Below are 72,089 nucleotides of genomic sequence, written 5' to 3'. Positions count from 1 at the left end.
TAGCGTTCCCTGTGCTATACGGGGTACTTATGAGTTATCTATTTTATACACAGTAGTGTGTATATGTCAATACCAATCTTCCAATATATCCTTCCCCCCCTTTCCCCCTTGGTAACCATAAGTTTGTTTTCTACATGTCTGACGATATTTCTGTTTTGTAAATAAGTTGATTTGTACCGTTTTTTTAGATTCCACATCTTAAGTGATGTCATATGATATTTGTCTTTATCTTTCAGACCTAGTTCACTCTGTATGACTCTGTATGACCATTGCTTCATTTACAAATACTTCCTCCCATTCTGAGGGTTCTTTTCATTTTGTTTATGGTTTCCTTTGCCGTGCAAAAGCTTTTGAGTTTAATTAGGTCCCATTTGTTTAGTTTTGTCTTTATTTTCATTACTCTAGGAGGTGGATGGAAGATCTTGCTGCAATTTATGTCAGAGTGTTCTGCCCATTTTCCTCTAAGAGTTTTATAGTATCCGGCCTTCCATTCATATCTTTATTCCATTTTGAGTTTATTTTTGTGTGTGGTGTTAAGGAGTGTTCTAATTTCATTCTTTTGCATATAGCTGTCCAGTTTTCCCAGCACCAGTTATTGAAGAGACTGTCTTTTCTCCATTGTATATTCTTGCCTCCTTTGTCACCAATTAAGTGAACCATAAGTGGGTAGGGTTTTGTTTTTTTTTTTTAATTTTTCATGGAGTATAGTTGATTTACAATGTTGTGTTAGTTTCACGTGTACAGCAGAGTGAATCAGTTATACATATACATATACTGACTCTTTTTTAGATTCTTTTCTTATATAGGCTATTAGAGACCATTGAGTAGAATTCCCTATGCTATACAGGAGGTCCTTATTAGTTATTTATTTTATATATAGTAATGTGTATATGTCAGTCCCAATCTCCCAACTTACCCCTCCCCCTTTCCCCCTGGTAACCATAAGTTTGTTTTCTACATCTGTAACTCTATTTCTGTGTTGTAGATAAGTTCATTTGTACCCTTTTTTTAGATTCCACATACAAGCAATGTCATATGATATTTGTCTTTCTGTGTCCGACTTACTCCACTCAGTATGACAATCTCTAGGTCCATCAATAAGTGTGTGGGTTTATCTCTGGACTTTCTATCCAGTTCCATTGATCTATATTTCTGTTTTTGCACTAGTACCATATTGTTTTGATCACTGTATGTTTGTAGTATAGTCAGAAGTCAGGGAGCCTGATTCTTCCAGTTCAGTTTTTCTTTCTCAAGATTGCTTTGACTATTTGTGGTCTTTTGTGTTTCCATCCATATTGTAAAGTTTTTTGTTCTAATTCTGTGAAAAATGTTATTGGTAATTTGATAGAGATTGCATTGAATCTGTATTTTGCTTTGAACTTTACTTTTTAAGATTTCGCATGTAAGTGAGATTATACAGTATTTGTCTTTTTGTGTTTGGACTTTTTTTGCTTAGCATAACAAAATAATGTCCTCAAAAAATAATGTCCTCCAGATTCATACACATTGTCACAAACGGCAGAATTACCTTATTTTTTATGGTTGAATAATATTCACATTTCTTTTATTCATCCATTGATGGACATTTCAGTTGTCCATTATCTTGGCTATTTACGAATAATACTGCAATGAATATGGGAGAGCCGGTATGTCTTTGAGATACTGATTTCATTTCCTTTGGATATATACCCAGAAGTGGGGTTGCTGGATCATATGGTAGTTTAATTTTTAATTTTCTGAGAATACCCTATACTATTTTGCATGGTGGCTGTACCAATTTACATTCCTACCAACAGGGTGCAAGGATTCCCTATTCTCCGTACCCTCAATAACACTTATCTCATCTTTTTGATAATAACCATCCTAAGAGGTATGAAGTGGTATCTCATTATAGTTTGCAGTTCCCTAATGATTAGTATATTTTCATATATCTGTTGGTCATTTGTTTCTCTGTGACCTTTAAAGATGGAGGAAAGTGACCATGAGCCAAGAAAAACAGGTGGCCTCTAGAAGCTAGAAACATGTTAAAGAAACAGGTTCACTCCTCGAATTACCAAAAAAAGGAACTCAGCCTTACTAATAATTTGATGTTAGCTTAGAGAGACTCATGTAGAATTTCTGACCTAGAGAACTGTAAGGTAACAAATTTGTTTTAAGTCACCAAGTTTGTGTTAATTTGTTAAGGAAGCAATAGAAAACTTACTCAGGAATACATTATGATAATAATTATAAATATCTGACAAGAAGAGTTGAATCTGACTCATAGAGAAGGATGCAGTGCACAGTTCATTGTGATTCTTCATGGGGGCCATCTGCTGGGAGGTAGTTCCCATTCAGTAGTGTCACTCAGTTGGAGGGAGTTAATAGTTCTGTTGCCTATGTTTTCGTCTAAGAGTTTTATAGTGTCCAGTCTTACATTCAGGTCTTTAATCCATTTTGAGTTGATTTTTGTGTATGGTGTTAGGGAGAGTTCTAATTTCATTCTTTTACATGTAGCTGTCCAGTTTTCCCAGCACTACTTATTGAAGAGACTGTCTTTTCTCCATTGTATATTCTTGCCTCCTTTGTCATAGATTAGGTGACCATAGGTGTGTGAGTTTATCTCTGGACTTTCTATCCTGTTCCATTGATCTATATTTCTGTTTTTGTGCCAGTACCATACTGTCTTGATTACTGTAGCTTTGTAGTATAGTCTGAAGTCAGGGAGCCTGATTCCTCCAGCTCCATTTTTCGTTCTCAAGATTGCTTTGGCTCTTCGGGGTCTTTTGTGTTTCCATACAAACTGTAAAATTTTTTGTTCTAATTCCGTGAAAAATGCTGTTTGTAATTTGATAGGGATTGCATTAAATATGTAGATTACTTTGGGTAGGATAGCCATTTTGACAATATTGATTCTCCCAATCCACGAACATGGTATATCTCTCCATCTGTATGTGTCATCTTTGATTTCTTTCATCAGTATCTTATAGTTTTCTGAGTACAGGTCTTTTTGCCTCCTTAGGTAAGTTTATGTCTAGGTATTTTATTCTTTTTGATGTGATGGTAAATGAGATTGTTTCATTGATTTCTCTTTCTGATCTATTGTTGTTAGTGTATAGGAATGCAAGTGATTTCTGTGCATTAATTTTGTATCCTGCAATTTTAACAAATTCATTGATGAGCTCTAGTAGTTTTCTGGTAGCATCTTTAGGATTTTCTATATACAGTATCACTCTCTGACATAAATCACAGTAAGATCTTTTTTGATCCACCTCCTAGAGTAATAAATATAAAAACAAAAGTAAACAAATAGTACCTAATTAAACTTAAAAACTTTTGCACAGCAAAGGAAACCATAAACAAAATGAAAAGACAACCCACAGAATGGGAGAAAATATTTGCAAATGAAGCAATGGACAAGGGATTAATCTCCAAAATATACAAATAGCTCATGAAGCTCAATATCAAAAAAAAAAAACAAACAACCCAATCAAAAAATGGGTGAAAGATCTAAACAGACATTTCTCCAAAGAAGACATACAGATGGCCAAAAAACACATGGAAAGATGCTTAACATCACTAATTATTAGAGAAATGCAAATCAAAACTATGGTGAGACATCACCTCACACTGGTCAGAATGGCCATCATCAAAAATTCTACAAACAATAAATGCTGGAGAGGGTGTGGAGGAAAGGGAACCCTCCTACACTGTTGGTGGGAATGTAAATTGATACAGCCACCATGGAGAACACTATGAAGTTCCTTAAAAAACCAAAAATTGAGCTCCAATACGATCCAGCAATCCCACTCCTGGGTATATATCCAGAGAAAACTGTAATTCGAGAAGATATATGCACACCGATGTTCATTGTAGCACTATTTACAATAGTCAGGACATGGAAGCAATGTAAATGCCCGTCGACAGATGAATGGATAAAGAAGATGTGGTACATATATACAATGGAATATTACTCGGCCATAAAAAAGAATGAAATAATGCTATTTGCAGCAACATGGATGGACCTAAAGATTGTCATACACAGAAAGACAAACATCATATGATATCACTTTTATGTGGGATCTTAAAAAAGGGTACAAATGAACTTATCTACAAAACAGAAATAGAGTTACAGGTGTAGAAAACAAACTTATGGTTACCAGGAGGTAAGGGATGGGGGTAAATTGGGAGATTGGGATTGACATATACACACTACTATATATAAAATAGATAACTAATAAGAACCTCCTGTATAGCACAGGGAACTCTACTCAATAGTCTGTAATGGCCTATATGGGAAAAGAATCTAAAAAGAGTGGATATATGTATATGTATAACTGATTCACTTTCTTGTACACCTGAAACTAATACAATATTGTAAATCAACTATACTCCAATAAAGTTCTTTAAAAATATAAAGCTCATAGAAGCAAAGAGTAAAATGGTGGTTTCCAGAGGCTGAAGGATTGAGGAAATGAACAAATGTTGGTCAAAGAGTGCAAGCTTTTAGTTATAGGATGAATAAGCTCTGGGGATCTAATGTACAGCATGGTTAATAATAATTTAATTAATAATACTGTATTATACACTTGAAATTTACCAAAACAGTAAATTTTTAGAGTTGTCATCACCAAAAAGCAAAGGTAACTATGTAAGGTGATGGATGTGCTAATTAACCTGAGTGTGGTAATCATTTCACAATGTATATATATTAAATCATCACTTTATACATCTTAAAAAACTTAAAGGTATATAATTTTTATTTTTCAATCATACTTCAATAAAGCTGGGGAGGGGAATTATAAAAAAATTTAATTAATATTATAAATCACAAAATGTAGCATCTCTCTGACCTTGCTTCTTTGGTCACATCTCTTTCTCTAACCACAGCCAGATATGGTTCTCTGCTCTTAAGAATTTATGTGATCAGATTGGACCCATCTGAATAATCTGGGATAACTTCTCATCTCAATGTCTCTGCCTTTATTCATATCTGTGAAACCCCTATTCCCATGTGAGCTAATATATCCATAGCTCTGAGCGTTCAGATATGAGCATCTTTCAGGGCCATTTTATAACAATGAGGATATACATCTCCACGCAATGCCTGCTCTGAGGATGCTTCTCCCTACATCCGTCTCATAGAGTGCTCTGATCTCAAACCCAAAACCTAGTCCAACTAAGCCTTGGTTTAAGTCATATTCTTCCATTACCAAGCCAAAACTTATTGTCATTACCCAGGTCAATTTTTACAGACTCCTACATCACAGATTAACAGATTTAATTTCCAATGTGCCTTTTACCTTTTCTGGAAAATGGTAGCAAAAGGCATAAAACTTTTTTAGAAGCTGTATTAAACTTTGGGAAAGCTGACAAGGGAGAGAAGACAATACATTAAAATAGTTGAAAATAATACCACAGAACTGGTAATTAATAAATATTATTACTTATACTGTGAAGAGCTTATTGTGCCTTTGCAAAAAAAAAAAATCATAATAGACCCTTCTGATGCTCCAGTGACCCTGGGTCTATAGTTTTGCATTTGCACATCTGGAGCCAATACTCACCCCTATACTCCCAAGGCGACGAGCAGCTCACTTCCTCCTACGGTAGAGGTGACATTTGTTTCTACAGTATCTTCAAGAGCATGCATCTCACAGTGTTGTACTGTATCACATCCTGATATAATAGAAGCAACATTGTATTATCTTTCTTGATTAAAAAAAAACCTCACTCTCAAGAGATGAACAAAGAAAACTGATAATACAGGTAAGAAAACTGTAAAATGTCTTAAGAGTTCCTTGCTGTTCTACAGCATCAGCTCATATACCATGCAGGTGTTAATGAGCCATTTGCTGGAAAAACATTTGACTTCCAAAACTAGGATCTGGTTTATTGAGTTCATTTTCTTTTCTCTTGGTGTTTTGAATGATTGAATGTCCTTCTCAAAGGCAAGGGCTGAACTGCCTTTCCTCCTGATGTTCCCTTCTAGTCTTATAATTCTATGCATCTGGACAAATGATTGTTGCCTCTGCACAAATCCTTTTTTAAAATTTATTTATTTTTATTTTTTATACAATGTTTTAAAGTTACTTTCTATTTACAGTTATTACAAAATATTGGCTATATTCTCCATGTTGTACAACACATCCTTGAGCCTATCTTACACCCAATAGCTTGTGCATCCCACTTTCCCACCCCTTTATTGCCCCTCCCCACCTCACTGGTAACCACTAGTTTATTACCGATATCTGTGAATCAGCTTCTCTTTTTTTATATTCACTAGTTTGTTGTAATTTTTAGATTCCACATATAAGTGAGATCATACAGCATTTGTCTTTCTCTGTCTGACTTATTTCACTTAGCATAATGCCCCCCAAGTCCATTTATGTTGCTGCAAATGGCAACATTTTTTCATTTTTATGTCTGAGTAGTATTCCATTGTATATACATACCACATCTTCTTTATCCACTCATCTGCCGATGGACACTTAGGTTGCTTCCATATCTTGGCAGTTATAAATAATGCTGCTATGAACATTGAGGTGCATGTATCTTTTCAAATTAGTGTTTTTGCTTTTTTCGAATATATACCCAGGAATGGAATTGCTGGGTCATTAAGTCCTTTTATAGTAACCTCTGACCTTTACTAAATTCCAGTTGACTATCTCAGGTTGTCCTTTTATATGTCAGCGTTCATTAATAACTGGGACTCCTGGTCTCACACTGCCAGACTAGAGGACGGCTCTAGCAAACCCTCACTCCAAGCCTATAAGGTAGGCTTATACTGAAATCAAAGACTAATGCAAGACTCTCTTCTAGTTATCTGGTTAAACTCTCACTTTACCAGAAGAAGGCTGAGGATGTTTGTGGAGGTACTATTGCTTTGCTGCTAGGACTCCTGGAACAGTAGAGAGTCTCAGCAGGGTTCTGGCAATGAAGGATGCAATCTCTTTCTCTCTCTTTCTCTCTCTCTCTCTCTCTCTCTCTCTTTCTAGCACCACTGCTCTTCTCCCTGGCATTACAAAAACACCCAGGACTGTGCCCCTGCTGGTTAAAGAAAGAGGTATTACTCTTAAACATATATTTTCTGAGTAGTACAGGCCAGAAATTAAATACAGTTTAGATGTTTTTGCTACTTACACTCTTAACATGCCACTACTTACTCTAAATTCATGCAGAAAAAAATCCAAATTTAAGAACCTTTTTCTATTTTGCAAAATAAATAAATGAATATATTCCACACTTATATGTCTATCTCCCTCACAAGGCTGTAAACCCCTTTCAGATCAGGAGCAATGACTTAGTCATCTTCCAATACCAGTGCTCATCACAATGCCTGGCACATAGTAGGGACTCAGGAAAGAATGGTTGAATAAATAAGCAACAAATAGTAAACAGCCATTACTTACTTTTTATTAATTCACCAGTAACTATAACCTATTTATAAATAAATGAGTTTGTTCAAAAATATTAAATAGGGGCTTCCCTGGTGGCCCAGTGGTTGAGAGTCCGCCTGCTGATGCAGGGGACACGGGTTCGTGCCCCGGTCCCGTAAGATCCCACATGCCGCCGAGCGGCTGGGCCCGTGAGCCATGGCCGCTGAGCCTGCGCGTCCGGAGCCTGTGCTCCGCAACGGGAGAGACCACAACAGAGAGAGGCCCGTATACCGAAAAAAAAAAAAAAAAACAATTAAACAAACGCTATGTGTCTGAACTGTGTTAGTTCTGGGGGTAAAAACATGAAATAGACACACCCCTTGCCCCAGAAGAGCTGCAATCTGCCAGGAGTGGAAGAGGTAAATACAAAGAATTGTATTAAGGCGGGCATTCTCCAAAACAATACATGGTAGCAGAGTTGAAAAAGCTCTTAGTTCTGCACAACAGAGAGAGATGGTCAAAGAAGGATTCTGAGAGGAGGCTACATTTGTGCTGGTACTTACAGGCCAAAGAAATAGAGAAAGGGAACTTAATGGAAAAGAAGAAAGCATGAACACGAGCAAAGGTAGGAAAGAACAGGGCTTGCTTAGAGCTTGGCAGGTTGTCTGAAGAGTCCAGACGCTGGAGGGTAGGGGTGAGGTGCTGGCCTGGCACGAGTGGCAGGAAATGAGGCTGGAAAAAGGAGCTGGAGACAGACAGAGTAAGCTTTTGAAGGCAAAAACTCTTGAATGTTAAGACTCTGTCGACTGTGTAGTGCTCATCAAAGGTGTGTAGTCTGGGAAGAGCCACCAGCTCTGTGTGGTAGAGAGGTGATCAGTACAGCGGTGAGGCATTGGACTGAAGGCAAGACAGTGGGAGGTGATCACAGTAAAGACCTGAACTTGGGCAATGGGTGTGAGGAAGCGTTCCTGCCTCCAAAGACCCTCATGTTGCACACAGGATTCCCAGGTTCACAGATCTGTGTGAATGTGTGAAGGGGGGTATTCAATGGACCCATTCGTCCAATCCCTACTGCATCCCACAGAACCAAACTTAAAATGAATTTCTCTATGCAAAAAGGCAAACATATGACTTTTGCCAGTTAAAATCCTGGCATCTCCTTGCACACAGATTTAACAAAAAAGACATATTCTTTCCTTGTTTGCTCTGCCCTTAATCCTAGCATCTGTGTGACATCATAGACTGAATGTTTCTGCTTTATGAGAACAGAGTTTAGCACCGTAGGGCACTGTATGACATTCTTCAACCATTTGTCACCACCCTGCCATGGATGGTGTCATGTGGAGGTGAGGAAATAGTACAATTTTTCCTCCTGTCCTATTTTCTGCCTTGCAGGCAGAAAAGCCAGCTGGAGGTTTTATATTTGACTGAGGAAAGTAAACTAGTGCTTTCGGATAAAAAACAGCCTTTATCCTTCATATTATACAATACATTGTAACTTACTGCAAATATGGAACTTACAAGGATGGAGTTACACCCAATTTATTTGGTTCCTTCAATTTTCCACTGCATGATCCAATTTATAAAAAGTAAAACAAATTGTCAAAACTTTATGGAAGCAAGACGCACTAGAGAGTCATATGCTAACACATATATATAGAATCTGAGGAAAAAAAAAAAAAAGGTCATGAAGAACCTAGGGGTAAGATGGGAATAAAGACACAGACCTACTAGAGAATGGACTTGAGGATATGGGGAGGGGGAAGGGTAAGCTGTGACAAAGTGAGAGAGTGGCATGGACATATATACACTACCAAACGTGAAATAGATAACTAGTGGGAAGCAGCCGCATAGCACAGGGAGATCAGCTTGGTGCTTTGTGACCACCTGGAGTGGTGGGATAGGGAGGGTGGGAGGGAGGGAGATGCAAGAGGGATGAGATATGGGAACATATGTGTATGTATAACTGATTCACTTTGTTATAAAGCAGAAACTAACACACCCTTGTAAAGCACTTATACTCCAATAAAGATGTTTTAAAAAATGGCAAAATAGAGTGATATTGGCATGGAAGTAAGAATATGAGTGATCTTTATCTCTTTTTTTTTCTTGTCTTCGATAAATGATATTTTAAAGCCACTATCTGCATGTGGTAAATGCATTACCATTTTCCCAATAGAACCTGTGAAAGAGCTGCGCCAATTAAATTCTTCCTGTTTAACTTTCAGAGGCAAGGTATCTTCTGGGAAAGTCCAGTTGCCCAAGTTGGACATGCCTCTAGGATGGCCCCTCACAATTCCAGGAGGACCAGGGCCTCTTACCTTTTCGATGGTCCCTGAAGAACCTTTTAGGAACAGCTCCTGACCGTCTTCTACTTCCACAGACTCCCTGGACAGAGTTATACCATTTTCGCATGGACCCTCTGCCAACACTACCACAGCCAACCCAGCTCAGCCACGGGCAACCTCCAGTTGGAGGCACCTCTTAAATTAGGTTATTTTAAACACACGAATTATGTTGCTGATTTTTGTATTGGTTGGGGTTTTGTTTGATTTTTGTTGTTGTTGTTTTGTTTTTTAAAGCTGTTACTTTTGGGTTGTGGGCAAACTGCATGTGTGCCCACGTTGCCATTGGCAGTGTAAATTGTAAATTGCCTTAGACAGGGCTGCTTGGCAATGCTGCCTAAAACGCTTATAAACATCCATGCCCTGTGGGCCTAAATCAACTCTTGGAAATTTAAAGTAAGGAAACAAAAGCAAAATCATGTAAATGATTACTGTTTACTGTTTAAAAATTAAAACAATTAAAAGGAAAAAAATTACAGGAAATAAAGAGATGCTCTTAGGAGTATTATTTATAACAATAAAAAAACAGAACTAACCTAAATGTTCAATAGAAGAATTATAAATTATGATATATTTTAAAAGGAAAAATTAAAACAAAAGGAAAAAATTAAAGAGAATAAAAGATGCCCTTAGCAATATTATTTATAAAAATAAAAAATGAAACTAACTTAAATGTTCAATAGAGGAATTATAAGTTATGATTTAGTGATATTTAAACTTGGTTTAGCAAGTTTAAATATCCTCACTGAAACATTATACGTAAGCTAAATACGCAAGTTGATGTAAAATATTTTATTTTTAAAGAGCAACTCCTCTAAGTGAAGCAGGGGATAGGGGCTAGACCCGAGGTCTTCCTGTTTGTGCTCCCATCCACCCTCCATGGGGCCCCAAACCACCACTGAGACCACCGTAGAGCACCATGAAGCACCACGGTATACCATTTCTGTTGTCACGAAAAATAAGTGTATAGACACACAAAATATTTCTGAGACAATGCTATAGAGTGATAATAAATGAAGAGGGTGGAACACAGGCACACTATACATACATATATACATACAACTGTATAAAATGTACATAATTAAGAAGTATGGAAAGATGGTGGATAGATGAACATAATTGGTCTTATCTTACGAGGTTGTTTTAGAAACATACGCCTTGACTTAATGGAAATGTATTTTAGCAACATCATTGCTTAGCCCCAATGCTTTAGACAATTAACCTGATCTTCCTCAGCATTCTCATCTGTAAAATGGCAATAATTATAGTACTCGTGTCATGGGGTTACTGTGAGTCTTGAATGGATTTATTTTTGTACAGAGTTTAGAGCAATGCCTCAACAGATATTAGCCATCATTAGTAATATTATCAGTCCCTTACACTCAATTGTAACATTTTTGAGGTAAAGTGTGATAGCAAAAGAGAAAAGTTCAGATTTAGCCAGATGCCCATCTCCTTCCTCTTTTGCTAAACCCAGTAAATGCCTGCCCATGCTGACTATGGAGGGCCACCCCTGAGCTAAGACTCTCCGCTGCTGTAGAGGAACCCCAGGAAACAATGTTTATGAGGCTTCTAGACTCTCACCCAACCCCTTTTTAATATTGTTCTTGATAAAAATAGTATTTCCCTCTCAGACCTCTAATGCGATTAACATAATCAGCACAACAACTTGAAACTCCATTCTTCTTGGCTGTATACTGAATTCAGGAATTTTTACTTTAGAATATTTTCACTTAATCTGATATTCTATACACATAGAGATCAAAGAAGTTACTTGAAATAAGGCTACAGTATTTAAGTACATTGACTAAATATTTAATGGGAAGAAAAAGACCTATGTTTATATGACGTCACCTGTCATACAAATACAGGGTCAGTACGAAGCTTTATGTCTTATTGTTTTTCTTCCTTCTGTTATTCATCTGTTTGCTAACATTCCCACTCCATCTTCTCATCCAAGCCTCTAATTTCTGAGGCTGATTTCCTTGCTTTAGGCTTACATCAGAAGCAGCAGCATCTTAAATATAGTATCAGTATATATTTTTTATCAACTTGAATCTGTTAATCAGCAAACAATACCTGGCTTACCTGATGTCTAAATATGTTGATTAAAGCCTTATGACTTTTCTAAAGTTGACTCACTTTTATTATGATATTTAAAGGAATGCTTCCGGGCTCATGTTCTTAAGAAAGCAATCCCCCCACCCCCATCCCTCTTTTTCCTTTGGAACGTTTTTTTAACCTTCATTTGGAAAGTACCAAACATTGGCAGTGACATTGAGTGCCTAAATCTAAAAGGAATCTGGAACTACTGGATTGTTCTTGTATCTCCCTCATTGACAGACTGTGTTCATTCAAAGCATGAGACTTCTTGGAGTTTCCCTTTGATGATTCCTTTAAGTGCCTCTGCTTGTCTAAGATGCAGAACCAACTTATTATGTTGAAACTCTTCTCCTTTTTTTTGTGGATGAGCAAAGTGAGACCCGAAGAAGTTAAGAAACTTGCCCATGCTCACAAGCCATTACACTTTGTCCTCCCTCCTTCTGATTAGAATCAGTACTCCTAGGCGGCCACTGTCCTTAACCTCAAATCTAATAATGTGCAGAATGAAGTGCTCAGATTGGTCCCAGGTGATTCAGTGTGGGAGGGAAGGGCCAGAAACCCTGAAGACTTTTCAAAAGCCTTTATCTTTTTGAGAAAAGATTTTTTTAAAAATTGCTTTTAAATGAGAAAGCAGTAACCTGATTTCTCTAGAATTTTATGGCTAGAAAAATCCTAGTTATGCTCCCCTTCTTGTGAATATTTTTGTGAATATTTTGTTTTTTAATTCCACTAATTGTAAGAATGGCCTGGGAGGAGAAGAGGTGTGTGTATGGTGGATGGATGTATGGGGATCTGAGGGAGAAAGCTAAGCTGAGCAAGGCAGTAGACTGACTTTAATGAAATCTCTGAGCCTTGAAGGCAGGGGTGAGGTTTTTTCTTTGTTTGTTTGTTTTGAATTTTATTTTATTTATTTTTTTATACAGCAGGTTCTTATTAGTTTTTGACCTAACAGAGAATGAGGATTGAAGAAAGAATACCAGCTGGTCTCCTAACACCACCATGAATCTCAACAAGACTGAGGCGGAGCTAAAGAGAAAGACTATGTGGTAAAAATGACACAGATGCCTTTGTAAGTAAGCCTCTGATAAGAAAGCTTTTAATAAGTAAGTCTCTTATATCTGCTGATAAATCCTGAGCACTGCTTGAAGACCCCTGACTTAGTCCATACCTTTTACATAGAAAGAGAACAACAGTCACAGATGAGACTCTATGCCATTCATAAAACAAAAATCACACAGGAAAAGATGACATTTTTATAGAAGTACAAGTGAAGCATTAAAGCAGCCTTGACTCCAGGAAAATTTCATGCAAACTTGCTTCCACCTGAGGCCGCTTCCCCTGATTACTTGCTAGTAAAAGTAGACCACAGAGAGTAGGTACATCAAATGTTTACTGTTAACGAGTACTTCCTCAGCTTTCTCTCCCTTGGCAGGGGCAGAGACACTGTGCAGTGGGATCTGCACAGTGCCCAAAGGATTAAAAGATACCCAGAGCAGGTGGCAGAGATGTGCCCAGAGGGAATGGTAGCCTGGAGATGCACCTGGGGGAGAAGGGAGATAAGGAGTTAAGAACAAAAGAGAAGGAATTACAGGACACCAAGTATGAGCTGACTTGACTTATTCATGAGCACAAATTAGACACTCTCTGTCTCGTACTAAAGAGTAAAGGAGAGGAAGCCTTTGGCAGGGACTGGAATCCAACACCAGCCAATGGAAATAAAGCATGGGGTTCTATGTTAAAGCCCCATGGTGTGCAGTCTCCCTGCGGTCTGTCCACTCCCAGGAGAGCAGATTAGCTTTTCTTCTCCAACAGCACCATCTGGAGGTTAACAATCACTGCTGTCTTATACCTTCATTTTTCACCTTTTCTTTTTTTTTTTTTTCCTTTTTCCCCCCCGCGGTATGCGGACCTCTCACTGCTGTGGCCTCTCCCGTTGCAGAGCACAGGCTCCGGACGCGCAGGCTCAGCGGCCATGGCTCACGGGCCCAGCTGCTCGGCGGCATGTGGGATTTTCCCGGACCGGGGTACGAACCCGTGTCCCCTGCATCGGCAGGTGGACTCCCAACCACTGTGCCACCAGGGCAGCCCATGTAAAAGTTTTTTTAAGGAACACTGCACACTCTATATGTTACCAAAGCTGAAAATAATTATAAGTCTACACTCAATCTTCTACAGAAGCACAAAACTACTGCAGAAAATTTAAGATTATCTTGTGACTCTCTGTGTTGTTTTACTTGTTTTTCATTGAGATATAACTGACATACAACATCGTGTACTTTTAAGGTGTACAATGGGTTGATTTGATACCTTTGTATATTGCATTAGCTAACTCCTCTCTCATGCCACATAATTATCATTTCTTTTTTTATGGTGAGAGCATTTAAGGTCTAGTCTGTCAGCAACTTTGAAATATATAACACAGTATCGTTGGCTATAATCACTATGCTGTGCATTACATCTTTAGAATTTATTCATCTTCTAGTTGCAAGTTTTTACCATTTGACCAACTATGTTTATTTTAAATATGCATGAAAAAATATTCCTTTGTTCATTAAATAAATATTTATTGATTTCTATCATGTGCCAAGGAATATTTCAACTCTCAAAACACTGGTTAACAAAATAAAACCCCTGTTCTTAAGAAGGTTAACATTCTTGTAGGAGAAGGTGACACTAGAAATAAACAATATTATGTTATATTAAGTCCTATGAAGAAATAGTCAAGCAGAGTAAAGAGAGAGTAATGGTGCTACTTCAGAGAGCATGGTCAGGCCTTTTGACAGGGTGACCTTGAACAAATGAAGGAGTGATCCATGCGAAGATCCAGGGAAGGGCTTTCCAGGTGAAGAGAATATCAGATGTAAAAGCTTGAAAAAGCCTGTTGGAGGAACCACAGGAGTGTGCGGGCAGTGAAGTGCAGTGGGGAAGGTAGTAGAGAGTGAGGACAGAGAGGCAGCCAGCACACAGGTCCCACAGAGCCCCACCAGCCCCCATAAGGACTTTGGATTTTATTCTGAGTAAGAGGAAGTCACTGAAGTGTGGAGCTCAATGGAAAGAAGCACTTTGATGTACTTTTTTTAAAAGATTCACTCTGGCTGCTTTGTGGAGAAGACAGTAGGAGGTGAGAATAGAGCTGGGAAACAAGTTAGGAGCTATCATTTAAGAGCAGAGTCCATAGGACTTGCTGACAGATTGACATGGTTTGAGAGAAAGAGAGTAATGTGAGATGACTGTGAGTCTGGAGATGAGTCTGGAGTGAGAAAGTGTGATGCCAGATGTGTGAGTGCCATTTACTGGGATGAGCCTCCTGGGAGAGCGAGAGGTTGCAGGGAAGAACACGGGGTCTCGTCTGGACGCATTATTGTGAGTGTCCAACAGACATGCTATGGAGCTGTCCTACAGGCAGTTGGATGCATGGAATTGGAATCTCAGGGGCAAGGTTGGGTATCATCGGTATAATTAAATTTTGTTTAAAGTGATGGTGCTAGAAAAAATTCACCCAGAGAGAGAGTGAAGTAGAGAGAAGGGCAGATGAGAAAAAAGCAGCTGGAAAGGAGGGAGGAATCCAGGAGGTGTGCCTCATAAAAGTGAAAAGATGCATTCACGTGTGTGTGTGTGTGTGTGTGTGCATGTGTGTGTAGGTGTGTGCGTGTGTATATGCATGTGGATGTATATATATACATATGTGTGTATAGGTGTGTATGTGTGTGCATGTGTATGTATATATGTATGTGTGCGTATGTATATCCATGTGTAGTAGTAAATAATTAAATTCATAATTAGGCACATAGTGTTTCTCTGATTCTCTGCCAAGACTAAAGGAGATTAAAGGAAGGTGAAGAAGGAGAATAGACCATTTTTGGCCTTGATTTATGACTTTGTTGCAGAGCCTTCATGTGTAAGCCTAGCTATATGAAATTATTACAGAACAATGGCATGTGATTAAGTTCTACCAAGTCTTTTGCAACATACTATCTGACCTGATGATAAATTGACACATCTATAATAAACAATAATCAGTTATAGGGACTAATTCAAGAATTAACTGTTGTTGAACATTAGCAGTTCAGAGATATATCTGAAATATTTATTTTATTAAAAATATTAAAATAGAATATGTCTTCATAACCTTGTCACTCTTACTAATTTTTAAAAAGGATACATCTTCATTAAATATGACAGGGATTTTTTGCTTGGGTAGGAATGAAGTGTATCCTCATAATAAAGAAAGTAATTAGAGCTCTTCGCTTCCTCTCTTACTTAATACTGGTTGGAAAGCCAGATTTGGCTTTGCTTTTTCTAAATAGAATCCTTTATGTAAAAGAATAATTGGGGCTCAAATTTCAAACTCTTGTCATAAATAAGTAAACTAGGTCAAAAGTGTGCTTCGGGGTAGCTACAAAGCACCACAAAAACTTCCGTTGTTTAAGGAAGGAGCACTTCAAGCTTGTGTTTGTCCAAGCTCCCGTTTCTAAAGGGAAAAACACAGAAAGTATATTGACTACACAGCAAATAAAAACAGTAAATAGATGTGAGTTTAGGAATTGTTGTTTCCCTGCTTGATCTCAGGACGTCTGGGTCGAGTGGTGGCTGGAAAGCCCACACAGCAGAGTTCCTGTACCAAGAGAAAAAGACACAGTGAGGTAAATTATATTTGGGAGACCCCTTGGGATCAGGGCTGCAGGAGTTTCCTGGGTCCCAAAGATTATTATATAACAACCCTGAAAATTGTCTTTAAAAGTCTTTATACATGCACAATCTTTACTTAGCCACAGAATTGTGATTAGTCTGATTCACATTTACCACAGTCAATGCCCCCTATCTGTATCCCTGATTTTATCCTTTTGTTTCTCATCTCAGCTGGCTAAGAAAACAGTGCATCTGCTTATAAAAAATGTTAAGTTTTCCCAACCTAAATCCATCGACAGATGAATAGATAAAGAAGATGTGGTGCATGCATACAATGGAACACTACTCAGCCATAAAAAAGAATAAAATAATGTCATTTGCAGCAACATGGATGGACATAGAGGTTATCATACTAAGTGAAGTAAGTCAGAAAGAGAAAGACAAATACCATACGGTATCACTTATATGTGGAATCTAAAATATGACACAAATGAACTTATCTTTGAAACAGAAACAGACTCACACACATAGAAAACACACTTGTGGTTGCCAAGGGGGAGGAGGGGTGGGCGAGGGATAGATTGAGAGTTTGGGATTAGCAGGTGCAAACTATTATATATAGAATGGATAAACAATAAAGTCCTACTGTATAGCACAGGGTACTATATTAAATATCCTGTAATAAACCATAATGGAAAAGAATATGAAAAAGAATATATACATATATGTATAACTGAATCACTTTGCTGTACAGTAGAAATCAATACATTGTAAATCAACTATACTTTAATAAAATAAAATTAAATTAAAAAGTTGTTTCCCTAGAGGAAAATTACCATAAAAAGAAAACAGGATAAAATTAATAAACAGGCTATATTGAATTCTTTTAGGTATGCTGTCTCATTTTTTGTTTTCTTTTTTATCCATTCAATAAATAGATTTAAATGATACCATTGTCAGGCCTTGGAAGATTTACTGAGACTTTCTGAAAAAAAAAAGAAAAACTTGAGAATAAGAAAAATAAGTTTAAAAGTTTACATATCAGCTAAACAGCTCTAAAGTTGGGCTTTATAATCTATGTATTATGAATAAGAGTTGACATTTGAAAACTCTCTTTAAAGGGCGGAGTAGCCTTCAGATTTGAAACTCTTACTTGGGTGAATGTGACATGTCCAAAAAAAGGATGTGCCAACTAGGGAAAAGGTTGATTTGTCACAACAGAACAGAAAAATGAAAACCACGGAAGTATTAATAAAGTTTTTCCAAGCATGATCCAATGTTGAGAAAATATTAGCCAACAGACCATGTCATTCTGCCAAAATTATCCATATTTTAGAGATAATGCTGTGGAGATACAGCAAACAGAATTCTATCATTATAATCTCATTGTTAAAAGCACCCTTTTAGAGCTTCCCTGGTGGCGCAGTGGTTAAGAGTCCGCCTGCTGATGCAGGGGACACGGGTTCGTGCCCCGGTCCGGGAAGATCCCACATGCTGTGGAGTGACTGGGCCCGTGAGCCATGGCCACTGAGCCTGCGCCTCCGGAGCCTGTGCTCCGCAACGGGAGAGACCGCAACAGTGAGAGGCCCGCGTACCGCAAAAAAAAAAACATCTCACCCCCATTGGAGATATCTGGCAAGATGGTTAGGCATGGCGCCCTATTCTTTCCTAGCCAAGAGAGGGGGAACTGCATTGTTTCCCAAGAATTTGAATCTTTGGTAGAATGACAAAAAAAAAAAAAAAAAAGCGCACCCTTTTAGTGAGTTGGATGTTTCATACTCTTCCAGCTCTAATGCTTCTATTTATCTTCTTTGTTCTGAGTTCCATGCTCACCAAGCAAACTTTTGATTCGGTTTTCTGTGTATGGTAGCCTTCCTAGTGGAACTCAGTAAATGTTCCTTGAATGAATGCTCATGTTGACTTGGGTATTCCAGCTAAGGTAAGACTCGTATTACTCTTTCTAAATTAATAACTTGACTTTTGTTTTGTATTTCAGCTTTGTAAGCTCACTTATGTTGGGTCTGCACCTGTTTTTGTATTGATCCCTTTATCACTATATAATTCATTGCTGTGACAAATTAGGTTTCTGACCTTGAAGAAGGTCTCTAGACTTGGAGAACTCTATCAAGGTATATCAGCTGTGAGACTCCTTAGGAAAGTGGCGTGATGTCCAACATCTGACCACACATCCCCATTTTGTACTGCTTTGACATAGCAAGAAAGCTGAATTCTAACTAATCTGCCAAGATAGATTATTACTCTTTTTGAAGAGAAGAAGCAAGAACAAAGGTAGAAGCCTTAGAGAGATAATGCCCTAAGGGTGGACTAGAAGGAATGATGGAAAGGGGAAGGTCGCAATAAATGTAAAAGATGAGGTTAGGAAAGGGTATGGGAAAGAAACTTGCAGTTCATGGTCAGAAACATTCAGAAACACACAATGAGAAAAAGAGAAGGATCTGAAAAGAAATTTTTCAAAACTGAGTGCTCAGAACGGGAGGAAGAGCAGTTTGCTAGGAGCAAAAAATAGATGGGAAATTTCTGTTGGCAGAACCCAGGGAACAGTTGGACCAGGACCTCAAGTGACTATAATAAGCAGTTCAGCCTTGAATTCAAGGAGTTAACCTAAATGTAGAGAAAATTATAATGTTAATTCAGCACCTAAACAGGAATTATGCAAATTTCCTGGCCTTGAATTTGATGTTGGTAAGAGTAAATCTAGAAGTATCTGTAATAGAGCATAATCCTATGCCAAATACTGCATTCAATCTATTGTGATATGTTGTTTTGGTTGAGTATATGAAGAAAATCTATTCTTACAGGGACATGGACTTGGAAAAGGGTAGAGTTTTCAGGTAATAGTGGGTATTCTTCTTTGATATTCCACCAAAATTTATAAGTAATAGTTCTTCAAGGTTATTTGTAATATGCAATATAGTTTCATTAGAACTATATCAAGAAACTTTTTTACTCTGTTTCATTAAAAAAAAATCCTATATCAAATAATGTGAGACTATGTGACTACAGTTTACCTTTTTTATATGTGAGTTACATATATATATATATATATGTATATATATATGGTTTTATTACAGCATAACCCAGTCTGTTTATTAGAACTGATTACAGCTCTTTCAGAGGAAAAGAGTGCTGAGAAGAACAAGGGATGGGACACTGAATCATGGTATGGTCTACAGGGGGGTGGTTGGGTGTTTCTCAATCCTTTGATCTCAAGATATTTTACACTCTTAAAAGTCACTGAAGACCCCAAAGAGCTTTTGTTTATGTGGGTTATATCTTATTGATATTTACTGTACTAGAAACTAAAGCAGAAGTATTTATTAATTCATTTAAGGATAAGATTCATATCATAAAGTAACATAGCAGATTTTATAAAAATAACAATATTTTATAAAACAAAAAATGTAATTAAAAAGTTGCACTTACACTTTTTAAACCCCTTTAATATCTGCTTAAATAGAAGACACCTGGATTCTTATATCTGTTTCTGCATTCAGTCTGTTGTGATCAGCTGTTTTATTTGAACTACTTGAAGTAAATCCAGTCTCACACTGACATGTAGCTAGAAAATGGAGGGGCATATTAACAGCCTTTTCAGTAACTGTGGATAGTATTCTCCTTCAGTACTACACCAAAGCTTAACAAGTGGTAGTTTCTTAAAATTTGTGCATAAATAAACCATATGAATGAACTTTCCATACTCTGTTCCATTAAAATCTATTGGTCTATCTCGTATTTCAAATAGATATTTTACTTGTGCATGATTTTGTAACACCATATACTGTCTCATTAGAAAATATTGATTCACTAAGTGACACATATGTTCAAAATGTTGACATGACTCATTATGTAATATCAAAAAATCACATTTTTTAAACTTACTCCTGGTCTCATCAGAAATATCTTTAAGCATTGAGAAGCGGGCATGCTCACAGAGGCAGATAGAAATTTTCCAAAATCCTAATTTTCTCTTGAAAGTTCTAATTTTATCTTTGCCAACAAACATTTTTCGTTGTCTTTGTTGAAGTGACAAACTCACTTTGTTCATTTGCAAGAAAATATTTACCAGTTAGCCAGGTCTGAACATCTGTAGTTTGTCAGTTGCTCTTTCAAGTCAACATGATGCTCCATGAAAAAAGTGGTTAATTTAGTTTGCAACTCAAACCATCATGTAAGTGCTTTCCCTAATGAAAACCATCATGCTTTAATGTGCATCAGGACTTATTGCAGACTTTCCACATATTTGATTTTACATCAAATATTAAAATAATATGTCCTCAGGGTACATACCCAGTAGTGGAATTGCTGGGTCATAAGGTAGTTCTTTTTTTTTTTGCTTTCTTTAATATCTTTATTGGAGTATAATTATTTACAAGAGTGTATTAGTTTCTGCTTTATAACAAAGTGAATCAGCTATACATATACATATATCCCCATATCTCCTCCCTCTTGCATCTCCCTCCCACCCTCCATATCCCACCCTTCTAGGTGGTCACAAAGCACCAACCTGTTCTCCCTGTGCTATGCGGCTTCTTCCCACTAGCTATCTATATTACTTTTGGTAGTATATATAAATCCATGCCACTCTCTCGCTTCGTCCCAGCTTACCCTTCCCCCTTCCAGGTCCTCAAGTCCATTCTCTACATCTGTGTCTTTATTCCTGTCCTGCCCCTAGGTTCTTCAGAACCTTTTTTTCTAGATTGAGTATATATGTGTTAGCATACAGTATTTGTTTTTCTCTTTCTGACTTACTTCACTCTGTATGACAGACTCTAGGTCCATCCACCTCACTACAAATGACTCAATTTCATTTCTTTTTATGGCTGAGTAATATTCCATTGTATATATCTGCCATATCTTCTTTAACCATCCATCTGTCAATGGACACTTAGGTTGCTTCTGTGTCCTGGTTATTATAAATAGAGCTGCAATGAACACTGTGGTACATGACTATTTTTGAATTATGGTTTTCTCAGGGTATATGTCCAGTAGTGGAATTGCTGGGTTGTATGGTAGTTCTATTTATAGTTTTTTGTTTGTTTGCTTGTTTTGTTTTTTGGTTTTTTTTTCTTTGCAGTACGCGGGCCTCTCACTGTTGTGGCCTGTCCTGTTGCAGAGCACAGGCTCCGGATGCACAGGCTCAGCGGTCATGGCTCATGGGCCCAGCCACTCCGCGACATGTGGGATCTTCCCGGACCTGGGCACGAACCCGTGTCCCCTGCATCGGCAGGTGGACTCTCAACCACTGCACCACCAGGGAAGCCCCTATTTTTAGTTTTTGAAGGAACCTCCATATTGTTCTCCTTAGTGGCTGTATCAATGTACATTCCTACCAACAATGCAAGAGGGTTCCCTCTTCTCCACACCCTCTCCAGCATTTATTGTTTGTAGATTTTTTGATGATGGTCATTCCGACTGGTGTGAGGTGATATCTCATTGTAGTTTTGATTTGCATTTCTCTAATGATTAGTGATGTTGAGCATTCTTTCATGTGTTTTTTGGCAATCTGTATATCTTCTTTGGATAAATGTCTATTTAGGTCTTCTGCTCATGTTTGGATTGCATTGCTTGTTTTTTTGTTATTGAGCTGCATGAGCTGCTTGCAAATTTTGGAGATTAATCCTTTGTCACTTGCTTCATTTGCAAATATTTTCTCCCATTCTGAGGGTTGTCTTTTCGTCTTGTTTATGGTTTCCTTTTCTGTGCAAAACCTTTTAAGTTTGATAAGGTCCCATTTGGTTTTTTTTTATTTCCATTTCTCTAGGAGGTGGGGCACAAAGGATCTTGCTGTGATTTATGTCATAGAGTGTTCTGCCTATGTTTTCCTCTAAGAGTTTGATAGTGTCTGGCCTTACATTTAGGTCTTTAATCCATTTTGAGTTTATTTTGTGTATGGTGTTCGAGAGTGTTCTAATTTCATTCTTTTACATATAGGTGTCCAGTTTTCCCAGCACCACTTATTGAAGAAGCTGATTTTCTCCATTGTATATTCTTGCCTCCTTTATCAAAAATTAGGTGACCATATGTGCGTGGGTTTATCTCTGGGCTTTCTATCCTGTTCCATTGATCTATATTTCTGTTTTTGTGCCAGTACCATACTGTCTTGATTACTGTAGCTTTGTAGCATAGTTTGAAGTCAGGGAGCCTGATTCCTCCAGCTCCGTTTTTCTTTCTCAAGATTGTTTTGGCTATTCGGGGTCTTTTGTGTTTCCATGCAAATTGTGAAATTCTTTGTTCTACTTCTGTGAAAAATGCCAGTGGTAGTTTGATAGGGATTGCATTGATCTGTAGACAGTTCAGGGTAGTATAGTCATTTTCACAATGTTCATTCTTCCAATCCAAGAACATGTTATATGTCTCCATCCATCTGTTTGTATCATCTTTAATTTCTTTCATCATTGTCATATTTTTCTGCATCAGGTCTTTTGTCACCTTAGGTAGGTTTATTCCTAGGTATTTTATTCTTTTTGTCGCAATGGTAAATGGGAGTATTTCCTTAACTTCTCTTTCAAATTTTTCATCATTAGTGTATAGGGATGCAAGGGATTTCTGTGCATTAATTTTGTATTCTGCAACTTTACCAAAATCATGGATTAGCTCTAGTAGTTTTCTGGTAGCATCTTTAGGATTCTCTATGTACAGTATCATGTCATCTGCAAACAGTGACAGCTTTACTTCTTCTTTTCCAATATGGATTCTTTTTATTTCTTTTTCTTCTCTGATTGCTGTGGTTAAAACTTCCCAAACTATGTTGAATATTAGTGGTGAGAGTGGGCAACCTTGTCTTGTTCCTGATCTTAGTGGAAATTGTTTTAGTTTTTCACCATTGAGAATGATATTGGCTGTGGGTATGTCATATATGGCCTTTATTATGTTGAGGTAAGTTCCCTCTATGCTTGCTTTCTGGAGGGTTTTTATCATAAATGGGTGTTGTATTTTGTTGAAAGCTTTTTCTGCATCTATTGAGATGATCGTATGGTTTTTCTCCTTCAATTTGTTAATATGGTGTATAACATTGATTGATTTGCATATATTGAAGAATCCTTGTATTCCTGGGATAAACCCCACTTGATCATGGTGTATGATCCTTTTAATGTGCTGTTGGATTCAATTTGTTAGTATTTTGTTGAGGATTTTTGCATCTATGTTCATCAGTGATAATGGTCTGTAGTTTTCTTTCTTTGTGACATCTTTGTCTGGTTTTGGTATCAGGGTGATGGTGGTCTCGTAGAATGAGTTTGGAAGTGTTCCTCCCTCTGTTATGTTTTTGAAGAGTTTGAGAAGGATAGGTGTTAGCTCTTCTCTAAATGTTTGATAGAAATTGCCTGTGAAGCCATCTGGTCCAGGGCTCTCATTTGTTGGAAGATTTTTAATCACAATCTCAGTTTCAGTGCTTGTGATTGGTCTGTTTATATTTTCTATTTCTTCCTGGTTCAGTCTCGGTAGGTTGTGCTTTTCTAAGAATTTGTCCATTTCTTCCAGGTTGTCCATTTTAATGGCATATAGTTGCTTATAGTAATCTCTCATGATCTCTTGTATTTCTGCAGTGTCAGTTGTTACTTCTCCTTTTTCACTTCTAATTTTGATTTGAGTCTTCTCCCTTTTTTTTCTTGATGAGTCTGGCTAATGGTTTATCAATTTTGTTTATCTTCTCAAAGAACCAACTTTTAGTTTTATTGATCTTTGCTATTGTTTCCTTCATTTCTTTTTCATTTATTTCTGTTCTTATCCTTATGATTTCTTTCCTTCTGCTAACTTTGGGGTTCTTTTGTTCTTCTTTCTCTAATTGCTTTAGGTGTAAAGTTCGGTTGTTTATTTGAGATGTTTCTTGTTTCTTAAGGTAGGATTGTATTGCTATAAACTTCCCTCTTAGAACTGTTTTTGCTGCATCTCATAGCTTTTGGATCATCATGTTTTCATTGTCATTTGTTTCTAGGCATTTTTAAATTTCCTCTTTAATTTCTTCAGTGATCTCTTGGTTATTAAGTAGTGTACTGTTTAGCCTCCATGTATTTGTATTTTTTACAGATTTTTTCCTGTAGTTAATATCTAGTCTCATAGCATTGTGGTTGGAAAAGAAACTTTATATTATTTCAATTTTTTTAAATTTACCAAGGCTTGATTTGTGACCCAAGATATGACCTATCCTGGAGAATGTTCCATGAGCACTTGAGAAGAAAGCATATTCTGTTATTTTTGGATGTAATGTCCTATAAATATCAATTAAGTCCAGCTTGTTTAATGTATCATTTAAAGCTTGTGTTTCCTTATTTATATTCATTTTGGATGATCTGTCCATTGGTGAAAGTGTTGTGGTAAAGTCCCCTACTATGATTGTGTTACTATCGATTTCCCCTTTTATGGCTTTTAGCATTTGCCTTATGTATTGAGGGGCTCCTCTGTTGGGAACATAAATATTTACAATTGTTATATCTTCTTTTTGGATGATCCCTTGATCATTATGTAGTGTCCTTCTTTGCCTCTTATAATAGTCTTTATTTTAAAGTTTATTTTTTCTGATATGAGAATTGCTACTCCAGCTTTCTTTTGATTTCCATTTACATGGGATATCTTTTTTCCATCCCCTCACTTTCGGTCTGTATGTGTCCCTAGGTCTGAAGTGGGTCTCTTGTAGACAGCCTATATATGGGTCTTGTTTTGGCATCCACTCAGCCAGTCTATGTCTTTTGGTTGGAGCATTTAATCCACTTACATTTAAGGTAATTATCGATATGTATGTTCTTATTACCATTTTCTTAATTGTTTTCGGTTTGTTATTGTAGTTCTTTTCCTTGTCTTGTGTTTCCTGCCTAGAGAATTTCCTTTAGCATTTGTTGTAAAGTTGGTTTTGTGGTGCTGAATTCTCTTAGCTTTTCCTTGTCTGTAAAGGTTTTAATTTCTCCTTCGAATCTGAATGAGATCCTTGCTGGGTAGAGTAATCTTTGTTGTAGGTTTTTCCCTTTCATCACTTTAAATGTGTCTTGCCACTCCCTTCTGGCTTGCAGAGTTTCTGCCTAAAGTTCAGCTGTTAACCTTATGGGGATTCCCTTGTATGTTATTTGTTGTTTTTCCCTTGCTGCTTTTAATATGTTTTCTTTGTGTTTAATTTTTGATAGTTTGATTAATATGTGTCTTGGCGTGTTTCTTCTTGGATTTATCCTATATGGGACTCTCTGTGCTTCTTCGGCATGATTAACTATTTCCTTTCCCACATTATGGGAGTTTTCAACTATAATCTCTTCAAATATTTTCTCATTGCCTTTCTTTTTCTCTTCTTCTTCTGAGACCTCTATAATTTGAATGTTGGTGCATTTAATGTTGTCCCAGAGGTCTCTGACACGGTCCTCAATTCTTTTCATTCTTTTTTCGTAGTTATTTGCAGTATTTTATCTTCCAGGTCACTTATCCATTGTTCTACCTCAGTTATTCTGATATTGATTCCTTCTAGAGAATTTTTAATTTCATTTATTGTGTTGTTCATCATTTTTTTTTTTTTTTTTTTTTGCTCTTTAGTTCTTCTAGGTCCTTGTTAAACGTTTCTTGTATTTTCTCAGTCTATTTTCAAGGTTTTGGATCATCTTTACTATCATTACTCTGAATTCTTTTTCATGTAGACTGCCTATTTCCTATTAATTTGTTTGGTCTGGTGGGTTTTTACCTTGCTCCTTCATCTGCTGTGTGTTTCTCTGTCTTGTCATTTTGATTAACTTACTGTGCTTGGGGTCTCCTTTTCACAGGCTGCACGTTCGTAGTTCCTGTTGTTTTTGGTGTCTGTGCCCAGTGGCTACGGTTGGTTCAGTGGGTTGTGTAGGTTTCCTGGTGGAGGGTACTGGTTCCTGTATTCTGGTGGTTGAGCCTGGATCTTGTCTTTCTGGTGGGCAGGACCATATCTGGTGGTGTGTTTTGGGATGTCTGTGACCTTATTATTATCTTAGGCAGCTCTCTGCTAATGAGTGGTGTTGTGCTCCTTTCTTGCTAGTTGTTTGGCATAACGTGTCCAGCACCGTAGCTTGCTGGTTGTTGAGTGGAGCTGGGTTTAAGCGCTGAGATGGAGATCTCTGGGAGAGCTTTTGCCATTTGATATTACAATGAACCAGGAGGTCTCTGGTGTACCAATGTCCTGAAATTTGCTCTCCCACTTCATAGACACTGGCCTGACACCTGTCCAGAGCACCAAGACCCTGTCAGCCATATGGCACAGAAGAAAAGGGAGAAAAATAAATAAATAAATAAATAAAATAAAGTTAGTATAATAAAAAATAATTATTAAAAAAATTTTAAAGTAATAAAAAACAGAAAAAAAGAAAGAAGAGAGCAACCAAACCAAAAAACAAATCCACCAATGTTATCACAAGCGGTAAAAACAATACTAAAAATAAAACAAACAAAACAAAACGGACAGCCAGAACCCTAGGACAAATGGTAAAAGCACAGCTATACAGACAAAATCACACAAAGAAACATACATATACACACTCACAAAAAGAGAAAAGGGAAGAAAATATACATATCTTTGCTCCCAAAATCCACCACCTCAATTTTGGATGATTCTTTGTCTATTCAGGTATTCCACAGACACAGGGTTCATCAAGTTGATTGTGGAGATTTAATCCACTGCTCCTGAGGCTGCTGGGAAAGATTTCCCTTTCTCTTCTTTGTTCACACAGCTCCTGGGGTTCAGCTTTTGATTTGGCCCCGCCTCTGCGTGTAGGTCACCTGAGGGCATTTGTTCCCCGCCCAGAAAGGACAGGGTTAAAGTAGCAGCTGATTAGGGAGCTCTGGCTCACTCAGGCTGGGGCGGGGGCGGGGGTGGTACGGATGTGGGGCGAGCCTGCAGCGTCAGAGGCCAGCATGACTTTGCAACAGCCTGAGGCGTGCTGTGTGTTCTCCTGGGGAAGTTGTCCATTGATCATGGGACCCTAGCAGTGGCGGACTGCACAGGCCCCCTGGAGGGGAGGTGTGGATAGTGACCTGGGCTTGCACACAGGCTTCTTGGTGGCTGCAGCAGCAGCCTTAGCGTTTCATGCCTGTCTCTGGTGTCTGCACTGATAGCCGTGGCTTGCGCCTATCTCTGGAGCTCACTTAGGTGGTGCTCTGAATCCCCTCTCCTGGCACACCCCGAAACAATGGTCTCTTGTCTCTTAGGCAGGTCCAGACCTTTTCCTGGACTCCCTCCCAGCTAGCTGTGGCGCACTAGCCCCCTTCAGGCTGTGTTCACACAGCCAACCCCAGTCCTCTCCCTGCGCGACAGAAGCCCAAGCCTCAGCTCCCAGCCCCGCCCGCCCCGGCGGGTGAGCACACAAGCCTCTCGGGCTGGTTAGTTCTTGTCAGCACCGATCCTCTGTATGGGAATCTCTCCACTTGGCCCACTGCACCCTTGTTGCTGCGCTCTCCTCCATGGCTCTGAAGCTTCCCTCCTGCCACCCGCATCTCCACCAGTGAAGGAGCTTCCTCATATGTGGAAGATTTTCCTCATTCACAACTCCCTCCCAGTGATGCAGGTCCTGTCCCTATTCTTTTTGTCTCTGTTTTTTTCTTTTATTCTTTTGCTCTACCCAGGTACATGGGGAGTTTCTTTCCTTTTTGGAAGTCTGAGGTCTTCTGCCAGCATTCAGTAGGTGTTCTTTAGGAGTTGTTCCACATGTAGATGTATTTCTGATGTATTTGTGGGGAGGAAGGTGATCTCCATGTCTTACTCTTCTACCATCTTGAAGGTCTCCCTCTGGTAGTTCTAGTTTTAGTTTTTTAAGTAATCTCCATAGTGGCTGTATCAATTTACATTCCCACAAACAGGGCAAGAATGTTCCCTTTTCTCCACACCGTCTCCAGCATTTATTGTTTGTAGATTTTTTAATGATGGCCATTCTGACGGGTGTGAGGTGATACCTCATTGTAGTTTTGATTTGCATTTCTCTAAGAATTGTGATGTTGAGCATCTTTTCATGTGCTTTTTGACCATCTGTATGTCTTCTTTGGAGAAATGTCTATTTAGATCTTTCACCCATTTTTTGATTGGTTTATTTGCTTTTTCTGATATTGAGCTGCATGAGCTGTTTGTATATTTTGGAGATTAGTCCTTCGTCAGTTGCTTCATTTGCAAATATTTTCTACCATTCAAAAAGGCACATGCATCCCAATGTTCATTGCAGCACAATTTACAACAGCCAGGACATGGAAGCAACCTAAATGTCCATCAACAGAAGAATGGATAAAGAAGATGTGGTGTGTGTGTATATATATATATATATGCGCGCACACACACACACACACACACACACATACACACGCACACAATGGAATATTACTCAGCCATAAAAAGGAATGAAATTGGGTCATTTGTAGAGACGTGGATGGACATAGAGACCCTCATACAGAGTGAAGTAAGTCAGAAAGAGAAAAACAAATATCGTATATTAATTCATATATGTGGAATCTAGAAAAATTGTATAGATGATCTTATTTGCAATGCAGAAATAGAGACACAGATGTAGAGAACAAACGTATTGACACCAAGAGGGGAAAGGGGGAGGGTGGGATGAATTGGGAGATTGGGATTAACATATATACACTATTGATACTATGTATAAAATAGATAACAAATGAGAACCTACTATATAGCTCATGGAACTATAAACAGTGCTCTGTGGTGACCTAAATGGGAAGGAAATCAAAAAAAGAGGTGATATATGTATACATATAGCTGATTCACTTTGTTGTGCAGTGGAAACTAAGACAACATTGTAAAGCAACTATATTCCAATAAAAATTGATTAATTTTTAAAAAGGCCATAAAAAAAGAATATGTCCTCAGGAGTTGAGATTAATAATTAATCTCAAACTAATTTTTAATAATATGAAAACAACTAATCATTTTTACTTAAGGACATGGACATTTTTAAGAGAAAATGGCTTTTTAAACTATGATTTCATGGTGATGAAGAAAAAATGACTACAAATACCATTTACAGTCACAGCCCTGATGCTAAGAAACCAACAATTTTAAACATCATCACTTTTGCACCAGCATTCCAAATGTCCAATAGTGAAAAAGGCAAATAGCATCCTGGGACTATTAGAAAATAGTTTTGACTTCACTGACCCTTTGAAAGTGTCTCAGGACCCTCAGGGGTCTTCTGGCCAGACTTTGAGAACCACTGGTCTCTGGCATGGGCGGTGGAAGAAAATTCCCTGATTGTCCAGATGATGGCAGTAGAAGGTTTTAAGAGGAGAGATATGAGGACCTTGGCTTTTACAAGAAGGGCGATACTTGTCTGGAGATGATCTTGGGGAGAGGGTGTTCCCATTTAGTTACAACACAACAGTGCAACCTATACCCCCTCCCATTTATCTTGGATTAGTTTCACAACTGATACACTAATATTTCCTTAGGCAACAAGTTGCTTGGATTTTTAGGTCAATAACTTATGGGCAGTTGTTATTTTATTGAGAAAGAATAGATTTCAAGATGTGCTGATTTTACACAAAATCAGAGCACTTCTTATTGATTCTTGTGCTCACTCATTAATTCTTTCAACCAAAGCTTCTTGAGCCGCCTGTAAAGACAAGGCATTGTGAACAATAGGCATGATCAATCCACACTGGTTGCTAGACAAGTTCAAAGGAGGCTAAAAGAGGTGAGGACAAGTTCTAACAAAGACATCTCTGCCTCCTTGGAACCTGGGAGAGCCCAGCAGGAGACAGACCACAGTGGTCAGAATCCAGTGTGTGCACGTGAACCCTACATGGAAGACCCACTGATTGGGTCAGCAAGTAGTTCTGTCCCGCTGAAAATGCCAGGTTCCCCAATTCCAGGTTGGGTACCTCACTCTGACAATCCCTGTGCTTCCTCATCACTGTAGGAAAGTATCGATTTATCGCTTCATCAAAGCATTAGTAGAAAACTTTTAAATCTTGTGCCCTTCTTGAAATGCTGACCTTGCATTTGACTTGAGGTACTTGATTCTCTTTAGATGGATGATGGTTATTTCCTAGAAAAACTGAACTATCTCCTGAGTTTTATTCTTTTCAGGCCCTACTTCAGCCACTCTTTTATTTCAGAGTAGACAATCTTTTGTTTTTGCCACCCATAATCTTTTTTCCATTCTTCAGGTACTAACCCCAGTTTTCCTTTACTGCAGTCACCCACCCCCAATGCAGACATACACACACACACATACACACACACACACACAAACATGAACACTCTTAGTCTGTACAATTTGGGAAAGGGCTAACTCCACATGCTTTCCCGAGCCAGATAGAAATACACTGGCCAAGATGACTTGATTAAGGATGGGCATGTGACTCAATGTGGGCAAATGAGAATACAAAGTAGATAGAAAAAATTTTAAGTCTTTGGAGAAAGAAGCTCTCCTTTTGTCACTGGTGTGGCTTGCAGGAGATGTTTAAGTATATAGGTGGAGCCTTCCTTCCTTCCAATATGAAAGGCGAGTCTGACTATTGATGGCACCCACAGAGGCGGAGGTGTCCAAAAGGAAAGGAGATCGAGGCCTGATCTTAATCCCTGGTTTCAGCATGATGAAAGCAAGCTGTACCCCTGGACCTTTCAATTATGTGAATTAATAAATTCCATTATTTGCTTTAGCCATTTTGTATTGAAGTTTCCATTGCTCTCAAAGGAGTCCTCACTGACACATCTCCCTACCCAAGCACCAGGTACAAAACTACATAGAAAACTAGAGAGCCCAATTTCCAAATATACCACACTTGCAAATCTTTATGTCTTTGTTAATTTCTCCAGAATTAATTGCTCCATCTTCTCCATGTTCCCTTAGCACTCTACAGATACCTAAAATTAAAATACTTAACATTTTGTATGATGCAATTCGTTTTTATAGTTGTCTTAGATTTTGAGCTGTTTAAGAGAAGGAATCATATCTTAATCATCTTTATATCTCTAGTACTTAGCACGACATTTACCACATAGAAGATGCCTGAAAACTTGTGATCAAATTAAATTTCCGGAGTAGGAGAAAAGTTTGGAAATGGTCTTTCATCTCTGGAGAATTCCAGCCTGGCATCATAGTCACTTGCTTGACCTGCATAATAGAGCTTCCCAGATGTTGGTGCCTTGGATGGTTTTAAGCCCATTTTTTCTCAGATCTGTTCCCGGACCTTTCCACTGGTCTGCTCTGTATAACAGGAGGATGACCTTTCATGGTTCCATGCTATCTGACTTCTGGGTAGGTTCTACCAGTGAGTATCAGTAGGAGTTTAGAGGATGGAATAAAGGGAGAAGCCACAATATTTCTCCTCCTCTCTCTACTTCAAGCAAGGACTCAGGTAGTGGCTGTGTCTCTCCAAAAAATAACCAGATCCTCCTAGTCAGGACATTAGTTTAAACTTCAGCTTTCAGCTTGATGGCCATGGCTCCTGGGCTCCAGGAACATTTCCTCCTCCTGAGGAAACTGAAAGCTTCCTGCTCTTGCTAATCTCTTGGTTACCTGTCCACTTTGGTTTTTCAACATCTTCCATTACTTGTATAATCAATTCCAAACATTTAATACCCTCTGTTTGAAATACTGGGTGGTTCTGTTTTCCTGATGGAACCTGACTGATACTGTCATGTTTTTTAAATGCCAGCACCACTGAGTTATGTGTTTGTGTATGGGGCCCTCCCACACCCTCCAGTATAAGCCGATAAGAGATCAAGAATTACCTCCATAAGGACAGTTATTCTCAGAAGTCCCTGTTAACATACAAGTCCTTTTTTCTAGGTCATACCTTGCATAAGGAACTTGGGGTTGACTTATGATTCATCTGATCTCATTGAGTCACAAACCCAGAGTTTCTGCAACTCTCACTCCATGAAAACAGCTAAGACAAACTGGCCCTCTCTCCACCCAAAGGCACTTGTAATGAAAACACACTCATTTGAAACAAGAAACTTTAATGTACCCACTTTGTTCCACCGGGTGACCTATGGAGGTGGGAGTGGTTAAGCAAGGACAGGTCAGGCAAGAAGACTCCTCTCAGCCCATGACAGGAGTTGGGGGGAACTCTGCTTGTTATAATTCCTCTCTAGGAAGGTAGAGGTGAGTTCCTAGCCACATCAGAGAAATCTCCAATTACTTCAATAAAGAATGCATTCCATTTACTGACAATGAGTATTCGTTATACATCAATCATGGTGCAAAGTGTAAGGGTGCAGGTAAGAATGAGGCATGTAAGCAAAATTGTGAAGTAGTTCAAGTTCATCTCGGTTATCCAAACACTCAGACCACTGACTCTTTTATATCATGTTGACATTCCGCTGTCAGTCTTTATTCCCACCAAAACCTGTCATGTAAAAATCAGTTATACTAAAGTGTAAAAATTATCCTCTGAGGGGAGTTTACATTTCAGTGGGTATTAAAAACCTCAACATAAGGGATTTAATCTTCTTCAGTAAATCTAAAATAAGAACAACTTGTGATACTTATCCAAGTGCCTGGATGGCTTTCTAGCCTCTGAAATGAGACCACTATTCCTTGGTCCACATTTTCTGCAGCTCCACTCAGAGGTATTAAAAACCTTTTACAAAATATTGCATTTCACTGCCACCTATGATAAAATGTGTATAGGCAAAGCCACATTTTCAATAACCTTGTGTTAGAAATAAGGAACCTCCCTGTGAACAGTCCAGTGAGTATTTCAAAATGTAACCTTGCTTTTCGTTTTCCCCTCCTTGCCCTACCTCCTCTCAGGGGACAAGGCAGCCCAGTGCAGGACATCACAATCCAAGCTGAGAGAAAAGGGCATCCATGCCTGTGGGGGTGAGAGGTCGGAAGTGGTGATGGGATACCGGTTACACACAGAGGAAGTGGCCAAAGAAGGAAATGTATTGAGGATAATGAGAGCCAGGTTTCTCACTGTTGGAGAAGGGGATTAGAAATATGGAAATGGAGAACTAGAATGAACCCTGTAGTATTGGATTGAAATTAGAGATATGTGACAGGGCGAGAGGGAGTCATGGACATATACACACTAACAAACGTAGTAAGGTAGATAGCTAGTGGGAAGCAGCCGCATGGCACAGGAATATTGGCTCGGTGCTTTGTGACGGCCTGGAGGGGTGGGATAGGGAGGGTGGGAGGGAGGGAGACGCAAGAGGGAGGACATATGGGAACGTGTGTATATGTATAACTGATTCACTTTGTTGTAGAGCAGAAACTAACACACCATTGTAAAGCAATTATACCCCAATAAAGATGTTAAAAAAAAGAAAAAAGAAATTAGAGATATGAGTGTGAAATTGTGATTTTTAAAAATATAGATGCAGAAATATAGATGTTGTACATGTGAGTACACATTGTGCGTGTGTGTTTGTGTGTGCATTCCTGACCTCTGTTCACTGAGAGGATCTAGGAGTAGCAGTGCTCCAATAGCCATGCACCCATCTAGCACACAGATGTTAGTTTTTTCAATACTATTTTCCACTAAAAGAAACCAGGGCTCCTTGGAGAAATGTTAGATTCCAGGGCAGGGGAAGGTGCAGAATGAGCTGAGCCAGGAACATCACACTGCTGTCAGAAAGTAAGAACATGGGGACGAAGTGTCAAAAGGGCACAGAAGCCAGCTTGGAGATGCTCCTCCTGGCCAATTAAGAAAAATATGCATGTGAGAATAGATGGTAATAGTGATAACAGTCTTACAGCCCACTGAATAAAACAGGGATCCCTTAAATCCATAGTGGAAACATGAATAAATTGGAGGTTTAATCAGAAACAGGATATTTACATAGTCTCAAAGCACATCCCCTCACAAATATTTGTTAATTACAAAGGAAAAAAAGAGTAACTTTGCAGTGGAAAAGCCTAGCAGACACCATCTTAATCAAGTGCTGAAGTGAATATACTCCATTAGAGGACAAATCAATTTGCCTGATAGGACCCAGCATTGCTTTTGTGATCTTCCTGACAACAATGCAAAATCTGGATCTAATCACAAGGAAATCTCGAACAAACCCAAATTGAGGGGCATTCTGTAAAATAACTAGCCTATCATCTTCAAAAGTGTCAAAATCATAAACAGCAAAGAAAGACTGAGGACCAGTGCCCGACCAAAGGAAACACAGCTAAGTGAACGAGTTACCCTCGAATGGCATAGTCAGTGATAATAAAGCAAGGTTAACCTCATGGTTGTTTTAGCTGTACTATGGCTCTGTAGGATAATGTCCTAACTTGTGAAAATATACACTGAAGTTTGTGGGATGATGCATTAACAGGTTGGCAACTTACTCTCAAATAATTCAGCGGAAAAAATTGTGTTTGCAATTTCTCTGTGAGTTTGAAATTGTTTTCTAAATAAAAAGTGTAAAAATGTAATCTCATTCTTTATCTTGCATATACAAGTTCAGTTTGTCTTGTAATATTTATTGTGGTTGAATCCAATTTAAGTTAAAATACAAAATGCTTAACAAATATAAATCCAATACAGGTGGGAAACAAGATTATCCATGCTAGTATTTACAACTCTTTAATCTTTTCAAAAGATAACAACTTAGACTTTAGATAACACTTAGAACTTTTTGCCTCTAAGAGATAAATTATCAGACAATCTTCAAGGAAATCAGTGCTGTGTAGATGTTTTTAGTCTACTAAAGTCCAATTTGTAGCATAGAACTGATGGAATACTGTAGCAGAAAGCTTAAATTATGAAGTGGTAATGCTCATGCACAGTAATTAGAATCCCCATCCTACATGCTATTTACTTTCTCTGAGAAAACAGACTTCTTTCTCTGACTAGGATACTTCACAACATGTCTTTCCAAACTAAAGAAATTCATTCAACACTGGTATTTTTAAAACCAGTGAGAACTTCTGGTTACACAGGTAGATTTAACAAGTATTCCTTTAAGAAAAAACAATTTTCAAGGGATAACTTGCACTTTACTTGTTACATGAACTTATAGTGCATTTGATTGCAAGCAGCAAGATAATTACCAAAGATACAAAATAAAGTTTTTTAAATATTCAATTAATTAAATATTTGCTACTTGTCAATCTCCTGCAAGGCCTCAAGCTAGATACTGTGAAGGGGAAACAAAAAACAAAGGAGCTTTCATCTTCAGGAACTCATCTTAATGCAATCATATCTATCATTATTACACAATTTACTGATAATCGGTGATCCTATCAAGAACTATCACAGGGAATTCCATGGTGGTCCAGTGGTTCACACTCGGTGCTTTCACTGCTATGGGCTGGGTTTGATCCCTGGTCGGGGAACTAAGATTGCACAAGCCATGTGGTGCAGTCCAAAAAAAAAAAAAAAAAGAAGAAGACTATCACAGAATACTTCCAATTATTAAAATCTACATTCAGGGGAAGAGAGGTGTCTTAACAAATCATCAAAATTAAGGAAACTCAGTTAAACTTTTCCCAGAAGATGACAGAAGTGTAGCACGTGTTCAAGTCTTAAACGTGATTATTAAGTTAATGCTTAGTGTCACTGTATTTGTACCAGAAAGAGCAGAAGGACCTCCCCCATCCTCCTTCACCAAAATCAAACAAAAATATACAAGAGATAATAGGTTAAAGTGAATATCAAGAGCCAACTTACAAAATTAAGAGATGGAGGGACATGTGTGTAAGGGGAGAGGGGTGTTGCCATGGAAATGGGTTGAAGGGTTTATGACTGATTATATCTATGAAACCCAAGTAATGTTTCCCCATCAATTGACAAAACAATGACCTTCACAGGACTGCTCCCTGCTCTGTTCCCAAAACACAGGACAAAATTAGCCAACCTGTGCCTCATGCCCATGGGCAGCTCTGCCTGCCCTGGTACCTTGTAATCTGTTTCAAACAATGCTAATGCTATAAATTGACAACCACTTTGTCTGATCAATTATTAGCCAGTTTATCATTAACATCACCAAGTGAATGAGATGTATGGCATAAGTCATTAAAGTTTAAAAAGCCATTTATATCCTGGGGAATTCCTCACCAAAATTGTATTGACTCTTTTTGAGCTGTGGAATAGATGCTTTAATTCGCTATATCCCACCCCCACCCTGATAACTCTCCTCTTGTTCATTTTATTAGAGGTATCCTGCAGTGAGAATCAGCAACACGATCCAAATGAAAATTCACTTTAAAAGGAAATAGTATCTACTTTTATGAATTGGAATGATAACAAGATATTAAGCGGAATCCCTTGTTTAGGAAAAGGTACCACAATCCTATCATTCTGGGAATGCATTTAAGTTTTTCACCAAACATCACTGAGAGATGTGACTGATCAGTCTTTATGGCAAGGGAAGATTTTTAATACATTCTGAGGTTTGCAACGCCTGCCACGTTGTCACGCAGGTTGAAGTAGATGTATTCCGTGTGTTTTAAAACACACCAGTGTTTATTGCTTATATACCCAAGTATATACTGCTTATAAACTGCAAATCTGAGACAGATGACTTAAGTTAGTTTGATTAAAAAGATCTGATTTTCTTTGTGCTGAAACTGACAGCAAAATGGCACCCCATAAATTAGAATTCTAGGAAAGAACTGTTAGTAAGGGTTTTTGTGTTTGTTTTGTTTTGTTTTGTTTTCTCTCCACAGACACGTTTGGGGTGGTCTGTTGGTGACAACTTTTAATGGAAAGAGGATCTCACTTTTCGGCCCTTCAGAGGCTGTGGTGGACGGTGATTACTCAACAAAAAAGCCGCTGCTTTGCCCTCCCCTGTACACAAGAGGGTGCGGAATGTGGCCAGCTGTTGAAAAAAAGAGAAGAGTTAGTTTTAGCATAGAAAGTCATGCCAATGTTAACGAATTGCCCTGCACAGAAAGTTAAGAAACTTATAAGCTTTCTTCTACTGGGAACTAAATGTACTTCAATGAAAATTTTCTAAGTTATGGGTCATACATCATAAAGCAACCCTTCTGCTAGATTCTTATCACAATACAAATACCTATGGGTTCAAAAATTAAGTGTATAAGCTTTCTTCATTTGAAGATCAAAGTAATAAGAGGAAACAACATTTAGAATGTGGTTTAAAGAGTACATATCTAGAAATCAGAGAATGTCACCTGCAAAGGCATAATGGGACAGTGGAAAGGGTTTTCCAAGCTGCGTCCCAGTCCTGGTTCTGCCACTAGTGAGCTGTGTGACCTTGGGAAAATCATTTATTGTCTCTAGTTTCCTCATCTATAAAGTGAAGCATTGGATTAGATTACCTCAATAGGTGTCATCCAGCTCTTGGAATTACACTGAATACTCACGAGCACTCCAATATAACATGGCCCAAATTGTCAAGGGAACCATGTGGTGGTACTCATCCTACAGAATTTTCATCTTTTATGTACTGTTTTCCTTAAACAGTGATTTTTCTCTCACCATATGTGTGCCTTGTCAGCAACTAACTCTGGGAAAAGACTAGGAGTCTTCAACCACTTATAATATTTCAATACAATTTAAGCGATATAGGCATATTTCTCAACACAAGGGCTTACTTTTTCTTATCTCACACACACACACACACACAATGCTTAATTATCTTACAAACTTCATATAGTACACAAAGTGTCAAGAAGAAAACAGAAATTACGAGAAATCACATCACAAAATATAACCATTGTTAACATTATGGAGTATATCCTTCTAGATGTTTCCTTATGTACAAGCACTATATGCACATGCACCAGTACACACGCTTGACACGTTTTATTGCAAAATAAGCTCAACTATACTTACTCTTTTGAAACCTTATTTTATCACTTAATATATATCCTTCACACGTCAATAGATATATCTATGTCACTATTTTTAATTGCTGAAAAGTTTTCTATTATAAGCTTGTTTTATAAATTATTTAGCAATTCCTTTGTGATTTAATATTACGTTTTAAGACTAAGCACAGGTCTATAGTAGTAAAATGAAGACTGGGTAAATTACCTGAATAATTTTACTGTCTCAAAAACGTTCACTAAAAACATATTGCCACACAAGTAAGTTTTTGGTGTCTGTTTTGCTGTTTTGAGTGAGTACAAAGTATTAAATTGTTGAGAATGAGAGCCTGCATTCTCTAAGTTTCGTTAGTCACCTAATCAAAGAGTCAAGGAAATTCAGACTAGGACACATATATTAGGTTTCCATCATCACCATTTACCTGAAGCCTAAAATATTTCTCTTAACAGTACTAGCCAGGATGGGAGACAGAGGTGATGCAGGTCCTTCATAATAAATAGGCAATAGTTTATAACCGCACTCTATGGAGATATGTTCAGGTATCATATACAAGCAGCTGTGTATTTCCACAAGTCATATTTTGAGGTGTCTTTTCAAAGAGTATAGATATGAGAAGAATAGGACAAATATTTACAACTTGCTATTACTCATGTTTCATTATACCAGATCATTATGGCTAAAACCAGATGGGACATATATAATTCTCTGGTAAAGTCAAGTAGCAGAGGCTAATGAAATCTAACCTCCACAGCCACAGAGAAGATGTCCAGCCTTCTGCAGATCATGATGATCCAGGTCTATCTGGAGTGGCCACTCCAGGTGACTGTGCTGGAATCCCAAGTCCTGAATCAGTGCACTGATTTGCCAGCCTCACTGAACACAACTAGCCTCCCAGGGAAACTGCCTATTCCTCTGAAGATCTTGGCTTTATTTATCCCCCTATCCCCCTTTGACTCCTCTGCAAATTGATCATGGCTCCCTACCTCACCTTAGCCTCATCCATCTAGAACTAGAACTTACTCTAGATCTTTCTCTGACCAGCCTGCTCATTTTGGTAAGAGTCTCTGAACCTGTCCTGATGTCTCATCAAACCCCTTCCCTTTCTGGTGCTGGATCGTCCTCCTGGTCCCTTAGCCCAGCTAGATAGACCCTGATCTGCTAGGCTCTGCTTAGATTGGCTCCTATCAGTGTCATACCCTCACCAGGCCTCTGGCTTCCTTTAGGCAGAAAATCTGTCCCTCTGTCACTAAGGCTGACTCAGTATCTAAACAGCTCCTGGCAAGAATCTCCCCAGCTCAGGGTGAAGGCTGTTTTGCTGTTTTCTTTGGCTCTACTACTGAAAGTTTAAATTTCTTCTGTAGTGACCCCAGTAGGCAGAAATACCCTTTTCTAATGTTTTGTAAACAGCTTTGATTAGTCACTCTAGTGCTCAAATGTCTTTACTAGCTCTCCACTGCCTGCCGAAGTTGACTAACAATAAAAATAAGCTCTCTCTTATAGAACATGGTGGGCCACGTACTATGCTAAGTGTTTTACAGTACATACCACATTTAATCCTCCAAACAAACCTATCTATAATATACCATTATACCCATTTTAAACATGAGGAACTCGAGGGAGAGTTAGGAAATTTCAATAAATAAGTCATCTGGCAAATAAGCCATGCACTAACCACAGCACTACACTGTATCTGTAAGTGTTTTTCTTTTTTTTTCTTTTCTTTTTTTTTCCATTTTCCCCTAATCTCTTCTTATTTGTTTCTTATTATGGAAACTGGCAGATATACAGAAGGGTAGATAGAGTAACATAATAAACCATCACCCAGCTTCAACAGTCATCAACACGTGGCCAATTCTGTTTCATCCACACTCTCACCCATTCTCTCTCTCCATCTGCGAATCCTGCCCAAACTGTATTATTTTGAAGCACATTCCCAATATCATATCATTTCAGGTGTAAACATTTCAAAATATATCTCTAAAATATATAACATTTCAAACCCTATTAAGGCTCCAAAACAAAATTGTTAGCATGGCTTCCAAGCCTCTTGACCACCCAATTCCAACTAATCCTTCTAGATTATTTCCTATTATTCCACACACAAGTCCCACTCTAGGTCAGTTTTGTGAAGGGGTGTCCAAGAGCATCTGAATGAAAAGATTTTGAGGTGATTCTTAAAACTTGAGATTCCTGGACACCCCCCCCCCCACCTCAGACTTCTGAATCAGAGTTTCTAACAAGGCCCAAGGATCCACATTTTGGTAAACTTCATCAGGTGATTCTTGCATACTCTCAATTTTGACAACCACAGGTACAAAGTTGCCCACATATTTTTTGCACTTCTCCTTTTTGCCTTTATTTATGCTATTCTTTCTTGAAATACCCCTTTCCTTTATACTCCCAACCTGTCCCCACTTTTTGAAGCAACCCAAATGTAAGCTCTTTCATGAAGTCTCTTCCTGATTTCTCCACTGAAAACTAGTCTCTCCCCTTCTGAAATTGCCTTACACCTTATATTCTCTTACAGTACCAAGCAAAGCCACTGTGTTACAGTTTTTTATGCATTTATTTTATCCCCTCTGTTAGATTATAAACTATGGGAGGACAAGGGCCTTTTTAACACTTGTTTATACCTCTTGCATCATGCCTTGCAAAAATTGGCAATTATTAAACAATTCTAGAATTGACTTATACTGTCTTCTAAAATTTAAAACTTTAATTTCAAAGATAATTAGATAGTTTTATATAGTAAGTCAAAATTAATATTCAAGTGAATGAATTCTTTCCTCAATTCACACATAGTCTGAAGATGCAGAAGTTAGGGAAATTTTCCTAGATTGTTAATTATCATTAATTACAAAATAAAAAATTTTACTATTAAAAAAGGACATTAGAGTTTTGATTCCAGATCTACTGGACTAAGACTCTGCAGACAACCTTCCTGTAGAAAAAGACAACTGTGAAACCCAGACACAATACAAAAAAACAACTAGCTGCAGGTACTAAAGAGTGAACAGAAGTAGAGGGATATAGATGGGGAGTTCATGCTCATTTGGAGATATGGGAGCCCTCAAGTGAGTTCCTGTCTCTCCAGTTTTTCACTTGGACAGGGTGGAGTCTGCAAGGTGCATAGAGCTGCTATGGGGCATACCTGCCTTGCAAGGAAAGAGCAACAGAGAGGATCCCCAAACTCATACCCAAGAACTACACATGTACTGAGACTGAAGCTACTGCACAAGAAGGAAAATCTGCAACTCAAGCCCAGCCAAGAAAATTACCTGCCAACACAAAGGAAACAGTACTCATCAGAGAAAAATAACAGATCCAGAATCTCCACAATTTAATGTTCGTAACATCTAGAATGCAATAGAAAATTACTCAATATACAAAGACTCAAGAAAATGGAATACATTCTTAAATAAAGAAAAATCAACAAAGTGAGACTCAAGATTACCCAAATTTGGAAATTACAAGGATTCTAAAGTGGCTACTTCAACTACCTGTGGGTTATATGAAGTTAAACAGCATACTTTTTAGTGCGTGAGAAATTTCAACAGAGTAATGGGAAGTCTCAGCAGAGAAATAGAAATAATAAAAAAGAATCAAGTATAAATTTTAGATCTAAAAAATATAATTTCTAAAACAAAAATTCACTGGATAAAATTAACAAACTGACATGACAGAGAAAGAGCAAATGAACTTGAATATAGATCAATAGAAATTATCCACAGTGAAGAACAGAGATTTTTTAAAAGATTTCAAACTAATAGAACCTTGGAAGGAACCTGTTAGATGTTATTAAAAGGTCAAATGTTTGCATAATTAGAATATCATATATGAAAGCAACCTAAGTGTCATCAACAGATGAATGGATAAAAAAGATGTGGGGTGGTGTGTGTGTGTGTGTGTGTGTGTGTGTGTGTGTGTGTGTGTGTGTGTGTGTGTGTGTGTGTGTGTGTGTGTGTGTGTGTGTGTGTGTGTGTGATGGAATATTACTTGGCCAGAAAAAAAGAATGAAATTTTGCCATTTGCAACAACATGAATAGACCTGGAGGGTATTAGCTTAGTAAAATAAGTCAGAGAAAGACAAATACCATATGTTTTCACTTATGTGTGTAATCTACAAAATAAAACAAATGAACAAATATAACAAAACAGAAACAGACTCAAGATAAGAGAACAAAATAGTGGTTACCGGAAGGGAGACGGCTTGGGGAAGGGCAATATAGGGGAAGGGTATTAGAGGTACAGACTACCAGGTATAAAATAAAGAAGTTATAAGGATGTAATGTACAGCACAGAGGAATATAGCCAATATTCTGTGATAACTTTATGTAGAGTATAATCAATAAAAATAATAAATCACTATGTTGTATACCTGAAACTGATATAATATTGTAGGTCAACTGTACTTCAAGTAAAAAAAAAGAATATCGGAAGGAAAGAAAATGGGACACAACACACATAAAAATTAACTCATAAATAATAGAACACTTAAATGTAAAAGCTAAAACTATTACTTAAAGTAGGAAAAAGTATTTTGTGGTATACAGTTAGGCAAAGATTTCTTATCAGGAAACCAAAAGCACAAACGATAAAAGATAAATTGATAAAATGACCTTCATCTAGATTAAGAACTTTTTAACTTTTGCTCTTCAAAAGATATAGTGAAGGGCTTCCCTGGTGGCACAGTGGTTGAGAGTCTGCCTGCCAATGCGGGGGACACGGCTTCGTCCCCCCGTCCGGGAAGACCCCACATGCCACGGAGCGGCTGGGCCCGTGAGCCATGGCTGCTGAGCCTGCGCGTCCGGAGCCTGTGCTCCGCAACAGGAGAGGCCACAACAGTGAGAGGCCCGCGTACCGCGAAAAAAAAAGAAAAAAAAAAAAGATATAGTGAAAAAAAAATGAGAGGCAAACCACAGACTGAGAGAAAATACTCTGTCAGATTGTTTTGAATGCTCCCTCTTGGAAAAGGCCTTTAACTCCAAACCTGAAGGAGGAGCAGGAGTGTTTATGTACTATATGATTCCATTTAAATAAAATTTTAAAATAACATTCTAGTGACAACATCTCAGTGGTTGCCTGGGGCCATGGACAAGGAAGAAGATGGAGTACAGAGGGGCACAAGGAAACTTTTTCAGCCAAGGGATCCACTCTATGTCTTGATTGTAGTGGTTGTTACAATAACCAAAATCATCAGCTGCACACTAAAATTCATGAATTTTATTGTATGCAAATATCATAATAAACAAAAAAAGAAAAAAAATTTCTTTAAAAAGGAGTACAGAATTAAAGCCAAGTATTCTGCACATCAAATTTCAGCAGGTCAGTAAGCCACTATAGATAATCTGGCATAAACCAAAGAGACTTGGCAAGAGAAGTCAGCCTTCCAAAGAATGACAGATCTGTTATCAGAAGTAGCAAAAAACAGTGTATCTGTTTACTGGCCTGGCAGTTAAATCAAGCATTCCCGTAAATGACTCTTTTTCTTTGGGGAGAAAAATGGACTTGGATCAAGAAAAAGAAAACGAAAACCATCTGATTTGCCCTTTAGGTCAAACAATGACTTGGCAAGAAATAGCAGCAGGAAAAAAACCTAGAAAAAAATTGGCACCAACTTATTAAAAAGAGGATTTAATCTTCACAGATAATGACATTATACGGTGGAATTGAAAAATAAATAAAAAATACTATTTTCCAGTGGTTTCTAAAATAAAGAGCTGCTAAAATTGAGATTAAAAATTATCTTTTGAAAAGTAATCCTTAAATCAATGGTATACACAAAAGACATTTTCATTTTACTTTATATAAAAGAGTTAAGCAACTAAATAATCTTATCAACCCTTTCATGCTTTGGATTTTTAAAATATGCTTTCTATTTTAGAACAGTTTTGAATTTACAGAATTCTTGCAAAAATAGAATAATTAGTTCTCGGATACCCCACACTCAGTTTCCCCTTTTATTTTTTTTCATTCACTTTTAAGGACGCACACAAAAGTTTCCCATTATTAACATCTTGCATTAGTATGGTACATTTTTCACAAGTCGTGAACCAATATTAATATGTTATCATTAACTGAAGTCCATCTTTTATTCAGATTTCCTTTGTTTTTACCTAACATCTTTTTCTGTTCCAGGATCCTATCAGGAAATGGCATCATATTTAGTTGTCTTGTCTCCTTGAGCATTTCGTGATTATGACAATTTCTCAGACTTACCTTGTTTTTGATGACCTTGACAGTTTTGAGGACTACTGATCAGGTATATTGAGAATGTCTCTCAACTGGGCATTTTCTGATGTTCTTCTCATGGTTCAAATGGGATTTGACTCTTAAAATATCTTTTGCTTCATTCTTTAAATCTTAAAATCACCATAATAATTTGGATTATTACGATATTATAATCATCATGATAATTTGGATTATTAAGATATTATAATCATCATAATAATTGGGATTATTACTCAGATAATCATTTCAATCTGGTTAAAAATAAAATGTCTGAAAGTGTTCCTGCTACAGTAGATTTAAGTGAATGCCTCAAAGTGAATTACCACTCACACTAAAGCTCTAAAATACAGCTATTATTTTATAAACTCTAACTGCATAAAAACCACATTAATAATTAACATTAATGAATTGAGCTTCAAATAAGATACAGTAGTGAATTCACAGCTAGGCAGTCAGTCATTCCTAAACTTGCAGGGGGTTATTTTTGATTCGGTTAACTTTATGTATTTTAAGTAACTAAATATATATTTTGATATATATTGTTTTCCAAATCACAGGTGGATTGAAAAAACTTATTTTCCAACCAGCTTTAAGGAATAAAGAAATTCTTGAAATATAAGGGAAAACATGATTCCCTTAATATTACTAACTTGATGTTATAATGTATTAACTCTCACTATTAACCTATTCAAATTTAATAAAAGAATGTAAAAGTAAACAGTTTAGCACGTGAAGGGGAGGAAAATGAACCCCATTAATAAAGCCACTGAATCTGTGACAGGTCATTTTTCTCATGATGCAACTCACCTTATTTATGATGGAAAAAATTCACAGGAATTTCCGTGTCAGTCAAGCTCTGGATTTCTACCCAGACTTTTATAAAGTGTTTTAATACGTATGCCCCAGATTATTATTTGGCTTTCATTCTAAAGACAAGGTCGACAGAAGTTGGATGTGTTCAACACCCCAAGGGGAAAAGTTACCTGATATGACCTTCGTAAAGGTGAAACAGCTCTAGTCTTTGATTGGACGAAAGATATAAACCACTAGGCAGGCGGGCCAGCCCAGGACAGGAGTACTTTATTAGATGCAAAAATTACTAGGTTGTGTTCTTACTAAGATTTCGCAGCATATAATTTGAAACAGAAAACAAAACAAAACCCGTTAGGTACAGCATCCCAGAGCACAGAGCATCCACCTGGCAGATTCGTCAGTCACAGGGTGGGTTCACAGCTCTGGCCAGAGTCATCAAAGACATTCCAAGACTGACTGACCGACTGACTATGGGGGCTCTATAAGCATTTATCAGAAGAACCAGTGAGGAAATGTCCTCACAAGAAGAGTACAGGCAGCCACCCACAGCCTCTTAGCAAATGCTTAAAGCCCCTCAGGCAGCTTCACAACAGTTTTGTCAGATAAAAGCCAAAAGATCAGATGGACTTCTTAAATTTAACAAGTACACACATTTCTTAGGGTGCTATGCCCAAGGCTGTTCTCACCGTTCCCTTTCTAAATGTGAGATCTGTAGGGGAGGCAGGTCCAGGGACTGAGGTCAAAAAGGAGACTATCACCTTTTGAGATAAGCTTCTCTCCTGATTTTCCCATTTGTATCCCAGACTGTTGATATCTCAGACCACACAAAAGAAAATAAAAACAAACAAGTATAGCCCTTAAAGTGGCACTTCACTTCCACCCGTGCCTGTTTGCACATTGCATTTCTAGGAAATGGGAAAGAAATCATCTAATCATAGAAGGTCAAATAAGAAAGGGACATAAATCTCATCTGGTCCAACCACCCATCTGACTAATGAAGAGAAAGGTAAAGCCTTAATTTCAGGCTTCACAACAGCAGAAATGAGGGCAGGGTTTGAAAACACACACACACACACACACACACAAGATTAAGCCCAGTTTCCTCTAGTGAATCAGGATCAATGTGGAAAAAGCGATATACCTGTTGAGAGCTGATGTTTATAGGTTGTTTTAAAACGATCCATGTGACGCTCTCTAGAAGAGGTGGGACTGTAAGGGAACCAGGATATGTCCAATAATCCCAGCGTGGAGGAAGCAGAGATAATGGGTCAAAGTTTGTGAATCGAGTTTGTTTACCCTGAGGAAGAAAAGAGAATTCCCACAAATTACAATGGGAAAGCTTTACACAGACCTCAAAAAAACATACATCCATTGAAATATTATTTCACTGGAATTCTGTAATTCATGGAATTATTTAGTATCTGCTTTTCATATCTTAAAAAAAAAGAATCTGCCTTAATCTAAAAATTTAAGATGAAGTAGCGCATCACCTAGATTTATTTAAGAAGCTCAAGATTTACTTTTTAATGTAAGTGGTCTTTAAAATGTGTTGCCACTAAAGGCTTATGCTGCAAAACTCCAACAAAAGAAACTAATTATGCAAAAATAGATGCATTAGTGATTGTTTTAGATAACTTAAGACCCCTTCATAATTTTCAAGAGATAAGTGGTAATAAACTACTTCTGTTCTATTGGTCAAGTATGTTCCAAACCTGCTTCCAAGCCAGCAGCATATGCTATGTCAAAGTCTAAATTTTTAAAAGAAGATAAGAGAATTCAGGAGAAACCAAGGAATATATTAGTCACTAGTAAATAGAAATTAATTTTACCTTTTCTTTAATGGAATCCAAAATATCGGTAATCTTTTGAAGTTGGGGATTATGCTCACCAATCTGAAAACACAACATTTCAGAAGAAATGGTTACTGTAGCACATCAGGTCTGCATCACTCCATTTCAGTCACTATTTTTAAATTCTTTTTTTTAAAACAAAAAAAAAAAACCTAAGCCAGCCCAGAACAAACAAACAGTGATTGTTCTATAGTGAGGCTCTCTTTCACCTGCCAGCCTTATCACGCCAGAAAAATTGAAACAACAAGATAATATTACAGGGCTCCTTGGCTGAACTATAACTTCGATTCCATGGTCAGTGTGTTTGGGACAAAATACTATTGTGGTCAAACTAGTGCTTCAAGAATCAGGAACTTGGGCTTCCCTGGTGGTGCAGTGGTTGACAGTCTGCCTGCCGATGCAGGGGACACAGGTTTGTGCCCCAGTCCGGGAAGATCCCACATGCCGCGGAGCGGCTGGGCCTGTGAGCCATGGCCGCTGAGCTTGTGCATCCGGAGCCTGTGCTCCGCAACGGGAGAGGCCACAACAGTGAGAGGCCTTCGTACCGCCAAAAAAAAAAAAAAAGAATCAGGAACTTGAATTTTACCCTATCCTGTATCTCCAAATATTGAGCAGTCAGGAAGAGCCTATTATAAAGATTTTCTTCTCAAGATCTCAGTTGTTACTTCTGCCACTATTGTTGCTGCATCTGCGTTTGCTATTCACAAAAAAATGATCAATGGACAATGAGACGTTTCATAAGACAATGTTCCTAGGGTAGTTCTGGGCCCTTAGATGAACCATAAAATAATATACAAAACTTTAAAATTCACTTCAAAGGGAAAACATTAAACCTAGAACTAGTTTACTATTAAAAAATGGTAGACCGTCTACCCCATGATTGAAACTCTTTATCCAACATGGCTGACTAGTTATTCAAAATGAAATTAGTGATTCTCACCTGTAAAAATACGCCCAAGACAGCTAGTCCATCTGGCTCATGAGCTGCCTCAACAAAGCTGGGGTATTTGTCTGAATTCCAGTGAACAACGTGGAGCTGAAAGGGAGGAACACAACATAATTCAAATGTTTTTTTTTAAACACCCTTAAAAACATAAATACAAATAAAACATTTATATAGATCTTCTGGTGTTGTGCACTTATATGTATAATGTCCAGAATCCTCCTCTTTACTTTTGTCTAAAAACTAAAGTACACAGGTGAAGGACCATGTCACTTTGGTCTGTGGTGTACTGTGCTGAAGTCCACATCACTAGAAGGCTCTGGAGCATCCTGTCAAGCCTCTCTAGCCCTAAAAATCTCCAACCATTGCTCCCAAGTGACTCAGGGCTCCCCCATGTCCACAGATGGGACTGCAACTGTGCAGCCTTCAATTAGACCCCAGCTGGCAGCTGAGTCCAACGCACGAGCGCAGGGTCATAGGCAAGTGGAGAAGTCAACCTCCACACAGTAGGTATTTGGGGACAATCCTGCTGCTGAGAACAGCGCCAGTTGTTCCTGAAACTGCCAGTCAGATGTTCATCACTGCAGTTTAAGACTTTTTATGGCTTGAAAATGCAAATTCTCCTTAGGGGTAATTATTTTTAGCGGTATTTACACATTTTCTAACTTCTAAGAATATGTTCAGATCCTCTGTTGAGAGCAAGTTTTAAGAGGGAAAAAGAGGCTTCAGGGTCTTGTAAACAGAGGCATCTGAGGAAGAAAATGAGAGGCAGCTGGTGCTACTGATGAGGGGGGAAAAAAGAAGGAAGAGACAAGGAGTTGGAGTTGGACAAGGAGTTGGAACTCTAGAAAACAGGCTTCACCCACTTCACAACTTCCAAAGGTGTCCTAAATGTCCTATAATAATAAACAATGCAGTATCCCAGACTCACAAACAAGCGTGAAGGGTTGTAGAATGACAGTAAGGCAGAAGACCACTCTTAGAGGGTCTTCATTCCTGGTTAAGGGAAGGACAAACTGAGATAGAATCCAGAGGGCAATGCAGGCACCCAAATGACTTGGCCAAGATCATGACTCAGCCATGTTGTCCAAGGACCCTCCAGGAAGGATGGACTTCAGATAAGATCTCTTTCAAATGAGTCCTTTTGGCACCTCGGGGAGGAAACACTTATTTATGAAGGGTTTCATGCACAAATCGCCTTTCTGGCTGTAACAGAGAGAATGTAGTATATTCAAATGAATATTTTTACCCCTTCCTTTAAATATAACTTCACATCTCACAGGCAACTAATATGGGAGGCTTTCTAGATAAATAAGAGTTACCATAAACTGGGAACTATAAAACTATAAAATAGTGCACCATTAACAAACAATCAAGGAAGACTGTGGCATATCTAGATGGAAAATACAGAAGCGGATTCTTCTGGTGCCATGTTCTATGTTGATGTCAGATAGCTGGGAGAGGCACAAAGCCTGAAAACATTGGATGACGAAACAAAATTCATGTGGCTCACATGAGACAGATGATGTTCCACTGTAAGGGAGAGGTAGGAAAGTATGCTGAAGTTGTTTTAAGTGGCTCCTTGCCAACATAGTTCACTTTGTAAGAGATGACACCAAAGAGATAGAAAGATGTGAAATGCCCTCTTTATGTTCACAACTCCAACGGATTAGAAAATGAATGTGTAACTAAAGAGACATGAATCTATCTGTATATCCTTCCACTGGTTAAAAACAACAATTGTTTGAAATATTATAGGAGACTAAAGCAAGAAAAATGTTTTGTTTTTTTAAACAAGTCCTTCTCTCTGCCACACACTTTGCTTAACTGGCAGCAGTATCTTCAGAGCCACTGATATCAGCTTTATTAGCATTTGTATTTGAACTAAAACTCAAACAAACAACAAACTCACATTTTCTAACAGTGACAGCCACAGTGATTTGAACTGAATGACAAGAAGTTATAGTAGCCACTGCAAAAATGGAAATAAGGGCCTCCCTGGTGGCACAGTGGTTGGGAGTCCGCCTGCCGCTGCAGGGGACACGGGTTCGTGCCCCGGTCCGGGAAGATCCCACATGCCGCGGAGCAGCTGGGCCCGTGAGCCACGGCCACTGAGCCTGCAGGTCCGGAGCCCGTGCTCCGCAACGGGAGAGGCCACGGCAGTGAGAGGCCCGCGTACCGCAAAAAAACAAAAACAAAAGGGAAATAAGATTCTTCCCTATTGGAAAGCAATTTCTAAATAATAGTATTTTTCAACTTTAGTATTTTTAAATTGCATACTATTGCTTCATAAAATGTGCTCATTAATGTTGAAATTGTAATTTTACTATCAACTACATATTTAATACACTCATTATGTATTTGGCATAAATTGTAATCAGATAAAGTTCCAAATATGCAGTGAACTATTAGCCTACTTTTTGTAGATAGGTGACTCTCGGCATAAAGTCTTTCATGATTTAGATTACTTTAATATCTGTAATGTCACAAATCATTAGATTAGGCTCCAAATTAAATTTTTATAGGTTACAGCTTTAAATGTGGGTGGGGTTTTTTTGTTTTGTTTTGTTTTTGTGGTATGTGGGCCTCTCACTGTTGTGGCCTCTCATGTAGCGGAGCATAGGCTCCGGACGCGCAGGCTCAGCGGCCATGGCTCATGGGCCCAGCCGCTCCGCGGCATGTGGGATCTTCCCGGACCGGGACACGAACCGTGTCCCCTGCACCGGCAGGCAGACTCTCAACCACTGCGCCACCAGGGAAGGCCCACATTTTTATTTTTTAAGAGGACACAACTTGATGATAGTCCTGAAGTTAGGTACAAAAGTAGCTGGAAAAACTAAACAACCCCTAGGAATCACTTATGATAGCCAAGCACAAAGGGATCCTTTTGAACCTGAAACCCAACGCAAATGACTCCCAAATACCTCCATCTCCCACACTGACCTTTTCTTTAAACTCCAGGTTTGTATCCAGTAGCCTATTTGAACACAAGACTAGAATATCTATAGTTGTCTCTCCAACTTAACATGTCCAAACAGACAGTTCATTCCTGTCTGCAGCCTGCTCCTCCCTGGACTTTCCCATCTCAGCAAATAGCACAACCATTCTCATGGTTGCTCAAGCCAAAATCTTAAGAGTGCTTCTAGATTCTTCTTTTTCCTTCCTTCAATCTTGACATCCTTCTCCTTGGCAAATCCCATGGATTTTACCCCCCAAACATATGGATTCGTCTAGCTCTCTTCATCTCCACCCCCCCATAGTACAAATCACCATCATCGTTCATGTGAACACGTTCATAGCCTTCTAGTTTGTCTCCCTGCTTCTTCAATGTTTGCCCAAACTCTTAGCCATGGAGCAGCTAGCTATATTTTATAAAATATAAAGCAGAACATGCCATTGCCCTGCTCGAAACCCTCCATTGTCTTTGTCCTGCTACATGAAGATAAACTCCAAACTGCTCACCAAGCCCCCCAAAGACCAACTTGGTATGGCCCCTGCAGGCCTCTCTGGAACATGGCTAATAATTTCTCCTCTCTCATTAACTCCAATCCTGGAAGCCAATGTCTTTGTCTTCTAGAACATGCCAACCTCATTTCTTCCTGAGAGCACCTGGACCTGTTGTTCCCACTTACCAGAAAGATCTCCCTAGATTTCCTCAGAGTGGCTTCTTCTGGTCATTCAGTCTCAATTCACTGATCATCTCAAAGAGGCCTTTCTTAAGCACCCAGTTACTCTACCAGATCATGTGGTATGGTTCCTATCAAAGAACTTACCACATCCAATTTATTTATTTGTTTATTGTCGACCTTGAACACCCACCAACCCTGAGGTCTGACCCAGACTTCCTCTTCTTCCAGTTACATTCCTATCTCAAGCCAGAAACACTGACTCCTTCCCTCTCTCACCCTCAACCCCAAGTAATCACCAATCACCCCACTGAAGTGGCACTTCCAGCCAGCCAGCCCTCCAGCTGCACTATGTCCTATTACCTGGAAAATTCCCGAAAGCCTCCTGACTGGTTCCCTTTATCCACTCCGCTTCAACCCAATTTATTCTCAAACTATAGTTTGAATGATATTTTTAAAACACGTATATGATCACTTCCTGATTCAAAGCCAATCAGTGGCTTCTTGTTGCACTAAGAATAAAGTTTGCAATACTCACGTGACTTACCTTAGTAAGATGAGATGCCTCTAGCCTCCCAACTTTACCCCTGACAACTCTCCCCTTTTTACTTCGTGCTCTAATCACACTGGCCATTCTGTTCTTCAAATATGTGATAATATGTTATACTCTTCCCCAGCCCCAGTACTCACACATGAGTCTATGCAGGCGCTCTCCCCTTTGCCTGGATCACTCCTGCTCCTGCTTCAGGTTTGGGTAAAGCCTTTTCCATGAGGAAGTGTTTCCTGACCTATCCCTCCTCCTTCCCAGCACTCCCTTCAGGATGAGCACGAGTAAGTTGGGCCAAGATGGGGGACATGCTAGGATCTCAATGAATTCTTAAAAGAATGAATGAATGCATGCATGCATGAACAAATGAAATAAATAGCCTTAAACATACATTAAAGAACAGTGTGAAATTCCAGTCAAAGCTTCATCTTCTTCAAGAAGGAAAACCTACAAAGATGGCCCTTGCTCTGCAAGTAAGGACTCTGAGCCTCTGACTAATTTCAGGATATATGAGGGCGCTTTCCAGGAAACCACTTGCCAACTCAGAGTCAACCTCTCTGAGAGTATACTTTGAAGTTTATGAAGTTAGAAGGTGTAAACATAAAGCAATGTGACCAATTGTCCTAAGCGGCTTAGGAAAATTACAGTTCAGTGATCCAAAGCCAGCTCTTAATCTGCACAAAGCTTTTGAAAGTTAGAACATGTCAAATTTAGAACACGAAACTTTAGAAAGCAAACATGAAAACTATTCAGTAGGTGATATAAACTGAGACACTGTACAGATTCAGGAGTTCTGCTTTGTACATTCTTGGCATCTTTTGTCCACTTTGGATGTAGATTTTATTCCTCCACCCCAAGGAAAGAGCAGGTCCCATACCCTAAGCACTTGGCCTCAAGCAAAAGTGTTTTAGTAGGCAAAAAGGACGTTTTGGTTGATAGTCTCAGAGAGCAGATGTATAAGTCAACAGAAAAATAAAACTGGAAAGAAGTCTGTTTGCTGAATCTCTCTGAACAGCAGGGCTATAAAAGAGTGTCTCAACTCCACAGGTCAGTAATCACAAGAAAAATGAAGAAAAACTGTACTTGCCTGGTAACATTTGCTCTATCTTGCCTAGGCGACTCACAAGCCACATTATATATTTTCACATAAGTAGCTTTGGTTGAGTCACACAATAATTCACTTTCATCTCATGATAAAGCTGGGTGTTAGCAATATTTAACTTTTTTTTTTTTTTTTTTTTGGCGGTACGCTGGCCTGTCACTGTTGTGGCCTCTCCCGTTGCGGAGCACAGGCTCCGGACGCGCAGGGTCAGCGGCCATGGCTCACGGGCCCAGCCGCTCCGCGGCATGTGGGATCTTCCCAGACCGGGGCACGAACCCGTGTCCCCTGCATCGGCAGGCGGACTCTCAACCACTGCGCCACCAGGGAAGCCCAATATTTAACTGTTTTAAAGCTTGAAGTATATTATGCTTTGTCCTTTAACCAGAGGATTAGAAAAAGTAGAATATTATTAATGAATATGATTATAAGGAAAAGAAGTTCACTCCCCAATGGAAAAAAAACAAGTCAATGAACATTTCATCCTATTCTGCTTTACCAACGACCTGAATAATTAACAGAGACTCCATTTTAATACCTGGGGTTGTAGAGGTAATGTAGAGTTTAGGAGGGTTTGTGACTTTACTTTTTTTCCCTACGAGGAACTTGGCCACTTACTATTAACTCTATTATATGGACTTTACGTGATCTTAGTATATATTTGTGTCTGGACCAAATGTGTACACAGTTGGGCCTAAACCAAATGTTTCTTTCTCTCCCTTCTCACTGGTTTTTCAGAAAATACAACAGAGTTTGTAATTGGTATTGGACAGACCTGGGTTTCAAGCCATCTCAACTGCTTCCTAGCTGGATAAGTTACTTAGTCTCTCTAAGTCTCCAGTTTATTCATTTCTAAAATGGCACAAAAACCTTAATCTCTAAGACTCAGAAGGGCCAAATGTGTGGCTCTCATGTTGATAAACTCTCATGCTGACAGAATAAAGCGATTTCAGCCACTGAGATACCTAATCTGGCATAAGGAGAGTTGTCTTCTGTGTCCCCAAAATCCCATCACATAGAAAAACTCTGAATGATGAATACAAGTCTGATGGCTCACCTCTGCGGCATATCTCACACCGTCCACCACGTGTTCAGAGCCGTGATCATCGGTGGACCCCCAGTGAAGGTGAAACTGTCGTAACCTGTAGCTTCCGGTGAGAGGACCCCCACGCAGAACTAAACATCAATACATTTCAAATTGTCAGCAAGAAAAAAAAAATTACACATCCTGTCACAACCCACAGCATCTCCCTGGATCACTCAACATCTCCATGTCCTTCAAGGAATTTTTTATAAATGTCATTCAGATGGCTGACAGGAATACAACTTTTAAATATATGAGGAGTAAAAACAAACATTTTAAAAGGTTAAAGAGTCCACAATACAGGTTTTTATGGAATATCTTGTAAATCAAAACAGACACACTGGTTAAAAGTAGCAGAAACTGGGAGTTTGTAGAGGTAAAGAATTGCTCTGTTTAATGGAGAATGTCAGCCTCTCTAAATAAAAATGTGATGTGCTAAGAGCTCCATCTTGAACACGGTAGAGCAGCCTAGCAATATGGTCAGAGAACAGGCTTCAGCGTTAGGAGTCCTGGGGCTCACGCCTTATTTACTAACTGTGTCATCTTGCACAAATCCTTTAACTTTGAAACCTCAGCTCTCCTGTCTATAACCTCCAGAGAGTAATGTTACCTCCTCCTGATGCTGTTGTAAAAACAGAAGAAAAATTGAACACAAAGTACTTACCACTGCCTGGCAGAAAGTCAGCATGCTGGACACGTTAGCTATTATTACTATTTTATTGCTGTTATGATTACTACAAAAACTGGCAAAGTAAGCATGTCTTTTATACTTGAATTCTATCTTCTTGGGGAAACATGAAATACAGGACAAAATTAACACTTTAAAAATAATCCATCATATCTTTGTCACTTTGGCAGAGTATATTTTAGTACTTTGCCTCAACACATATGATCTCTAAAACCGTGGCAATAGAATCATATATTAAGTACACAGAAAAGCTTTTTAGTAGAAAACATAGTCCTAAACTGTCTCCTCCCAATTAATCTTTATTGAGCATGTTTTAAAAGATATGTGAAGATGTGGAAGCATCGCATGCTGATTACATCAAAAGCACTGCTAATCTCTCATTGACATTCCAACAGGATTAAGTGTTGGATTGGTATGGTGCAGCCTTAAACAATAGTTTGATTTAAATTACCCTCCTCTTCAGAAGAGATATATATATATATATATATATATATATATATATATATATATATATATCTCAAAATTTGTCAAGAATGATGCACCTTATATAAGAAGCAAAAGATGTTAAGAGGTATCGCATGCAGTTTTCTACAAACAACAACAACAAAAAAGACAAGATAATACATTTGACTAAGGCACACTCCTCTTTGAGCTATACTGTAGGAGAAAGAATGATCCAGACTGCCATCTGTATTGACCAGTACAACTGAATTCATTTCTCCCTTACTTGGTTTGACTCGGCTGAAGTTGAACATCAGTAATTAAGAGTTGGTATAGTAGTTGGAATCAGCAGATGTGGGAATAGTCCCAGCTTGGCTACTAAACTATGCCACCTTTCAAAACTCATTTAAGCCTCTATGGGCTTCAGCTTTCTTGTCTATATTTGTGATTGTTTGTTTAATTAAGAGATTGGACTGGGTGTTCTTTAACTTCTACAATTCCTGAAACTGCCTAAGGAAAAAGAAAATGGGAGTGTATATAATAAAATCTTTTGTAAGGTTGAATGGTTGGGGCTTCCTTTAGATTCATTTGCATCCAGATTTCTTTACAATAAATAAAGATAGCTATGTTCAGAGCCCTCTGAAAAATAAAAGAGAAGGGAGAACCACTTACACCAGACTCTAGGGCTTGCTCTTCTGTTACTCTGTCACAAACAGAAAATTGTACTGTTTCTTCTCCCACGGAACAATGTTCACGAGGGCAGAGACCACCTGCTCGGGTCTCTGTTGTACCCATCCCATCACCTAGCATAGTAACCATCACAGAGGAGATGCACAATAAATATTTGATGAAGGAATGAATAAAATATTTGATTTGTATTTAAACAAACAGTTTCAAAGATGATTCACAGATAAATTAATTTAAAAGGCTCATTTCCCTGACTCCATATAGCATGGATGCAGTGGCATTCCAAACAAAAAGAAATCAACAGCTCTAGGGTCTCTTTTCCCCTCGCTATTGCGTAATAAGACCTGAGCTGAACCGTGAAGTCATTCCTTCACAGATAAAAAGCAGCTTAGAGAGCTTGAGTGACCAATGTGGAATTGACTTTGGGAGAAGATGCAAACAAGCTGGCTCAGGAGAAAGAAAGTGATACCAAGAAACACACACATTATTAGGGAAACATCCAAGAGTACTGGTTGATCTCTGGAAAGCCTGCTCTGAATCCAGGGTTTAAAGCCAGATTAGCACAGCTCTGCTTAGTTAAGCAACAGAGATTGCCTTACTCTTTACATATCTGGACTTGGAGTGTTTTAACTAAAATATCCAACCTGGGACTATGATCAAATGTCTAACCATGAAGACCATTCTCCTGGAGCAGTGCTCTACCAAAGAAACACAGAGTGGGAAAAAATGAGTCAAAATACCAAGGTGAATCGCCAACGTTGAGATGGTCTGTAATAAAACAACTAAACAGCTAAACTATGATATAAAATGAATAATGGTGACAAAAATTATTTTTTAATGAGGATGATTTAGTGTTTTAAAGAGTCAAATTCTTCATCTTACTTTCCAACCTAGATGAATAAATATATATTGTTTCCATCTTATGTTTGAAAACTAGTAATTATTTCTCCAAAATCACACTTAGCATATATATATATATATATATAATACTTCACGTATCCCTCCATTAAGATTTTAAAAAAAGTCTATTCCAAATAAAACTTTCATATAAGAGATCTACAGAGATCAAGAAACCAGAGTTAATTTTAAAGTCTGAGAAAATTTTAATAACTTAGTAAAAGGATATCTGTCATTTGCTATATGCTGCAAAGACCAACTAGGAACATATGCATTACTCTATTGAACTTAACTTTTTTTTTAATTGTTAGTAATTTGCTTACTCTACTCACTTTCTGAAACTACACTGTAGTCAGGTGCCTAAAATGATAAGCAAGGCTGGCAAAACAAAATCAGAAAAAAATTCATTTAGAAAGCAAAACACTTGTCTGTTCATGCATTTACTCTCTATCTCACTAGGATACACACTCCTCTAAGGCAGAATTGATCTCATTCTCTTGTATACCCAATGCCTAGGACAGTTCCCGGATCAATAAATGTTACTAACATAAAGTAAGAAAGAGACCTCACCTGTAGAAACACTCCCCCACAAACTTCAGTTTGTAAGGATGCTACTGAAGTGACCTGAGCATCACTAAAGCACATAGTCTTAGGACTTGTGAATCTAATAAAAGTCATGGACTGATCACTGTATGGTAAAGAGTTCTCTGAAGTAAAACTAAATGAACAGCACATCTATATTTTGCTTGGAATCTAGGAAAAGAACAAAGAGCACAGATCTGCCAGGATTATAGTGAGAGAGAGAGAGAGAGAGAGAGAGAGAACGAAGATAGGAATGGTCCTAGCTACTGGGCCTTGAATTCGTTTCAGAGCCAGGACAGTTTTCATTAGTCTGGCTTCTGGCTTCCTTTGCTCTGAGCATGTGCACACCAAGTTACTCTCTGATCACTCATTCATTCAACAATTCTTAAGAGCTTATAATGGGCCAGCAACTGTGTTCAATACTAAGTACACAATGAGCAAGGCCATCCCTATCCTCAAGAAACTTATAGAAGGAAACATAATTATAATAAAGTTTTATAATACATCATTGTCACAGATTGCCAATTTAGTTTCCTGTATATCTTGGCTCAGGGCGGGGCGGGGCATGGATCACACAACTAAGGTATGCTTACCCCCCATCTTTTTCTGTTTTTTTCTTTTTTAATATATAATTTAAGACCTTGTACATTTGTTTAACTTCAGGCAGTTACCTAGAACTAGATAACAGGATTATAACTGAGAAATTGACAATTTTTAGAGATGAAAATTAAAGAACAGTCACTGAATCCATCAAGTTACTAGCATTCCTAGTAGGCCTTTCTTAGCAAGAAAGCAGCTTCCTTCCTTTTGACATCTTTTTAAAATTTCAGCACAACATATCTTATCCACAGAAGGGACACAGACCATTATTATTTATTATTATTTTTATTACTAGTCATTAGTAGTTATTGAGTATTTACTATATGTCAGGAACTATTTCATTTATTAAAACTTAAAAATTAGTACCACAGCCTTTAAAAATTACATGTTCAAACTATGAATAATCCACCAATGTTCAAACTATTTAGGTGTCAAACGGTAAATATTAATTGATTTCTGGTGGTTTGTAATTCTATCGGGACTTCACCTACATATACTAATGCATTCTGTACCCTAATGCCATACCATGGTGTTGTCCATATCCTCCAAGAAACATCATACCAAAAAAATGCTTTTAACTGAAACGTACGTTTATTGAGTACCCTCTGTGTGCCAGGCACCAGGCTAATGAGTAAGACACAGCTGTTGCTCACAGGGAGCCTTTAGCTGAGTGGAAAGAACCAACTGGCAGTCACAATGCAATGTGGGAAGTTCTGTAAGAGGACAGGCCTTGGATGCCACAGGAGGGGTGACGGGGCCAGTCAGGTGTGATTCCCAGAGAGGGGGGACCTTGTCTGTGTTCCGAAAAACCAGAAGCTAGGGGGAGAACACCCTTGTCTGCTACAGCCAATTGGAGAGTTATCTCCAATGAATTTCTTCCTGTGTGAATTTCACATCTACCTGTCGCTTTTTAAAGGACTATTAAAATTTTGAGGAGTGGCTCCCCACAGCTTAACCACTGGTTGTGCAGCTGCCCAGCCAGAGAAGCCCTGCCAGGACCATGAGGAAGGTTTCACACCTGTGGTCTCTTGACTGGTGGGATTGAGAGTTAACCTTGGTAATAATGGCTTCTTTATAAAATGGAGACTGTTTTACTCAAGTTAAAATGGCTTGTTACAGAAGTATCTTTGTGTTTTTTATAGTTTGTACCAAAGAAAAAGAAAAACCAGCAACAATTTATTTTAGCCATGGTGGTTTCTATGTTTTAATTAATTTAATCCCCCAAATTACCATGAAACATTCTCTTCATTTATCTTGAGACAGAAGAATGAGAATCATGACCTATATATAGGTAGCTTCTGTCTCAGAGGAATACTAAGTACTTTATGGATATTTTCAATTAACCCTGGTAATTTCATTGTGATCTAGATAGAAATGAGACCTTTGCTTATGGGAGAGGGCACACACTACCCAGCACGGATGGAGTGTCAAATCTGGAAACACAGACAAACTAATTCCACTGATTAACCCAAAGTAGAGGGAAAATGAGAGGAAGAGAGAGGGAAAGAGAGGGAGAGAGAGAGAAGACCAGGATCATCACTGAGCAAATTAAAGTAAGAATTTTTTATGACTAAGGTTTTTTATGAGAAAGTTTTAGATGAAGTACAATCTAATCATTTCTTATTCTAAAAGTAGGAAAGGATAGCCTCAGTTTTTTGTTTGAGAGATCATAAACAGTATTAAACTACCATTATGGGTGGTACAAACTTTGTACTTAGAAACCTCGGACTACTTTTATAATGTACTATCACATCAACCATATCTATTAATACAGATTCATAAAACTGAGGGTCTGAAGGAAAGACAATTTAATATATGTAAAAAGTGAGGTTACTTCTCCACCCACCCAAAAGTTGAAAAGTACCATGTGTTCATCTTTCCTTATGCATCTTTTAAATTGCTCTGATGAAAGCGAATCACATATATGAATTTAACAAATATGAGGAAGAAATGTAATGGGCTTATAATTTTTGCTAACAATATAGCACTACATAAACACAAGATATTATTACTAAACTAAATCTGAGCTTAATGAATAAGTGAAGACTTTCTTCCAATTAAGGATTTTTAAAATTTATTTTTCATTAATAGAGTAAATACAGCATTATCCTAATATTAGACTTAAGATAAAAATAATTTGTCGGAAGCCTTAAAAAGTGTTCCAAAATATGCTTCTCTCTGATCTTCTCTTTAATCTTACTTTTAAACTTGATATCATCTATTCTTTGGGCAGGAGGTATACTTGAATAAGGATTAACTGTTCATTTTAAAAGGAAATGCTCTTTTCTACTTCACTCAGTTTTTAAATTAACAAATAAACTAGTTGTGTTTTTTTTTTGGTTGGTCTATTATTTATTCACCGTGAGAAAGACATTATTCCATGGACTAATCAAACAAAATTTTTACTCTAAGTTCTAGCAAAGTACTAATAAGGAACACACAGTGCATAGGTAGTTCAAATATGAAAGATAAGAATGTGCCATCCAATCAACCAAGCTCCTCACCCCAACCAAGGAAAAAAAGAAAAGCCAACCTGATTTGTCCTCTGTGTCATCAAAGTCAACATTGAAGGAATGGCCACTATTACTGATGATTTTAGCTGAGCTTGTGTCGTACTTGATACTAAGAGGTCGGAGGGAAGAATCATATTTCACTTCTTTGGTTTTAATCTCAATTGGAGATTGTTGATCTCCATCAGCAATAGGGAAAAATTCATTCCAATGAATAGGACCTTTAACATATAGGACCAAAAGAAAAGGACTGAATAAGTTATTTCATTCAACAAATACTTGTTGAGTGCAATGCACTGTACTTGACATTGAAGAAAATACAAAGATTAATAAAATACGATCTTTACCCTCAGCACTTTAACATCTAATTGTTTTGTTTTACAAGACCAACTGCTTTTATTATAGGTATGGAAACTTCCTGGTTTGCCTTAATTCATCTTCAGAATTAAACTCACCCTTGTAGACAAAAGAGCATGTTAAAGGTACTTCACAAATGCCTTCTACTGAACTAAAAGCAACACTACAATTCATCATTGAAAACAATGAGATTCAGTCTCAGCTCCAAGAATGAGCTGTGAGAGCTCCACAGGTCAGGTTTATGGGCTGAAAGAACTAACAGAGCTGAGAAAGCTGTGTAGCAAAAAAGGGTGTAGTTCTTTAAAATGCTCTCCCCACTTCTATCACTCACTGTATCTTCACATGTCACCCAGTTCTCAGCTCAATTTCCTGTGAATGTGCAACAGGCAAACTAAGGAAATATGTAAATTTTTCACATATAAAATGACTGCACCATGTCAGGAAATGTAATATTGTTGGTTTTCTGCAGTAGAGTCAGGCAACAATTTATTTCTCTCTTTCTGTGTTTCAGAAGGTCCTTCCAGGGTTGTTTTGCCAATATTACATTTGAATTCCAATACAAGGTACAATTGGCATCCTGGTCCTCATTCACATAGTCAAAATCGCATCAAGTTCCCAAATCGAACACATGTTTGATAAATTGAGGTGAAGCAATAAACTGACAATTCCCTTGTATACTCTCACTTCTCTCGGAGACTCATTCAAGTTCTGCCTCTCAAAATCAACAGCCAGGTTGCAGCTTCAAGTAAGCTCCAAGCCAGTCTACAGACTTTACAGGTTAGAGGTTCTTATTTCCTCCTCTACCCTGCCTGTAATATACACCACCTCCACCAGGTCTGTAGAGCATGGCTGCTGACTAAGCTTTTCTCTACTCCACTAACCAACTAACTTGCTTTCTCTAAAAGTGAAGTACTAACTAAGATGACACAGCATGACGATGAATTAAGCATTTGTTACTAACAACAACAAATATTTTTTAAAGATAAGATTTAGAATGAAATTTCAAGAAATGCAAATATATCATAATTATCAACAGCTTCAATCTCTAAATCTAACGCTCCTTATTACTCTTCTTCTTTGCAAAAGAGAAAGCATAAATTCTTTCCTTTACATATGCTTCAGGTACAAAAAAGTCATAGTATGAATACATAACCACACACATAACTTAGAAATTGTTCTCTTATGAATCATACACTTTGGACTTGAAAGCAACTTGAACATCAAAAGTCCTTCGTTACATCTTATTACAGAAAAGGCACTGCATTTCCTTATTTACTAAGTACTTTCATTTACCTTTCTAACACTCTTTTTGTATACAATCTCGTCCTTTTTTCATGTGAAAAAAATGTTCTATTTCACTGCCCACAAGTATGAGTTAACCTAATGAGAATCAGATTTCAAGTATGCAACACATATGTCATATTAACTTTTTTCCAATCAGGAAAGAGCATCTTTCTCCTCTTAATTCCTTTATGCTCCTATTTCCAGTCCTTTATAACCAGAACTATTTTTAAAAGCAGAGGCAAGACAAAATAAGATAAAAATAATAGCACTTTGCGTTAGTCAATATTATCTATTAACCATAATGGTAGGTTCCTTTCCCTTGCCTTTTACGTGCAACGTTAAACCCATTTAAACATAGTTATAGAGATATACAGAAGTTCTTCCATTGATTCAGGAACTTTCTGAATATCCATAGAGATAGGTAGTTTTCAGTGATTGTCACATTTCCTAAACTAAACTAATAAAACTGTCAAAGGTTTGTGGAAGAAGTTGTAAGCTGTTTGTGAAGGTAACCACTTCCAATGCCTCACTTCTTGATGTTCCATTTTATCACTGCTACTATTCCCAGCTAAAGTTTCCTTTTGTCTGCTCATTCACTGCTCTTGCCAGTCTAAACTGGCAAGCAACAAAACTTGCCCAGTCAGGATACAACACATTTCCAATAGGATTTTGCCAAAGTTGATCTACTTAAAGGTGTGGTCCTCAGAAAGCTATTGAATCTAAAAGCAGGGAATGGTCCTACAATTCTTAGCCGAAATACAAAATCACTCCTTGTTAATGGCTTTTCTAAGATGAATTTTTTTTTTTACGTTTTCAAATTTTCATTTTTTTCTTCGGTTTTCTCCAATTTTATTGAGATATAATTGATATACAGCACTATGTAAGTTTCAGGTGTACAGCATAATGATGTGACTTACATACCCCATGATATGATTACCACAATAAGTTTAGTTAATATCAGTCATCTCATATAGATACAAAATCAAAGAAATAGAAAAAATATTTTTTCCCTGTGATGAGAACTCTTAGGATTTACTCTCTTGACAACTTATATATATAACATACAGCCGTGTTTATTATATGTAGCATGTTGTGCATTAAATCCCTAGTACTTATTTATTTTATAACTGGAAGTGTGTACCTTTTGACCACTTTCATCCAATTCCCCCTTCCCACCCACTCTGGTAATCATAAACCTGATCTCTTCTTCTCTAGGTTTGTTTGTTTGTTTTTGAAGCATAATTTACCTATGTTAGTACCTAGTGCACAACACAGTGATTCAATATTTTTATACAATTCAAAATGATCACCATGATAAGTCTACTTACCATCTGTCACAATACAAAGACATTACATAACTTTTTACTTTAGGTAAAAAGTTTACATAACTTTATTCCCCATGCTGTACATTTCATCTTCGTGATTCATTTATTTTGTAATTGGAAGTTTGTACCTCTTAACCTCCTTCACATATTTCTAAGATGGATTTTTAAAATTTCAGATGCACTTCATTGGAGCCAATATTTTCAAACATATTAAAGAGTAATCAATACTCATTGATTGAAAATACGCTTCTCCTTCCTAATCATAGTGAGGGCACTGTTAACACCCAGTGACTATTAAATAACAATAACAGAAATTATTCCAGCAGAGAGGGAAATTAAAAGAAATTTGTTTTGTAGGTTTTTTCCCCAAACATAAATTGAAAATTAGCAAAATGTAAGATTATAATTGCAGTCTCAAAGAGAAATCCACCTAAATTATACCTTTCATTATTAAAACTCTAACTTTCACCTGCTGCCATTTTTTAACTGGCAAGTTAGTCATAGCCTCAAAAAGACTACAATTAGAAATGAAACTTTTCTGTTTCTTTGTGAAAGTAAGCTTTCTATAAAATTAACTATACAGTACTGCTGAATAATATGCATGTTAATCCAAGAAAGTATTATTATTATTACTATCATTATTCTCAGACCTAATTTTGACAGTGATTCACTGTAAGGCTTTCGTGGTGTCACTTTGCAAACATTTCAAGTAATGGTTATTTGAAAATCATCAGTTCAGTTTAATACAAAAACAAGAAAAATGGTTTACTTTTGATAATTTAAGATATACAAGAAGAAAAGTATACATCTTATTATTCCTGTTGGTTCCATCAATAAACACATTTTTACCAATGTGTTACAATGTCAATGATCCTTTGTTAATTCCTCAGTCTCTGAAAGGATGTGTAGAAGGGGAAGGAGAAAGCATGCAGACTGCAGACGTAGCTTAAAATATAACTTCATTTCTAAGAAAGAACCTAAAATCTTGGTAAAACCAGCAGTACCAGTCAACCAACTGCAAGTTGCTGTGGAAATATTTTATAGCTAACAGGTAGCTATTAAGAAAGTTGCGGTACATTGATTGACAAGAAGGCAACGTAAATCTTCAATGTTGCAATTCAAGTCATTAAAATTTCTTAAGTATATTTTCAAATATTTTCCATGATTTGTTTCCCCGTAGAGATAATGAGCTTAGAAGACTGAAAGCAAACTTGTCCTCGATTCATTGAAATATGTCCTCAGATTTCTAAACTCGGTGCCTTTGATTGATAAGTAGTTACTACTAGAGAAAGTTTTCGGCTTTTCAAATGAAAGCGAGGGGACATATCTGAAGATTTCGGGGTCTGGGGTATCGTGACAGGGCTAACGCACGTCAACTCACCCCCACTATCAACAGCCTCCGAGACGCTTTCCCTGTCCACGCAGGACAATGCCTTCCCTCCGCTTCCTGCGTGTGGCTCCGGGGAGCGCTGCTCATTCAAAAGACAAACCGAAAAGTTTCTCGCCAAGTGTGGATTGGCAGAGTGCGGTCGGCGGACTCCGGGAAGCGGGCGGTCCCCCTCGGCCGTCCCCGGCGCAGAGCCCCCTCCCTCACCCCTCCCATCCGCGGAAGGCGCTCACCATTGTGCTCGCCGTATCCCCAGCTGAACCTCGCCATGGTCCCTCGGGGTGGCAGGCAGAAGAAGTGGCGGGGCAGCGAGCAGAAGGAGGGAGCGGGCCGGGCGAGCGAGCTTGCGTGGGGCTGGCGGGGGCCCAGCTTAGGGCGGGGGCCGCGGAGGACCGGGAGGGCCCTTGAACCCCGGGGCCAGGGCGCTCTCGGCCTCGTCCGCCAGGGGGCAGTGGCGGGCAGGGAAGGCGCCCGAGAAGGGAGGACGAAGGTGCTGCGAGTGGGGGGGCGCTCGGAGCGGGGCTGAGTCCTGTGGTGCGAGTCCTCTCACTGTTTGAACTCGGGAAAGACATAGTGCTTGATACGAAGGCGGGGAGATGGAGAGGGAGGAGGGAAAGAAAGAGAGAAGGGCTTCCAGAGGGGCTTTCCTGCCTTCTGAGAATCGGTCATCCTAGAGAGGCAAGTGTTGCCCAGCGGGCCCTCCAGGGAATGAATGAGCCACCCAGGCCGGGAGCCGCCCGGCTGGGAGGTGAGGAACCGGCTGGAGAAGTGAGGAGGGCGGGGATGGTCGTGGTGGCGGCGACTGCAAAGACAATACAGCGCAATAATGACAATGATAAGAGCCACAAAAAGAATTCTGCTGCTATTTATTAAGGACTTACCACAGGCCAGGGTCTTAGCCAAGACGTTTACCCGCATTTTCCCTTTAGATCCTCACAACAGTCTTTTGAGGAAGACACTATAAGTTCCCAATAGTTAGGAAACAAGGGAATGAGGCTTAAAAACTAAGTAACCGGCCCCAGATCAACGCAGCTACTTGGAGCCTAGAGGTCCCTCTTAAAGAGGAGCCGATCCCCACCCGTCCATTCTTGCTGCCCCCTTCCCCTAACGCTCACCCTCTGCGGGCCTGTGGCTTGGGGAGTGAGGGACCCAAGCCTGGTTATTGATCCTCGGCCCTGAAATTCTGTTGCCCTTTTGACCCTGCAGGGATGCTTGGTAGGCTTGCTGCCCTAGACGGACGACGGAACTGACTGCAGAGCCTTGAATTTCTGTCCTCGTGTGGGTGTTCTGGGCTCCCAATGAAAAATAAACTGTGTGACCTGCCAGGATTATAATTACTGTTCCAGCCGTGTAAGGGTTTGAGTTAGGTCTATGTGAACTTTCAAATTGAATTGTGCAGTGTTACTTAGAGACAAACTAATGCAAAGAGCTTCTTAATTGGCATGAGCCTTCCATAAAAGACTTAAGAGTGGCTGTTAAAATATCTTTCATTTTCTCTTGCCATCCACATCGCAGCTGCATAATGTGGCAATTGCAAGTCCCAGGGAGTCCCTCTTTGGGTAACCACTGCATTGTTCAGGGACCACTAAATAAGGATCAATTTGAACTATTCTTCTTTAGACCTGACCTAAATACCCCACAGTGAGCCTGTAGCTCCTTCTGCTTATATAGCTCTTATTGAGGTTAGAATGAAACAGAAGAAATGCTGCACTTCATATAGCATTAAACACAATAAACTTTATGCTTCTCTTGCACCTAGGAGAAGGCCTAGGCTTCCACATTCCACATTCTGTGGCACAACTGGGTTCATTTATGCCAAGAATATAATAGGAACCAAACTTTTAAGAGTAATGTCTGATCTATATTCATTTTCACCACAGAAGACAATATGCATATATATTTATATACACACACATATATATGGGTGTATATAAACTATATAAATACATGTAAGATACATAAGACATATATAAGTATCTTAAATTTATTTAAGAATGTTATCTTGAAAAGTTAAGTCTGGGTTACTTAGCTAAGCACCCTTATTCTCCACTAAGTCTATAGATATAGTTGGGGATACATGTATGCACTGTATGAATGCAGTGAAAGAGATCGCGAAAGCTCAGAATTCCATGAGCCATTTTCCCATGGTGCCCTTGTCTCAGATTAAGTTTCATATTTTATAAACCCAAGGAACCTCTCTGTAAGGAGCTTAGTATACCCACTTTCAGTAACTCAGATGATTAGCACATCAGGGTGAATAATGCTCTAAGTAAATGTCAGTTCCTAATGCTCAAGAATAGTTCTTGAATGAATGAATACATGAATTAATGGACCAAAACTGTTAAAGAAGTTCCAATTAGTGGCTTCAAATCCTTCCCAAATTGTTACTTTTACTGCTTGGGTACACAATTTCCTCTGGTTTGAATGTATTGTGTAGTCTATCCAATTTTCCAAAAGAGCAACCTAACTATTAGAAACAATCAAATAACAATTTATAGAAACTGGTTAAATAATCTGTAGCGCATCCACACAATGGGCTGCTATCAAGATTTGAAAAGAATGAAGATCTCCATGAACAGAGATGGGATGAGTTCTGGGACAGATTTGGTGGGAAAAAATAGGAAAAAAAAAAGCAAAGGTGCAAAAGAGTGTATATAATATGCTACATTTTTTATAATTTTAAAAAAGAGAAATAAGAATTTGTATACATATTTGCAGATTTTCTCCAAAAAAATTATGGAGTTTAAACCACAAGTTAACAAAAATGGATCCTTATAGAGGATGGTTGGGGATGGGGTCTATAGGGATGAAAGTGAGATTTCTCAGTTTATCTTTTTAATTTTCTAATCATAAATGTTTTATATTTTCAAAAAAATTAAAGAGGATTAAAAAACACTAAAATTTAATTTAGGCAGAAACAAATGAACTTAACTGTATATTAATGTGATAATATAACCACACAGAAAAAAAATATGCTTTGAATAGAGTACTCTGGCTATATATATCCTTAATAAAGTATATTACATATTAAGAAGAACTGCAAAACAATCTTGAACTTTACTGCTAGATTTAATTTTGGTAGTAATATCAGTGTTGTTATTGTGAAACCATTTTTGTGTATACTTCTTATATTAAGAAAGAACAATGAGTAAATATATTGATACCCGCTGGAACCAATGATTTTCACTCTGGTTTATACAAATATGAAAGGGCAAAAGCTACAATGAACATTGTCGTACTAGATTTGAATATTCTGTTCACTGAAAGATGCTAAAAGCAGTAACACCCCAATGCCAGTGAACCAAAAAAAAAACATTATGGCTCCTCACTTATGGACTTCTTATAAGGCCCTATACCTAATTTTATATTTGTAATTTTGTATTCTTCTTTAAAAAAAAAAAAGACAATTCCAAAATTATATTAGCTTCAGGCTCCACAAATCTGCATCTACCTCTTGCTATGGGACACCTGGCCCCCAGAATTTGATTTCTGAACTCCTTTACCCTTTACAAGGAATCGAGCCCCTTGGAGAAGTGGCTGGTTTCAGAAATGGAACAAGGAAAGATCAAGGTGAGAGCCTAGAACATATTTTTTATGCCAGAAAGCTAGAAAGTGATCAAAAACTAATGAGTCAAGAGAATGAGACACAAGCCACAGAATGGGAGAAAACGCTTTCAAAAGACACATATAATAAAGGGCTGTTATCCAAGATATACAAAATACTATTAAACCTTAACAATAAGAAAATAACCTGATTTTTTTAAATGTGCCAAAGAGCTTAACAGGCACCTCACCAAAGAAGATATACAGATATACAAATAAGCATACAAAAGATGTTCCACATCATATGTCATCAGGGAAATGAAGATTAAAATGAGATACCACCTATTCAGAATTGGTGAAAATCCAGAACACTGACACCACCAAATGCTGGCAACAATCTAGAGCAATAAGAACTCTCATTTACTGTGGTGGGGATGCAAAATGGTAAGAAGACAGTTTGGCAATTTCTTACAAAACTAAGCATACTCTTACCGGACAATCCAGCTATCACACTATTTGGGATTTACCCAAATGAGTGGAAAACTTTGTCCACACAAAAACCTACACGTGGATTTTCTTTTCTTTTTCTTTTTTTTTTTTTTTTTTTTTTTGCGGTACACAAAAACACACCTCACCGTTGTGGCCTCTCACCATTTTGGCCTTTCCCGTTGCGGAGCACAGGCTCCGGACGCGCAGGCTCAGCGGCCACGGCTCACGGGCCCAGATGCTCCGCGGCATGTGGGATCTTCCCGGACAGGGCCACGAACCCGCGTCCCCTGCATCGGCAGGCAGACTCTCAACCACTGCACCACCAGGGAAGCTTCACATGGATGTTTATTGCATCTTGATTTATAATTGCCAAAACCTGGAAGCAACCAAGATGTCTCCTTCAGTAGGTGAATAGATAATTAAATTGTGGTACATCCAGACAACAGAATATTATTATTAAAAAGAAATGAGCTATCATCATGAAAAGACGTGGAGGTAACTTAACTGCATATTTCTAAGTGAAAGAAGCCGATCTGAAATGGCTACATACTGTATGATTCCAACTATATGACATTCTGAAAATGACAAAACTATGGAGACAGTAAAAAGATCAATGGTTGCTGAAGGGGTGCTGAGATGAACAGGCAGAGCACAGAGGATTTTTCAGGGCAGTGAAACTATTCTGTATGATACTATTATAATGAATACATGTTATTATAAATTTGTTCAAATCCATCGAATGTAAAACACCAAGAATGGACCCTAATGTAAACTGTGGACGTTGGGTGATTATGATGTGTCAATGTAGGTTCATCATTGGTAGCAAAGGTACCCTCTGGTGGGAGAATGTTGATAACGGTTGAGGCTATGCATGTGCGCTGGTAGGGGGTATTTGGAAACTCTCTGTACCTTCCTCTCAATTTTGCTGTGAACCTAAAACTGTCACCCAAAAATAAATTATAAAAAAAAACAGACCCATAAAAAAACTAATGGGGTCATGTAAAACACATACACATACACACCTCCCACAGGAGCTAGCTTACAGGAAGTCCCACTGCCAGATTTGGGACAATCTGGCCACCAGAAAGAATAATGATGATAATACATTAATCCTCTCCCTCAAATATCTATGAGTCCATAGTGGTACAGAATGAGAGAGAGAGTGAGAGAGAGTGAACTTCTTTATGAGAGAATACAGATGAAATGATAGAATTTTAAACAACCATCTTTGCAAGGCCAGTATTTCAGGCAAGAATCAGTAATGGGTGCTAAAACTTCTGGGTGAAAGGTTTGGTTATTGGTGAATAAAATATTCACACAGTCTAGGATTAAAAGACAAAAGATACATGACAACAAAACATAATGTGTGACCCTCAATTAGATTCTAGATTGGGGGAAAAGCTGTAATAGATGCTTTGGGGACAATTGGAGAAATATAAGCATGGACAGCATGTGGTATTATTGAAATGATGTTAATTTTCATAGGTGCGATGATGGTACTGAGAATACTTTAGGAGATGAATGTTAAAGCTATAAGGCCGAAGTACCTTGATGTCTGCAACTGATTCTCAAATGTCTCGGTCAATAACTGGTGACACTAGTTGAGGCATGTTTGGGTGCTCATGATGCCATTCTTAGAATTTTTCTGTGGGTTTTAGTTTTTTCAAAAGAATTTGGGGGGTCAAATCAATGAACCCTCAAATCAATGAACCTATTAACTTGCTAAGTAAACTTTTATAACTTTGTGTGGACTTTCTCCTTAACAAGGAGCCTCTGACTCTGGGATCACAGCCATCAACTGTAAACAAGTAAAGTGAGATTAACACTGGCCAGAGAACCCAGGATATGGTCATCAACTCCACTTTACTCTTGAACCAGTTAGATCCAGTACAAGCTTCCTTCGCAGAAAAACATGCTTAGGTCACCTCTCCTCAGTGAATCAGATACTGTATGTATGAGAGGCACTTGTAAATCACAACTCTAGCCACACAAATATTCAATTAAGTATAGTAGCATATTAAAGAAATATCAAGGTATGAATTAAAATTCTTTTGTTAGGGGAGATACACAGATTCTTCCTCAGAAATACAAATTCCCCCCCCGCCCCGCCCAGGGATTCTTTATACAAATTCTACATGTGAACTGAAGTGGCTGTGTTCATCTGACTTTTACCCAGCAGGAAACTGACATGAGCAAGGTTCCTCATTCCTCAGTTACCTAGAGAGGCAAGCCTCACTGTCAGGAACATGGCCCCAGTCTGCAGAGTCCCAAGTCCGAGGTGCTCTCACTTTGTACCCATTTCCTTCATTCATCAAGTCCTGTGATTTGCACAGCTATGACTGATTAACCACAAGACTTGTCATTTGATTCATTTGATGTCTGGTGGAGAGTGTTAATTTTATGGAGCTGATACTATATGTGGTTTCAATTTCTTCAATTTCCCATTCCTAAGGTTATGCTGGGGTTAGAAATGCACAAGGCAAGCTCTCCAGATTACACTGAGGCCCAAAGGGGCTAAAGGTCTTGCTCAAGGGACAGAGATTTCACTCTAGGATGAGAATTCTTGTACCAGAATTGGAAAGGTGACTACAAGGAACCACCTCTTAAGTCACTTCTCAGATTATAACTTCCAGAAACTAGAGCAAAACATTTTGTCCCATATTGTCAGACAAGAGCACATTGCTAAAACCCTGCCTGCTATATTTTTGTTCTTTCGTTTAATCTCACACTGTTTTCGACAGTAACAGAAATGTATCCACACCCTATTTTATAGTACTTTGTGTCTTATTTGAACATATTATAAGAGCAGATAAAGTGTGAAAAAGGAGAGAGCTAAGATTACTTAAAAGAAAATGAAGGGCTTCCCTGGTGGCGCAGTGGTTGAGAGTCCGCCTGCCGATGCAGGGGACACGGGTTCGTGCCCCGGTCCGGGGGGATCCCACATGCCGCGGAGCGGCTGTGCCCGT

The 72,089-nt window shown here is 38.3% G+C and overlaps 1 protein-coding gene across 3 annotated transcripts; it reads right to left on the bottom strand.

Moving 5' to 3' along the window:
- Window positions 1-34,809: 34,809 nt before the first annotated feature.
- CA13 (carbonic anhydrase 13) lies at window positions 34,810-65,482 on the bottom strand. 3 transcript variants are annotated; one of them, XM_033439818.2, is made up of 8 exons: window positions 65,325-65,482; window positions 60,762-60,959; window positions 54,307-54,425; window positions 47,975-48,070; window positions 47,014-47,076; window positions 46,326-46,481; window positions 41,419-41,496; window positions 37,044-37,166 (listed from the first exon to the last, which is right to left on the bottom strand). In XM_033439818.2, the coding sequence occupies exons 1-7, from the start codon at window positions 65,359-65,361 to the stop codon at window positions 41,446-41,448; spliced, it is 720 nt and encodes a 239-aa protein (XP_033295709.1). In that variant the 5' UTR covers window positions 65,362-65,482; the 3' UTR covers window positions 37,044-37,166; window positions 41,419-41,445. The 3 variants fall into 3 exon arrangements, with proteins under 3 accessions (XP_004276203.1, XP_033295710.1, XP_033295709.1); XM_004276155.3 differs by lacking the exon at window positions 41,419-41,496 and having other exon boundaries at window positions 34,810-37,166; window positions 65,325-65,476; XM_033439819.2 differs by lacking the exons at window positions 41,419-41,496; window positions 47,975-48,070 and having other exon boundaries at window positions 34,810-37,166; window positions 65,325-65,481.
- Between the last annotated feature and the right edge of the window lie 6,607 nt (window positions 65,483-72,089).

Source organism: Orcinus orca, chromosome 17, assembly GCF_937001465.1.
Source record: "Orcinus orca chromosome 17, mOrcOrc1.1, whole genome shotgun sequence".
NCBI classification, from domain to species: Eukaryota; Metazoa; Chordata; class Mammalia; order Artiodactyla; family Delphinidae; genus Orcinus; species Orcinus orca.
Note: the sequence above shows the minus strand (reverse complement) of the source record. Positions and strands in the feature narration are given on the sequence as shown.

What these genes read in the sequence shown, in the direction of transcription:
- CA13 (XM_004276155.3), bottom strand. Translation starts at nt 65,361, where the DNA reads ATGGCGAGGTTCAGCTGGGGATACGGCGAGCACAATG. An exon ending in GGGATACGGCGAGCACAATG is followed by an intron (nt 60,960 to 65,324) that starts GTGAGCGCCTTC and finishes TATATGTTAAAG; the next exon opens with GTCCTATTCATTGGAATGAA. An exon ending in TCTTGGGCGTATTTTTACAG is followed by an intron (nt 47,077 to 47,974) that starts GTGAGAATCACT and finishes TTGTGTTTTCAG; the next exon opens with ATTGGTGAGCATAATCCCCA.